The sequence below is a fragment of the Propithecus coquereli genome, unplaced genomic scaffold (genome assembly GCF_000956105.1).
Source record: "Propithecus coquereli isolate 6110/MARCELLA unplaced genomic scaffold, Pcoq_1.0 Scaffold126, whole genome shotgun sequence".
Taxonomy (NCBI): Eukaryota; Metazoa; Chordata; class Mammalia; order Primates; family Indriidae; genus Propithecus; species Propithecus coquereli.
Window position 1 is genome coordinate 3,970,437 of NW_012136747.1, and position 52,924 is coordinate 4,023,360.

A 52,924-nucleotide genomic window follows, 5' to 3' on the forward strand; every position below is an offset into this window, starting at 1 on the left:
CATCCACCCACCCATCCACCCATCCATCAATACATTCACCCATCCACCTGTCCGTCCATCCATCCACCATCCATCCATCCACCCACCCATCCATCCACTCACCCACCCATCCATCCACCCTTCCACCCATCCGTCCTTCTACCCATCCATCCAATCATCCACCAATCCACCTACTCATCCACCCATCCACCCACCCATCCATCCAACCACCCACCCGTCCATCTACCCATCCACCCGTCCATCCATCCACCCCCCACCCCCCCATCCACCCACCCATCCATCCACCCTTCCACCCATCCACCCTTCTACCCATCCATCCAATCATCCACCAATCCACCTACTCATCCACCCATCCACCTACCCATCCATCCAACCACCCACCCGTCCATCTACCCACCCACCCATCCATCCATCCATCCACCCGTCCATCCATCCATCCACCTGTCTATCCATCCACCCACCCACCCAACAACCCATCCATCCATCCATCCATCCACTATGATCCCTCTTGATGCCAAGCCCTGTGCCAGGCCCTGGGTAGAGATGAAGACTCGTTTTCTACTCATAACCCAGGGACTTCCAAGGTTATGGAGGTGACAGCCGGAATTTGGTCAGATGGAGGAGGGTGGAAAGGGTGTTCCAGGCCTAGGGATGTCTGATGCATTTGGCAACCCCCATGGCTTCTGGGAGGGCTGGGGGATGTAAAAGGAAGGAGGTTTTGAGGGTCTGGCGCTGCAGGCAGCCAGTGGTGGGTGAGGGGAGGGGGCAGCTGCTGGGTCCACTGCCACCTCTGGAGGTTCCAGGCCCACCCTGGGGCGCAGTCAAGGGAGGGGAGATGCAGTCTAGGAAAGGGTGTGGTCCCTGCCTTCCTGGGTCACAGCTGCAAGGGGAAGTGAGTGCTGGGGGCTGGGACTGAGCAGGACTGAGGTCACAAGGTCTGGGGGGGCAGGGCAGTACTCCAGCCAGTCCCTCAGGGGCAGGGAGGGGAGCAGGCAGGGGACCCAGCACGGTTCCTCTGGCCACATCTGTGCCTCCTCACTCCCTTCCCTGCTGGTCTCAGGCCGCTTCTCCAACGTGGCAAACTTCCCACCACAGGGCGTCTGTGCGTGCTGTTCCCTCTGCCTGATGGTTCTCTCGCCATTGGCTCCCCAGATGTCACCTCCCAGACACCCTGAGCACCACCCTCTCCCAGCCTAGCATTCTCCATCCCCTGTCACTGCCTGCCACTCCGGTGCCCCTCTGCTCACTTGTTCATTATCTGTTCCCCTCTCAGCGCATAAGCTTGGTCTGTCTCGTTCACCGCCGACTCCCCAGCTCCAAGCACAGTGCCTGGCACACTGTGGCCCCTCAACACCATGGCACTGAGCGGTCACTGTGTGCCAGGCACCACCCTAACTCTCGAAGCAACCCCCCGGGCACGGGGTTAAGGGTCTGCAGCTTAGTCAATCTCGGGATCGTCTAAGGAATGAGATGGGTGGGACACCTTGAGGGGCATGTGGGTGAGGGGTGCTATCCCTGCTTCTGGGGTGGTGGATTATCTCCATGTAAAATGTGAGGAAACTGAGGCACAGAGAGGTTAAGTAACTTGTCCTCTTGGCTTGCAAGTGGCAGACCTGGGATTTGAACCCAGGAGGTCTGTGTTCAAACACTCCAGAAGGTTTGATGCTATGAAGTTTTACTCAATATTTGTTGAGTACCTGAATGAGCCTTTGACAAGTGACTCACCTTTTCCAAGCCTCAGTTTCCTCATGTGAAGCATGGGACGCACCTTGCAAGGGCAGGACAGCAGCCCATTTTGAGAGGCTCAGTGTCCCTTCTCTTCCCGCTCACTCATCGGGTGCTACGGTCTGAATGTGGCCTCCAGCTCGTGTTGAGCTCAATCCCCAATGTGGCAGCGTCCAGAGGCAGGGCCTTTGGAGGTGAATGGGTTAATGTATTCGTGGATAGTGGGTTACTGGGTTATCTCTGGAGGGGAACTGGTGGCTTTATAAGAAGAGGAAGAGAGCCGTGAGCTAGCACGTTAGCCGCTCGCCATGTGATTCCTGTGCTGACTTGGGACTCTGCAGAGTGCCCCCCAGCAAGACGGCCCCCACCAGACGTGCCCACTTGACCTCGGACTTCCCTCCGGAACTGTAAGAAATAAATTGCTTTTCTTTATCAATTACCTGGTTTCAGGTATTCTGTTATAAGCAACCGAGAACAGGCTGAGACGTGGGGTTTCAGTGGGGTGGGAAGGTTCTTGTGTCATTCATTTGTTCATTCATTCGTGCAACACACATTTGAAGCTCTTCTGTGTGCCAGGCCCTGCTCTGGGCACTGAGGATAAAGCAATAAAGAGTCTCTGCTGGTGAAAAGCTCATGTAATAACGGAAAGCAGGCGGACAACCCGCAGCCAGCACCAGGAGGGGGTGGGACAGACGAGGGAAAAAATGACTCGGGGGAGGGGGTTGGGGGGGTCACTGGCAGGCGACATTTGAGCTGAGAGCAGAAGGCCAAGGAGCAGACACCTGGGGGAAAAGACATCCTCAGGGCAGTGCCCATGAATTTGGGGAACAGCCGAGAGGCCCCAGGGGCTGAAGCAGAGCTAGCAGAGCGAGGGGATAGTGGGGGGAGCTGAGGTCAGGAGGTCGTGGGGGCAGGTCGTGGGGAGGGCTCTGAGCAGGCCTGGCTCCGCCCTGCAATCTGGCTGCTGTGCGGGCTCAGACTGCAGGGCCGAGGGCAGAATCAGGGAGGCCGGGCAGGAAGCCCCTGCAGCCGTCCGGGCAGGAGACGATGGTGGCCTGGATTTGGGTGGGGGGTGAGATGTGAGAAGCAGTTGGCTTCTGGATTCATTTGAACATCTATCCAACAGGATTTGCGGTGAGACATGATTCTAATTAGCGACTGCTGTATAACAAAGCAACGCCAAATTTAGTAGCTTCAAACAACAAGAATCGTTTGATCATTTCTCGTAGTTTCTGTGGGTCAGGAATTTGGGAAGGGCTTAGCTGGGCGGGCTGGCTTGGGGACCCCATGCAGCTGCAGTTGTAGTTGGTGGCTGGAGTGGGGACAGTGGGCGCTGGCCGGGCCTCTCTGTCCTCCCCTTGTACTCTCAGGGGCCCTGCGCTGGGTCTCTGTGTGGGCTGGTTGAGCTTCCTCACAGCATGGCCACTCGGGCTCCAGATCGGCTCTCCCAAGAAAACCAAGCAGAAGCTACGTTGCTTTTATGACCCAACCCCAGCAGGCACCAGAGCATTGCTTCTTCACGTCTACCCAGATTCAGTGAGAGGGGACGCAGACCCCACCTCTCCACGGGAGGAACATCAGAGTCGCAACGTAAGAGCTTGTGGGATGCGAGACACTGCTGCGGCCCCTCACTCCTCGGCCCCTCCCCGGCAGGGCCCGTGAGGCAGCGGAGCGGTCTCTGCAGAAGCAGGCGAGAGCACGTCACTCTCCTGCTCACGGGGGACCCTAGCAAAGGCCAAGTTCCAGGGCTGGAGGGCAGGGCAGTGATCGCCAGGGGCCAGAGGGAAGGAAGGGAATTGACTAGAAGGGGGCAGGAGGGGACTCTGAGGGGTGATGAGATGTTCTACATTCTTACTGAGGGGGTAGCGACATTGGTGAGTTTTATTATGTGGAAATGACACCTCAGTATAGCTGAACAGGAACAAAATCGTCCTGGGCTCCTCATGCATTCAAATGCTCTAGGCACCAGGCACAGCGTGGACAGGACAGACAGGACCCCAGCCCTCACGGGGTGGGGGAGATGACCGAGGCAATGGTTACACAGGACATCACAGCGGGGATGCCAAGAATGCCAAGGAAAGTTAAGCAGCCGAGGAAAGGAGAGAGACCAAGCCCCGAGGCCTTTGGCAACCCCTCCCAGCAGTCTCCCTTTCGAAGCTGGGGCCCCCCATGGCCTGGGAGGGGGCCAGGCTCTGGGAGAGAGGGCGCCTTGGTGACTTGTGCCCCCCATCCCAGCAGGAGGAGACCCAAAGACACACCCCAAGCTCCCGCCTCGAGGGCAGGGTGAGGGGACAAACGTTTCAGGTCTCACGTGTATCCCCTGGACACTGTCGCAAGGCTAGCAGCATGCACATGCCCAGGCCTGGGCACACGTCCTCGCTCAGACCCTGGTGCACACGCACTTGGATTCTGGCCTGCGTGCAAATCCACACCCCTAATTTGGTGCATGTCCTCTTTCGTGCACATACAGTGGCTTCCATGCTCTCTGGGAGTATGTCTGGGAACAGACACACACAGGCTGGTGCATATGGTAAGAGCTAACGTTTATTGAGCACTTACTCTTTACATATTTTATCTCAATCTTCCCAACAGCCCTACGAAGCAGGTACTATCATTAGCCCATTTTACAGATGAGGAAACAGAGGCACTGGGTGGGGGGGTAATTACCTCTCCCGAAGTCTGGGACTGACCGTGGCAGAGGTGGCAGAGATGGGACAGGAAACTGGGCTTTCTGGCTCTGGGTGCTGGTGCTTGTGACTCTCCATAGAGACCACCAGGTGTTGGGGACCCCCCACTTCCAGGGTCTCCACCCACTCAGAGGCCTTGAGCCCCACGTGCACGCAGCACCTCACAGCTTACAGAGCCCCCTCCCACCCTGCGAGGGAGTCAAGTGGGTTCCGTAAGCCTCCTGTACTGAAGAGGGGGTCGATGGACAAAGAATGGCTGTGGGTCTTGCTCAAGGTCGCAAAGGGGTTGATGGCAGAACTCGGACTAGATTCTGCTGACTGCCGGTCCATCACTGTGGCTCTGCTCTCGGGGAGGGAGTGTGGCTCAGGTGACCACCAGGTGCACCATCCTCTTGCCGTACAGACTTAGGAATTTTCTGGAGAGCCATGAGCAAGGGCACTCTTGAGTGGGCAGTGGTCAGCATGGGCACTGGGCAGGGCAGGGAGCCTTCCCCGGAGGCAGAAGGTCTAGCCTGGCCTTGGAGGGGCTGAGAGGGTCTGAGAGGGTCTGAGCCACCCCTCCAAGGGGCCAGATGTCCTGCTTCCCACCAGCTGCTCTTGACACCAGCCCCTCTGCGGGCCTGAAACAGCAGGTGTGTCTGAGCTATGCCTGTCTGATAGGGGTGGCCTGTCCCAGCCAGGGGACAGGGACTACGGAGGATTCTAGAATCCAGACCCCCTGCGGGGGAGAAGGGCCGAAGCTGGGGGCGAGAGGAACCTGAGCGGGCTCCTGCCTCTGTCAGGGGGAGGGCAGAGCCCTTGGCACCTGTCCGGGGGCGAGGAATGCTGGCCCAGGAAGTGCTGCTCCCCTCCCATCCCGCTCTCCGTCCTCTGCTCCGAGGAGAGGCAGCGCCTGGCCAGGCATTGTTCGAAGGTTTAAAAATAAAGGCTCTTGGCCTTGGCCCCGTTGGCAGAGGGGCGGGGGCAGCTCTTGCCTAGGCCTGAAGGACATCTGGCTGGAAAGGGAGGTCCCACCCAGCAGCACAGCTGGGAGTGTGGGGGTCCCCGGAGCATCGCTGTACCCCAGCTTCTGCAGAGAGAGGTGCAGTCGGGTGCGTCTGAGTGCTGGGGGCCTTCCTCTAACTCAGCTGTCCAAGGCTGCCCCTCCCCACACCAGAAGCTTCCAACAGCCCTGGAGCCGGTGGGGGGACACAAGCTTCCCCCATGTCCTCTTTCACCCACCAGCCGATAACCTAAAAATAATGACTATGTCCCAGCTACCCCAGTGGGATAGGCACTGTTGCTATTACCATTAGACAAATGAGAAAACCAAGGCTCAGAGAGGTTTAGTAACTTGCCCAAGGCCACACAGCTGGTCAGTGGAGGGGCCATGGCTCAAACAGAGGTCTGACTCCTGAGCCAGGATCCTAACCACGCACCCCTCTGCCCCTCAGCACCCCAACGTTCCACCTTCCCTGGGCTTCATTCTGGGCCTTCCCTCTGGCCAGCAGAGGAAAGAAGCTTTCTACTTGCCCTAAGTGGCCAGGGGAGGGGACACAAGCAGGGGAGGGAGGGGAGCAACAGAGAAGGAGCGCTGGAGTGTGCCAGGGCCTGGGTGAGGGGTCGGTGTGACCTCTCAATTCTCACGACAAGCACTTGCAGCAGAGGTGTGGTCTTCATTCTGTAGGTGAGGAAACCGAGGTCCAAAAAGGCCTCACTGTCGAGATGGGGTTTGAACCCAAATCAGCTTCGGTCCAAAGCCTTCTCCTCGCACGGCATCTGAAGGGTTAATAGGAATCCTCGAGCAGAACGCTCCCCACCTCCCCCACCAGGGCTCAGTGTGAACCAGGAGGCACCAAAGGGCCGGTTGGGGGCACTGCGGCTAGGGTACCAGTCCCCCACCCCTGGAAGGATGGTGAGCAGAGAGGCCAGTAGTCCAGGGAGCCCAGGGCAGCTCCCACACGGGGACGTGCCCCACCCGACTCCGCAGGCAGGCCCCGTCCTCCCTGGTGGCACACGGCAGCCAGCCTCCCCATTCCAGACAAGATCCGGTGATCCCCTGTCCGCCCCCAGGCCTCTGCTGAGGCTGGCATGCTGGCGCTGGAACCGGAAAGCGACATTCCAGAGCCCCCCCAGCTCCCTGCCAACCCGGATTCTTGGCAGAGCAGGAGAGCAGGGGCTTCTGGGAGATGCTCAGGGCAGGGGTGTGGGGAGAGGATTGCGGCTGGGCAGGATTGTGGGTGGGGCCAGAGCAGGCACACCTGTGCGCAGGACGTGGGCGGGGCCAGGCAGGAGACAGGGCAAACCCCGCTCCCCCAACTGGGCATCTCTGGGCTGCCTCAGTCCCATCCCAACAGGAGCCTGGACGGGGTGACGGCACAGCCTTCGGACTCGGGGGAGCTGTGCCAGGACACCGTCTCAGACCTGGTGCTCTACAAAGGGCCTCTTACCACCTCCTGGCAAAGGTTTTCCAGGGAGAGCTCTGACTTGCTGTGTGACCTTGGGCAAGACACATGCCTTCTCTGGGCCTCAGGGACTTGTGAAAAGGCTGAAACAGGTAAATCCTGAAGGTGCCTCTAGCAAATGGTTTAGGACACTCAGTTTTTATTATCCCGAGATATTGTGACTCCAGCCTCCTCCCTGGCCTCCCCGGTCCCATCTCCACACAGCAGCAACACGTCCCTCCAAAACCGTGAGTCAGGTGCTGGCTTCTTCCTGGCTGGCCCCTGCCCCCCAACCCCGCGCCAATCCCGCCGCCTCCCCTTCCCTGCAGTGCAAGCGCCCCCCACCCCCCCACAAGCTGCTTCTCTCCTGGGGTGGCACTGGCCCCTGCTCTGGCCCCACCCAGATCTTCGAATAGTTCTTTCTGGTCATCCGAGACTCAGCTCAAATGTCGCCCTGCAGAGAGGCCTTCCCTGACCCCTTCCTTAAACCTGCGCCGCCACCCACCCACATTTTGCAAATGCATTTCTCCGAGATTTATGTCCTTTGTAACAGTTTCTCAGACTGGATTTGTCTCATTTGTTCATTGTTTACTCGCCAATTGTCCTTCCTCCCTCTGGACTGCCAACTCCCTGGTTCACTGCTCCTGCCCAGCGCCGGCAGGCTCTCTCAGCAAGTCCTTTTCAACAAATGACTATGACACTTCGTGTGCTTTGGACATGCCCAAGCACCTGGTTCTTCAGTTCTCGCCTCCCTCCGGGTCCTCCCCCGCCCCAGGCTGGAGGCAAAGTCCCTGGGTTCTCAGCTCTGGGCCAGGGTGGCCCAGCGGGCTCAGCCTCAGGCCAAGCAGCCCAGGGCCTGGCAGGGCAGGGCGGGAAGGAGGGACGACCCATGACCCCTGGTCCCCAAGGGGCCCTGTTCCCCAAGAGCAAGAGAGCAGCCCAGGACCTGGAAACCCCCTGGGTCTGGCCGCTGGGGCAGGCGGTTCCGGGGTGACCTCATCGCCTTGAAAGGAGGGCAGCAGGGGCAGGAAACGGAGGACGCATCAGAGGAACTAAATTTAGAGCGTTTGATTCAGCCGGAGCAGGACAATATTCCTGGAGTCCCCATTGTTTGTGAGGGGCCAAAGGGCAGGCTGCCCATTCAATGGCTGGGTCTGAGCCCTGCCAAGCTGTCTGGGCCTGCAGGGACGGGGGCAGTGGGTGGGGAGGACCCCCACCCTCCTGGAGGGAAAGCCTGGCCAAGGGGCAGGGCAGACAGGTAGGGTACAGGCTCTAGGGGTGCTGCCCTTTGGATAAGGCCAAAGGTGAGAAGGGGAGTGCCTCGCAGATGAGGAGGGGGCTCTGGTGGTACTAACAACAAACAACACCCATGCGACCTCATGACAGCCACAACAGCCAGGATGGCCATCTGCCCTGCCGTAGGCTAGGGCCTGAGTGGGGGGAACTGAGTTGCCCAGCAGGCCGCACGGACACCCTAGTGCCGGGACCCCCAGCCTGGGCTGGCAGCACCGGCTGTGCCCCCAGCCGCATGGGCCCCTATCCCACACATAGCCCTATGTCCCTTCCAGGCCTGGCAGCTGCAGGTGGACAGAAGAGGGTAGCTTGGCCTGCTCGAGCTCCAGAACCCATCGCCATGGCAACCCAGGGTCCAGGCCATGCTGCCCTGGAAATGAGCCTGAAGCCAAGGACGCGGGTGGGGAGGCAGGGCCTGGGGCTGGCCTCTGCGCTGCCTGCCAGGGCCCAGGACAGGCCCTGGGCCCGGCCTAGCTGCCTGTGCTGATCACACTGGCTCAGCCAGAGGCGCTTGATGGTGTCCTGTTTCTGTGCCCACGCCTCATGCCACGCCGCACTCGGGCAGCCAAAGGAAAGTGGGGGTTGTCCTCCATTCAGGGCCACCCTGGTGGGTGAAGGCTCAGCAGGGCAAGTGTCCAAGCCTGCTCCTCCCATCCTGCAAGTCCCACAGAAGCCCAGGGACCCCTTGGGCCACCTGCCGTGGAAATGGGGGGAGGGGACCAGCCGTTCCAACGGGCTTGCTCCATCCACCAACATGAGACGGGCGCAGGGAGATGACCCAGCCACGCTCAGGGCTCGGCCCTGACTCCTTCCCTCTTCCCAGCTCCAGAAGGGCGTGGGAAATGGTGCCGGCCCCCCTCACACTCCAGCTGAGTGGACCAAGGGTCTAAGCTGAGAAGAGGCTGGTCTGAGACCATGCACGAGGCAGCAGCCTTGCTTGTCGGCTGGGCCCTGCCTGCCGCAGGTCCCCGGGCACCTCACCGCCCCTCTCCGCAGCCCACTGCCCTGCCGGGGCGGCGGCCCAGGGCTGCTCGCTGCTCCTTCTGATTTCACACCGTGACTCATGTTATCATGTTCTCAGGGGCTGAGTAACCACCTGAGTTATTTATACCCTGGCTTAGCAGGCTTCCTTCCCTCCCCGCACTCGGGCAGGGAGGACGAAGGGGGTGGGGAGGAACTTGGGGGGATGTGGACTGGAAGGAGGCAGCTGAGCACCCCCACATCCCCTCCCCTGGGGTACCACCCCCGTAAAGCACCCAAAAATAACCGCGCCTATCCCAGCACAACAGGATGGGCCTGGATCTATGGCATCGATACACAGGTATTGTGATGGTTTGGGGAGGGGGGAATTCCTTTCCTGAGCGAGTCACCCGTCTGGAAAAATAAAGAAGGAAAAAGCTGAAAAATTTTCCTTCCATCAAAACAGGAAGGAGCTGGGGAGGGAGGATGGATGGGAGATGAGGCATGGAGGCTGAGATGAGTCCTCCCCCCGCCCGGTGGTCTTCAGGGAGGGGAAGCCCCGGCGCCAGCACAGGGGCCCGGCCTGCTTGGCTGGGGCTGGCGGCGTGTCTCCGCGAGGGCCATCGCGGGCTGCCTGGGGTGTCTCCGTCCTGCCCTCCTCCCAGGCCTGCGTTCGTTGGCGTACACGTGTGACGCCCGTGTGCACACGGACCCGCGCTTCCCCCAGTCCCCATGCACACCCCCCTCCCCGCACACCCCCACCAGACCCCACATGGGAAACCTCTCGCTCACACCGGTGGGTGGGACGGGGCCTGTCATTCTTCCCTCCCCTCAGGCACCGTCCTGGGAGCCCAGTGGCTCCACCTCTACCCAACAGGTGATCTTAGGGAAGTCACTTGCCCTGTCCGCTCCGAGTGGGGCAGGGTCCAGTGGGGCAGGGTCGCTCCCACGCTGCTCCCTCTGAGGCAGATGCGGGACTGAATGAGGTGTGCAACCCTGTCCCTCACCCAAGGGAGGGGAAGTGTAGCCACACCTCCCGTTTACCAAGTGCTCCCTATGCGCTAAGCACCTCCATTCATTTGCGGGACTAACCCGTGTCCCCAAATGTGGTAGGCTGCGCAGTCACCCAGGCCACACGGCCGGGACTCAGTGAGCACTGCTGTCATCCAAGGAAGAACGAAGGAGGTCCCGCAGAGCCCCACAGAAGAAGAGGGGTGGCGGAGGGAGGCGCATCTTACCTAGGCCTCTGGCTCCCACCTGGAACCAGCCGTGACAACTCCGTAGCTTCAGCAGGGACGTGCCCTGGAGGCTGGGGGCGCATCTGTACCAGGAGCATCACGCCTGAGACGATTAGTCACTCCCGCTGGGTTACCCTGTTTGCTTACGGACTTATGTAACCACCGCCCGAGGGTGTTTGTACAGTTGTCTCCATCCTTCTGTCTGTCTGCCCGCCTGCCTGCCCTGGCCTGTAAGCCCCCCAGGGCAGGGGGCTCCAGAGAGGTGAGCTGGCAGCATCATGCCCAATTCCTTATGAGGAAACCCCGGGGACACCGTGTGTGTCTGCACATACGCCCACTATCACTGTGTCTGGGCCACCATTCTACAGCTGAGAACACTGAGGCTGGGGCTTTGCTCCTGCAAGCCCAGGACTCGGTTTTCTTGTCTGTAAAATGGGGTAATGTATTTTCCTCTCCCTGAATCTCTGGGTGGTACGGGGGTTGATGTGTTAGTCTGAGCCATATTAAATCATGATGCTTGACTCTTTAAAAAGTACTTTATTGTTTTAGAGCAGTTTTGGGTTCATAGCAAAAGTGAGAGGAAGGTATGGCGTTATCCCGTAAGAATCTGCAGGTGAGGGCGGGGCCCAGGTGAACAGGGCAGTTGTGTTTTCATCTTTGTCTGTCTGGCAGATGGGCGTAGAGGTCCAGGGCAGTGACACTGGTACCAAGCTGCAAATCTGTCCTCACTCACCCATGACCTTGGCAAAGCTGGTCTGGACCTTGGTTTCCCCATCTGTAAAATGGGGTTGGCAACAGCTCCCCTCGGGCAGGGATGCTGTGCAGCTCAAATGAGTTATTACTCTTCAGGGGCTTGGAGCCAGCTGCCCGACACACTGTGAGTGCCACACGGCATTTGCTCTTATGAATATCGATTAACAAATTTGTGACTTTTACACTGTGGCTGGCTTTCCGTTCTTTTTACAGGCCCACCACGCTCCCTGCAGTTACAAGCAGTTTCCTCTGGCAAGCTGGTACCCCCACGAGGGGCTGCCTGCCGCCTGCCTGCCCCCCTGTTTGCCCGCCCCATCCCTCCCAGAATCCCCAGGCAAACGCTTAGAATGCGGCTGAAAGGATGCCCGGATCTGGAAAGGGCTGGCTAACCCACGTCTAGTCCACGGTTTTCCAACTCGGGGCAGCCAGTGGCCTCCGGCCCTGGGGTGGCAGGTGGGTCCTGGGTACCCCCAACTCCCTGGGCCCACTGCCTCCAGCCCTGCAGCCTCCTCCATCTCGCCCGTGTAATTCTCTGTACGCATCACGACGTGAAGAAGCCTGGGCAGCTCCGATCCCGGCCACACAGGGAGGCATCATGTGACAGGGAGGCGGCAAAAGCGTGGGCTTGGACATCACCGCCTTGGATCGAATCCTGGCACTGCCACTTCCTTGCTGGCTGAGGCTGGCATACCTCTGTGAGCCTCAGTCTCTACTTCCCGCAGGGATGAACACCAGAGCACCAGCCCTGCAGGAGGGGAGGGCTCTGCCCGTCTCCCTTTCCTTGCTGGGAAAATGGCAATCACGTCCGCCCTGTGGGGGCTGTCGGTTCCGGGGAGTGCTTGGCCCAGGGCCCTGTAAGGAGCTGGTCCTGAATATCAGCCACTGGAGGCCCAGCAGGTGAGCAGCAGTTAGGATGCACCTTCTCCTGGGAAAGGTGGGGGGTGGGGTCACTTTCCAGCCTGTCTGGCCCAGCTCCCCTCACCCCAGGAGGGCTTCGCTCTAATTCCAGCTGGCTTCCAGGGCAGGTAGGTCCGAGCTGCCCGTCCAAACATCCTCTTCCTTGTCTGGAGCCTGGAGAAGCTAAAAATGCCTCGGCTCAGGCCCAGAAAAACAAACACTGCGCTTCCCTCGCCTTTGTGTACAGGACAAGACCCAAGGCCGCAGGGTGGGCTCCTCCAGGCTGGCATGGGCCTGGAGGTCTGTCTGTCTTCCTGGGGTCTCCTCTCCTGCCTCCCTGGTACTCATAGCTGCAGTGGCCAGAGCCTTGTCAGGGTGGGGGTTCCATCGGAGGCCAACCCCTTCCCCCTCCAGGTGAATTCCCGCAGCCCTTCCCAGCCTTAGGCCCTTCTCCTGGCTCTGGAGCGCAGAGGCAGGTTCGTGTGTGAGTGTGCATGTGTGTGCGTGCACTGCGTGAGCAATAGTGACCATGGTGACCAACGTTTGTGGAGTGCTCACTCCATGCCTCAACAGTCCAGATACATTAACTCACTTAACCCAGTGAGGTGGCTACTATTGTTACCCACATCTTGCAGATGAGGAAACTGAGGCTCAGGGAGGTTAAGTAATTTGCTCAAGGTCACAGAGCTAGGAAATGGTAGAGCAGGGCTTTGAACCCAGGTGGTCTTTGATGGGAAGCCTAGTCCCTTGGCCTCTCTGAGCCTCATTTTCCTCATCTGCACAATGGGCACACGTGATGGTAACACATTCCTCCCTGGGAAGGTGCTGTGGGGGCAAAGCAGGGCAAAGGGTAAGGAGGTGCTTTAAGGACAGCCAGAGACCCTGGAGACGGGGGTGGGGGCTGGGACAGGCGGCTCTGGAGGAGCTGATCGAGGCCAGGGGGAATGGGGTAGGGTGTGGGCATTGCCACCGCACAGCCCAGGGCTAAAGTCTTTGACCACTTGTGGCATGGCCTAAGACTGTCCCCAGTGGGAGCCCCACTTCCTCCTCCAGCAAGCAGCGGGAAGCAAACCTGCCTGCCACAGGTGTTGCCAGCGTCCTCCTGGCAGAGTGGGGATCCCCAGTCCATGCGATTCCTACCCTTCTAGACTTCAGGCCATGAGTCTGCCCCTGGGATTGAACCCAACCCCTTCCTTGGTATTTCCTTGCCCGGCCAGGGTCCTGGGCCGCAAGGGGTGTAAGATGCTTATAATGGATGAGGGCTTAGATAGTCCCCCAACACTCAGTCTAAAAAGCTTTTGGCCTTGAGCAGCCCCCTGCCCCAGCACCTAGCTGAGGGCTATGACCTGTAAAGGGGGTGAGGGGTGGAGAGTTACAGGGGTGTGGCCTCCACACCACAAGCAGCAATCCATTTCTAGCCCTACTGGAGAAGTTGATTCTTCAGTGGCCCTACTGTGGAAGATGGGCTAGGCCCTCCAAGTTCTGATCCTCGGGACTCGTCCCTGGGACTCTGAAGGGGGTGCCCTCAGGGGCCCTGTGCTTCCAAGTTCAGAGGCTCATGCTACAAGCCCCAACCACTGCTTTCCACCCTTTAGGAAGGGCTTGGCAACAACGGGCCAGGACTCAGAGGAAAAAATAGGCAAGATTTTTAAACATTTATTCATTCCTTCAGCAGATGTTTACTGAGCAACTACTGTATGCTGGGAGCTGGCATAAGGCCCTGCTCACCCCGAACCCAGTCCCAGTCTAGTGCTAGGCTGATAAATGGGCAATGACACCACCATGGGGCAGATGCTATAGGCCCTCAAAGGCTGGTGGGCTTCCTGGAGGAGGTGCACACTAAGCCAAGCCTATCAGGAGGAGGAGGAGGAGGAGCTGTTCTTTAGAAACTGCTTACCTGCAATGAGAGAGTACAGGAAATGGGTTCTCCTTAGCATGGCATTCAGGCCCAGGTGCCATGCATTCCCTGCTGCCTCTGCTGGTCCCTGTCCTGCCATTTCTGGCCCATGTACAGAGACATCTGGATTGCAGTGATTTGTGTCTATCTCACTCAAGAGCCTGGAAGGTTCCTGAGCGCTAAGACTAGGTTTCCTTCCTCGTTTCATTTGTCAGTGCTCCACACAAGGTCTGCACACAGTAGGTGCTCAATGATGCTGTTCCCAGTAGCTCCCCCTGCCTCCTCACCCCCATCCATCCCCTAAGGCCAAGCTGTGCGCTTCCTCCTTTGTGGTCCTATAGCACTTTGTACCTGACTCAGAGCTCACACCGGTACAGCACTTTCTAGTTGGCAAAGCACTTTCACGTATATTAATGCATGTGATGCTCACAAAAGCCATGTAAAAAGTGTCATTGTCGACATCATCATCATCGTCACCTGCCAGAATGGTGGTGTAGGTATGTGGGCTCTGTAGCTGGACTGCTTGGGTGCGAGTCCTGGCCCTACCACTTACTGGCTGTGTGACCTTGAACAAGTTGCTCAGCCTCTCTGTGCTTCAATTTCCCCATTTGTAAGACAGGCATACTCTACCTCCCAGGAGCATTGAGAGGCTACAGGTAGAGTAAGAAGAATACTGCCCACCACATAGTTAGCTCAACAATAATGGTAGTGATTATCATTCAATTTATAGATAAGGACACAGAAGCTCAAGGTCAAGATCACCCAGCTATCCAGTTAAACAGGGTTTAATCTCTGAGTCTTTACTTCGAATCTAGTGTTTTGGGATTATCTCATCCTCCCCCCATCTCCCTTGTCCTCCTGTCTCCTAATTTATCTGTTTATACGTCGTCGGCCCTTCTCCACGGTGGCTCCTGCAAGGCAGGGGCCGGTTAGCATCATGACTGGTTCCTTCCTGTCCCCCCAGTGCCTGAACAGTGCCCGGCCTCTAGTGAACGCTGTGTCGGAGGAACCACATGCTCGCTTCCTGCTAAGGGCCTCCGGGTGGATGATCTCTGGTCCCCGAGACCACTCTGTGAGGCGGGCAGAAATTCTCTACCACTGTATTGAGGCACAATAAACTACACGTATCGCTTTTGATATACGTGTCCACCTGTAAACCACCGCCACAGTCAACGATGACCAACACTTCCATCACCCCTAAAATTTTCCCATGCCTCTCTGAAATCCCTCCCTCCCTCCAAGTATAGATTTATTTATCTCCAGTTTATAGAGGACGAAATTGAGGCACTGAGAAGTAAAATAACCTTCCCAGAGACACGTGCTCGGCAAATGGCCACTCCAGGATTTGAACCAAGGTGAAGTGTCCCCAGGCTGCCTCCTGGCCACTGTGCCAAGCTGCGGGCTGGTAGTCACCAGAGGGTGGGCGCCTGTCCTCCCTCCCCTGCTCCACCTTGTCCAGGTCCAAGCAGACAGTTTATAAGGAGACGGTGTTTATGGCGTGACTCTCTCGGCGCACACATGTGTAAGGGGCAGGCTGACACCCCGAATGGCTATATCTGGGTACCAAGGGCCGAGACAGAAACAGTATAAGCAGATTAGGTAAAGGTAGCCTAAAGCCAGAAGGCAGGGAGACGCAGGAGCCCAAGGTGGGTGCTGGGCTCAGTGTGAGTACGTGTGACTCTGTGACTGTGACAGTGTGGCTGCCGGAGGCAGGGACACAGCAGCTCCCTGACTGGGGGTGGAAGGCGTTAACTGTGTGAATGCTGGTGTGGGTGGGTGGGCCCCGGCCCGAACCTGGGGGCTGAGGGAGATAGTAAACATCAGGGTGACGGGAGGATTGTGTTGGTAGCCCTGCGAGGATGCGGCAGGGTTGTGGGGGTTTGTGTGACTTTGCAGTTCCACAAATTCAAGTTCAGCCAACGCTGGCAGTGCCTGTTGTGTGCCAGGCAACCAGCTAGGAGGAGGAGATGCGGACCCAGCTCGCAGCTGAATGGTACTGGCTGCTGGGTTTCCTGTGCTGCCTCATGGTGCTTTTTCGCCCTTTCTGGCATTTCCTCCTCACAGCAACCCTCCGCCCACTTTGAGGCTAGATGGAGGAGCACAGAAGGAAAGTGACTTGCCCAAGGTGACCCAAGCTACTCAGTGCCAGGGCAGAATCTGAATCCAAGCTATCAGGCTGCAGAGCCTGAGTCCTTTCCCACCATGCCTGCGCCAGGGTGCAAGTGTCTGGTCCTGGAGGGGGGCTTGGACTCCTGGCCTTGGCCCTGGAGACATCTCCCAATGGGCTCCTAATCTGCCCACGGTGACTGTGCTGAGGGATTAGGGGCGGGGCGGCTGGATCAGCCGCCTCTAGTTCTTTTCCTGGGGCCAGATTCATGGAAAGAGGGGGCTGCCTGGCTCTCAGAGACCCCTAAGCGCCCCACCCTCGCCCTAGGCCCTCCCCAGCTCCTGCCCCCCCTCCCGGCGCTGACTCCGGGCCAGAAGAGGAAAGGCTGTCTCCACCCACCTCTCGCACTCTCCCTTCTCCTTTATAAAGGCCGGAACAGCTGAAAGGGTGGCAACTTCTCCTCCTGCAGCCGGGAGCGGCCTGCCTCCCCGCGCCTGCCCGCAGCCTCCCCCGCTACCTCCCCCAGGGCTCCCCTTCGGCCGCCAGCGCCCATTTTTCATCCCCGAGATAGAGATATTTTGCGCGCACACACACATACACACGCGCAAAAAGGAAAAAAAAAAAGCCCACCCTCCAGCCTCGTTGCAAAGAGAAAGCCGGAGCAGCCGCAGCTCGCAGCCCGCAGAGGACGCCCGGAGCGGCGAGCCGGCCGGCAGACGGACCGACGGACTCGCGCCGCCTCCACCTGTCGGCCCGGCCCGGCCTAGCGCGCAGCGGGTACGCCGCGCGCGCCGAGCAGCCGTGCCCGCCGCCCGGGCCCCGCGCCAGGGCGCACACGCTCCCGCCCCCCCACCGGCCCGGGCGGGAGTTTGCACCTCTCCCTGCCCGGGTGCTCGGGCCGCTGCTGCAAAGTCAACTTTGGAAAAAGTTTTTTGGGGGAGACTTGAGCCTTGAGGTGTCCAGCCCTGCGCTTTGCGATTTTGGTGGCCTTTCCAGAAAATGTTGCAAAAAAGCTAAGCCGGAGGGCAGAGGAAAACGCCTTTAGCCGGCGAGTGAAGACGAAACATCGACTGCCGTGTTCCTTTTCCTCTTGGAGGTTGGAGTCCCCTGGGCGCCCCCACACGGCTAGACGCCTCGGCTGGTTCGCGACGCAGCCCCCCGGCCGTGGATGCTCACTCGGGCTCGGGATCCGCCCAGGTAGCGGCCTCGGACCCTGGTCCCCGCGCCCAGGTCCTCCCCAGCCCCCCAGCGACGGAGCCGGGGCCGGGGGCGGCGGCGCCCGGGGGCCATGCGGGTGAGCCGCGGCTGCAGCGGCCTGAGCGCCTGATCGCTGCGGACCGGAGCCGAGCCCACCCCCCTCCCCAGCCTCCCACCCTGGCCGCGGGGGCGGCGCACTCGGTCTACACGTCCGGGGCCCCGTGGGGCCGGGCCCGGAGTCGGCATGAATCGCTGCTGGGCGCTCTTCCTGTCTCTCTGCTGCTACCTGCGTCTGGTCAGCGCCGAGGTGAGTTGCCACGGTGGCTGGGGCTGGTTCTTCATTCATTACCTTCACCCCCACCTTCTGACCGCCCCCTCCTCTCCAGACAGTGAACTCTGCACCCTTGCAGCCCGTGAGCCTGGTGCCAGGCGCTGGGTGACCTAGGGCTGGGACGCGAGGTCCGGGAGGTGCTAGGGAAGAGGGCAACGGTGGCTCTCTTTCCAGTGGGCGAACCTAGATCCCTAAGCCGTTCAGCGTCTGCGGAGGGGGTGTGTGGCCCTGCCCCCCCACCCTCAGGAGCCCAAGAATAAGCCCCTTCCCGGCCGGGGGAGAGGGAGTGGGGTGGTGCCAAGGCTGCAAAAGACAGCGCGTACTCCCGAGCCCCCTAGCCTCAGGTTCTGTCCAGGCACCGGCTTGCCCAGGAGGTGCGAACTCCCGCACCCGTGGTATCCACGCCGACCTTTGGCGGGGTTCGGGTCCCACCCTCGCTCCCGCTCCAGGTCGGGGTGGGCTCCCGGGGGCCTGCGCAGGGCAAGCCCCTGCCCCGGAGCATGGTCCAGGAGCAGCTTGTGTCTGGGGCGCGAGGTGGGGAACGGTGGGGAGAGCAAGAGAGAGAGACAGGCAGACAGACATTGGTAGGTTTCGGGCATTCCAGCTGGGCAGAGGACTGGGGACTCTTAAGGAATCCAGCCCCCGGGGCGGTGTGTGCCTGAGGCCCCGCCATACCTGTGCCCTCGCCCTGCGAGAGGAAGCACCTCTCTCCCCCGCATGCAGGGTGCGGAACGCGCCGCCTGCAAAAGCCTAGCTGCAAGGGAGGTGGTGTATAGAAACGTCTGCGGGAGCGATCAGGTCGGATCAGTCCCCCCCACCCCTCCCAGCCTCACGTAGCAGTGAGTTGGCAAGTCTATCCGGAATCCAGGTGGGAAAGGGGGCGGGGCAGGGAGGAGGCGCGAGGTGGAGGGGACCAGAGGACCGCAGGGCGAGCGGCGTGCCTGAGTCCCGTCCCACCTCCGCTCGACTGCGGCCGGGAGCCCGCACCTAGCCGGCACCTCGCCGGCTCCCGAGGAGGGTCGGCCCGTTCGGCCTCCTGCGAGGCACAGGAAAGAGGCAGTGGCGGCGAAGGGGTTAAGGCGGAGGGCTCCGAGGCTGCGGCCGAGCCTTGGGCCGCCGCCAGCGCAGGTTGTTTTGACCACTGAGCCGCCGTCGCCGTCTCCTTTTGTTCTCGGGGCTCCTCGAGGGCCGCAGGCCGTCCGCTCTGGGGCCCCGCCCTTCCGCGGCCACCCCCCGCGGCCAGCACCCGGGAGGGAAGACGCGGGGCTCGGCCTGACGGCCTGCAGGCCCCTCCCGACGCCCCCTCCCCGCCTCTCCCGCAGACCCCGGGGCCGCAGCCAGCTGTTGGGGAGGGGGGCGCCGGCCGGCCCCAGCTGCCGCCTCGCCTCGCCGTGGGACCTGGGGGCTGGGCCCGGTGCCAGGGCGTCCTGGGAACGGCAGCGCCCCGCGGCTGCTCTCCGCAGCCCACCCCGCCCGGCCCCCCGACTCGCTCACTCACCCCACGCATGCACACTCCTGGCCGGAGGCGATGCTGCGCTCCGGCGGGCGGGCGGGCGCGCAGAGCGACGGGCACGCACTACCGCGGCCGGGTCGCGCGCCCGCCGCCGCCACGCCCGTGCACACGCGGGATACACGCGCGCGCACCGCACACGAACGCATGCACGGCCCCTGCACACGGGGCCTGGGCTCACGTGCGCGCACACCCACGCACGTACACAGGCACGCATGGCCCTCGGGCGCCTGGCGTCTGCTGCTCGCCCCCGCGCAACAGGTGGGCCCACCGTGGGCCCTGGCACCTCACCACCTCTGCAGCGACCCCATTTCCTTCCTGGGATCCTGTGAGGGCGGGAGAACCTCCCATCGGTCCTGGCTCCACAGCTCCACTCTTTTTTTCGCCCTGTCGGGTCAGCCCGACGGCCCTCAAACCTTTCTCCTCTGCGGTTGCTTTTTCTCGGCCATGCGGCCCCAAATGGTGTTGATGTGACTCTGGGCGGCGCTGGGATGTCCAGAGCAGTCCTCCCTTCAAATAAACCCTAATACCCCGAGACTGGAGGGATTTTAGAGGGCCCTTGCGTCCGCTGAGGGGGCGCCCACCCCCACTATTTTATTCTCTTTGCTGGTGTCAGCAGGCCCTGCAGAGGCGGCACCTCCCTTACCGTTCCAGCTCAGCCCAGCCCCTCCTCCTCCTTTCCCACAGCTCAGGGGCTTGTGCATCTGGGGTGGAGGCTGTGACACAGGACTGCCTTTCTCCTCGCTTTGGTCGCAGCATCCTTGAACACGCGGCCGCAGGAGCCCACGATTGCATGGGATGCTTTGCAGTTTAGAAAGCGTTTTCCTGATGGGCCTGAGTGAGCCTCAGGCTGGCCCTGGGAGAGGCGGCCTAAATGGGAACCAGGTCCACATGGGGTCGGTCCAGGAACGAGCTCCTAATTGCCAGTGTGGGGAGACTCAGGGAGGACTTGCTGGTGGAGGTGGCCTTGGAGCTAGCCATGTCCCCAGGCGTGCCTGGATTGTGTCTTAGGTGGAGGCCTCAGCAGCTGGGGGCCCGGGTGGGGGGCTCTGAGGGTCTGTGGAGAGGCCTCTGAGGTGCCATCTCCACCAGCTGAACTGGCGTCCAGGAGATGACTCCCGCTGTCATGTGATACCTCTGGCCTCAGCACCCTTCTGCCCGGAAGGAGTGAGGGGGCCCCATGGCCATTCCCCACCCAGCTTCCTCTTAATGGCCTTTGGTGGCTGGAGACCAACTGCTGGAATCCGCGAGCCTTGTTGGTGTGCAGGGTCTGGTCAAGCAGAATTTGGAGGTTCCAGTCCAAGAGCCGGAAGAGTGAGTGTGTGAGTGTGTGTGAGTGTGTGTGTGTGCGTGTGTGTGTGCGGGGTGGGGGGAACTGATCCCGCCGGAGTGGCGGGGTGTTTACCATGGCCTCATAAGTCAAGTCTCAAAGTCCTTGTCTTCCCTTCCCCCCATGGAGCTGCCCCTCTTGTCACAACTCTTTCCATCTTCTGGTTTATTTAGTTGTTTATTATCTGCTTTGCCCCCCGGAGAGTCAACTCGGCTAGAGAGCTCTTGTCCTGGTCACCACTGTTAGGACAGTGCCTGGAGCAGGGTAGACAATCGGTAAATATTTGTGCAGAGGGTAGTGAATGCTGGTGCGGGGAGGGAACGGCCCCAGGTGCTTTCTAAGCAGTGGCCTCATTGACTCCTCGCCTGAGGGCAGTCCCCCCTCAAGGCCACGCTGCCCTCCAGCAGGCCTCAGTCTTTCAAGACCCCCCAACTTGAGACAAGCATCATGTCTCTGTCTTCCCTGTCTTGGGAATTGGGCTGCCAGGGTTAGTCAGGACAGAGGGGAAGGAACAGAAGGAAAATTAGACTTTGAAGGATCTGTGTATCTGTAGCTGGGCCTCAGTTTCTACCATCTAAAAAAAATCAGAAGGTCGGATTGGCTTAGAGTTCTCAAAGAACAGCAGAATTCCCCGGCCTCTCGAGCTGGGATGGGGACGTGGCGGGGGCAGCGATCTCAGTGGCTGCCAGGATTGTAGATGGCTGGACCGGAGCCTCTCGTTCTGCTCTCACATTTTCTCTGTCCTAGCAAGCGTTGGGAGCGGCCGGTGTGCTGAGCTAACGTGAAGGAGGCGGAGGCTGATCTGAGGGTCCCAGGAGCAATTAGATAGGGAAATGCTAGGTGGGAAAAGCTGGTTCTAAATGGCTTCTGTGGTTTGCCCAGAGAGGGCTTCTTCAAAGGGATTGGCTTTGGCATCTGATCTAAATCAGGCCTGCTACGCTCAGGCAGGCCGGCGCGGGGAGGCCTTGTCAGCCTCTTCCTTTGCCAGCCACAGACAACGCCCTGCTTGAGAGCTGTGTCTCCCCAGCGGGAATGGCAGGCAGGCCGGGGAGTGTGTATCTGTGCGTGTGTGTGTGCTGGGGCCCCGGAGCAGGGTGGGGTTCAAGCCCCTTTGATCTGCCAGCCTGGTTGGGAGCAGATAATTCACCTGGCCTCACGCTGGCTCGTGCCCTTCCTAGCTCCCGCAGCTGGCACTGGGGGTGGGGTGGGGAGGAGGCTGTTTGCCTTGGCTCCCACGGCTGGCTTCGCCCCAGCTGCCTCCTCGCCACGCCCTCGCCCTACCAGGAACCCTAGGCCTGCAATCCAGGGCAGCTTCTTCAGGGTGCTGGGCTTCCTTTTCCCTCTCTGAGGGGAGCTGCCCACCTGGAGCCCTCTAGAACTTGTGCCCAGGACAACCAGGCTCACCCTCCCCCACCACGAGGAGCCTCTGACTGCAAGCAGGTGCCCTGCAAGTCTCCCCCAGGGCATCGCATCCTGGAGCTGACCCCAGGCTCAATGTCCCCACCTCTCACCCACCCCCGGTGCCGGAAGGGACCCGCCAGCCCACACGGCCCCAGGCGGTGCCAGTGTGGAGGTAGGGTACCATTTCCTGTGGCCCAGCACAGGGGATAATGTGAAGTCACACACTTTCCCGTGAGCGGGCAGCTCTCCACCCACTCCTTGTCATCCTCAAAAGTGTCTTGTGCCTCTGGCCCTGGGCATGTGTGCCACTTGCTGCTGCCCGCAAGACAGCCATACTGAAAGAATTAATGATGATGACAGTAGCAGCTCGTTAAGTACCCATGGTTTGCTGGGTGCTCTGCTACGTGCCATTATGCGATCCCAGTAAGCCCAGGTGACGTATCCTTAGCCCCATTTAAAAGATGCAGAAGCCAAGGTTTTAGATGGTTAAAATACTCACTCTAAGAATCCAGGTTTCCTTGGCATCTGAAGCCTTGTTCTCAGGCTCTGCACCGTTGAGTTTGGGGCAGCGATGCTTTCCTGTGGGGCTGTCCTGTGTATGGTTAGGTGCTGAGCAGCACCCCCAGCAACCGACTGCTAGATGCCAGCAGCACGCCCCAGTTGTGACCACCAAAAATGTCTTCAGACATCACCAGTGTTCCCTAGGGGCCCAAGATGGTTGAGAACCACTGACCACTGATGTATATGACCTGCCGCAGGGGTGATGAGCTAGCATGGACCTCAAATGATGCTGAGCCCCTGAGCCGAGGGGAAGGAGGCTGGGAAGCTCTGTGGTGGGCGTTCTGGAGCGTGGGCAGGACCCAGCTCTGCCACTTACTGGTCGTCTAGACCTGTAGCTGCTCATGTAATGTTTTTAAGGCTCAATTTTCTCCTGTGGAAGATGGGGCTAAGAACAGTGCTAGCCTCTTAGGTCGGGAGTTTGGGCCAGCCAGCATTTTGCTCAGTGCTTGGCTCACAGTCAGCACTTAAGAAATGTTACTTGTGGTATTATTATCAAGTCCAGGGGCTTATAGTGAGTTCTAGACATTTAGTGGCCAAATTCCCAGAAACCTGTGAAGGAATGGCCTCTCTGCTTGGAATAAAATGGGCTCTTCAGGAGGTGAAGAGCTTGGGGGTGGCAGAAGAATATTCCAGGTGGCCCTCCTGGTGGAGGAGGGGCAAGAATCACAGTGGAGGGCCGGGCGCGGTGGCTCACGCCTGTAATCCTAGCTCTCTGGGAGGCCGAGGCGGGTGGATTGTTTGAGCTCAGGAGTTCGAAACCAACCTGAGCAAGAGCAAGACCCCGTCTCTACTAAAAATAGAAACAAATTAATTGGACAACTAAAAATATATAGAAAAAATTAGCCGGGCATGGTGGCGCATGCCTGTAGTCCCAGCTACTCAGGAGGCTGAGGCAGGAGGATCGCTTGAGCCCAGGAGTTTGAGGTTGCTGTGAGCTAGGCTGATGCCACGGCACTCTAGCCCGGGCAACACAGTGAGACTCTGTCTCAAAAAAAAAGAATCACGCTGGAGAGAAGAACCCCAGGGAAAAGGGCAGCCACCTTCGCACATGTTACCAGTATTTATTGAGCACCTACTATGTGCCCCTCGCACTTCCCCAGTCTCTATCCTTGGCTCTTCCCCACTCAGCCTCAGAGGGTCTGAGTTTGCTTCCGTAAGACGTCATCTCCTTTGCGTCGTGGGCCTGGGTCCGGGGGTCCAATAGACCTGTTCGGGGGGTCTGCCTCCTCTGCCACAGCCGGCAGCTGCAACCAGCTCTCCAACGGGCAAACAGGTCTTGGCACAAGCACTAAGTGCCATTTGGTACTAGGCCTTTGCGCCCCTCCCCTGGGGGGCTAATTGAATCTTTACTCCGCGAACACTTTTGTGCCCCTTCTGTGAGTAAGCGAGGAGGGCCTGGCTGGGCGCCCCGGCTTTGGCTTTCCTCTGCTCCTTCTGACGCCCTCTGGCAGAGTTAGAATCACATCAGATGTGATCAGAGCAGGACCACAGAGGGGCAGTGACCAGCATGGGATCCAGCCCTCCGGACTGCCAGTTCTGGGTTTGACAGAACTCTCCAGGGAGGCGCCTTGCCTGGTGTTCGCTGGAGACCAGCCGCCAGCCTTGGTTCTGTGGGTTGGGTACTTTGTCAACATTTGCAGAACACCGAAGGCGCGGTCTCTCTTCTGGGGTGGGAGGAGGCAGAACCTGGAGGAGATGGGGGAGGAAAGCGAGGGGGACCGGGCCCCCCCATCTCGCACACGCGGCCGCTGGCTGCCCAGCTGTGCAGCCATAGGCACTGAAGGGAAGACTCCAGTTCTCAGCCAAGTCTCCCAACCGCTCCAAGACACCAGGCGGGGTTATAAGCTCCATGTTCAAACAAAGAAACCAAGGCAGGGCTTTCAAGGAATTATGTAGCGTTAAAAGTGGTCACACCCACCCCGACCCTGTGCCTTCTAGCTCCAGGTGGACGTGGGTGGCCAGAGCTGGACAGGACTGCGCCCCTGGAGGAGTCGTTCCCACACGCCATGATAAGTGCCCAGGAAACAGAGCTTGTGGGGAGAGCCCCTGTCGACGGCCATGGGCTGCGATGACCTCTCCTCCCTGCGTCAGCAGTGAGAGAGCGGCGTCCCTCCCCGAGGGTAGCCTCTGCTAAGCTTCTCAGAACCTCAGTGCCTGGAGGATTCCTCCCTTTTTAATCCAGGAAAACTGAGGCACGGACTGGTTTAACCCACAGTAGTGAGCTGAGCCTACTTACACCCTCTCCAGGGCTCTCTCCTGAGACCCCACAGCCCTGCGTGCCTGTGTCTGCACCCGTGTGCGTGTACACGTGTGTGCGTGTGCACATGTGTGAGGCGGGTCCGAGCCTTTGGACACGCAGCGACATTCTACGAGTCTTCTTTGGCCCCCTGGTGGCTGGTGGTCTGGATTGTGCTTCTCGGTCTCCCATCTGCACTCACCTCTTTCTCAGGATCCCTGGCATCAGCCCCTTGGGGCTCCCGGGACTGGGGGGGACGTGGCAGTGACTTTCCTGTCGGGCTGCTCTTGTGTCATTGTGGGACCTGCGGTTTCCCTGGAGGAAGCCTGGCTCCGAGGGAGGCCTGTTAAAGCACTTGTCAAGTTTCGAGCGTGTTTGGTAACAGGCCAGAGGGGCTCTAAAAATAGGGCTTGGTTGGGCACGGGGCAGGGGTAAGCTTTCAGGTTTCCCGGCTGTGTGTGAGGGTTTCCTTTTCTCCCCTTTCAAGTGGGAGACTGTGTAGACACTGCTGGAACGTGTGACCTCCTGAGACCTTACCCCTCTGCAAGCATTGATTAAGCACCTCTCGCCCCCAGGAGCCTGGGCGTACAGGCTCTGCGTCACGAAAGCTTGGGTTTCAACGCAGCTCCTGCTGATAATTGCCTTAGGACTTCGGGCAAAGGATGTCCCCTATTTGAGCCTCTGTTTTCTCATCTGTGAAGTGGGGATTAGATCACCTGTCTAATGCTGCTGTCGTTAGCTGCCAGGTCTGGAGGGAGAAGCAGAGAGGAATCAGATCTTTGGAGCCTTCCCGGTACCTGCAGTGTGCTCGGGAGACAGACGCAGACAAGCACGTCCGCCGAGAAGCAGGCTGGGATTCCCGCTGGGGGTGGGCCGTGGGGGCTCTGTTGGGTCTCAGAGACCGAGGCGGGTTCAGGCTCGAAGGCCTTTGTGGCCCTGGTTGTCGGGCCTGGGTCCTGCCTGTCCTCAGCCTGGCTGTCATTTGCCTGTGACCGCGGGGCCCTGTGCAAACTTTTGGCAGGAGAAGGTGTGTGGTGGGGCGATTGGTGGCCGGGAAGCCCCACTCCCAGCTTCTCATGCGGTGTCTGCCTGGCAGGGGGACCCCATTCCCGAGGAGCTCTATGAGATGCTGAGTGACCACTCTATCCGCTCCTTCGATGACCTCCAGCGCCTGCTGCACGGAGACTCCGTAGGTAAATTGAATCCTTGTCCAGTGCTCTGGCCCTCTGCTGAGCCCTAAGGGGAGTCAGGAGGAGCAGGGCAGGAGGCACCCCCTCTTCCCTGACACCCAGAGAACTAGAGGCCCTGGCAGCCCAGCGAGGCCCGGCCACACCCGCGCAGGGCAGGGCTGAGTAGGCAGACGGGTTGGTACCTGGGTCGCAGGGTGTGACGGGAGAAGTGCCCGTGTGTGGCTCCTGCCTAGGGTGGGGTGTGGGAGGAGGGCGGGCAGGGAGAAGGTGCCCGGGGCATCCATGTGTGTATGGATGTATCCAGGTGTGGACCCAGCCAGGGAGGGTGGGGCCGAAGGAGCCATCTCCCCGCCCCTCTGGCCAAGGGCCTAGTCTACGAGGTCTCCCCGGGACACCTGGTCCCGACCAGCGGGCAGCCATGCCCGTGCCCAAGAGCACGCTCAGCAAATGGGCACGTGCTCGGTGGCATACACGTGGCGGGGCTGGCGGGCTGGACTGGGAATGTATTTATAAATGCTGTCTTCAGAGCAAATTCCATTCTATTCTAACCTCTGGCCTGTTCCCTGGGGCCCTCGTCAGCAGCCCCCCTGCACCCCCAGGTCCCCTTCCCTCTGGGGTTCTGTCTCTTTGTCACTTTGTAATCCTTGCCCAGACGCTATCTACGGGGGAACAGCATTTCCTGCCTTTGTTTCCTCTCCCCGTTGGGCCCCTGGCGCCCTCTCAAAAGCATTCCCGGGCCCTTTCAATCCTGCCTATGCTGGGGGGTGGCGAGGCAGGCAGGAGGGGGCCCAGCTGCGCCCACCTATTGTTCACCAGGGCCCCCACCCGACGACGTCTCCCACTACCCCCACCCCATGCCCGACCGCTGGCCCTGGCCACACAATGGGGCAACTTCCAAATTTAGCCTTTCTGCCGTTTCTTTCCAGGGCGCTTCGCCCCCACCCTCAGCCGGCCCCTCCACACCCCTGGTGGGGGTCGGGATCTTGGAGATGAGGCTTTCAATAGCAGGCCTGTTCCGAGGCAACCATGTGGCTATTTTTTCCTAATCGACTTAACCTTTCCACAAAGCACATCTTTTCCCCATCTCCGCCCGACCAGGGACATTCCAGAGATGGCAGGGAGAAAGGAAGGGAGCGAGAGGGACAGACAGACACGCTGACGTGGGAGCTGTCAGGCTGGACGGAAACGGACCAGTCACCAGGCTCCTCGCAGGACCCTGGACGGATGGGCCGTGGCCAGCAGGAGCCTTTGTCTTGGAATGGCCCGTGGGTTAGGGCGAGAGTATGAGCCGTGAGGTGCGGGGAGGAGGTGGCGGGAGCTTGTCCCCAACACCCCTCGGTGCACTTGCTGGTGCCTCACCCATGACAGAGAGAAGGTCTGTCCATGATTCGGCATCTGACTCAAAGTCCACCCCCCAGCCCTCGCTTCCCAGCGACCAGCCTCTGCCACCGGCTCTAGAGAGGGCCGATGTCTCCGAGGGGTGCTGGTGGCACTGAGACGAGAGCTGTCCAGGCTCGAGAAGGGAGCTGTGATCTGTGGCCTGGGGAGTAAACGGACAGCTTGGGGCAGACGTGGGGTAATGGCTTAGCGGGGAGGGAGATCGAAACGATTAGAGGGAGGGGAGGAGGCCCAGGCCCTGGAGGGGCACGTGCGGAGGGCGCCCCACCCCATCCCCCTCGTCCCTGCCCAGCCCCGCTCCGCCCAGCAGGCCATTGTCGGGCTCCAGCCGGCTGTCCAGGGCATGCCGGTCCCCCTGGGGATTCTGGGAATTTCTCCATTCAGCACTTCCTATGGGAACGCTGGGTGGAGGGGCGCTGGAAACTGGCCTTTAGTGCTCTGGGTCCTTGCCCCGCCCTGGAGGCCGAGGAGGGTTCGCTTACAGTAGCAAAGGGGAAGGGTTATTTTTAACTCCACTGACATGGGTTCTGGCCAAAAATGTGGCTTAAGAGCCAGGGGAGCGGGGTGCAGCCAGGGTCTCCCACCCCAGCCCTGTCACTGCCCTGGGGTATGCCTGAAGGACCCCTCCTCAGAGCCGGGATCCAGGATCTTGGGGTCCCAGGGCTGGCAGGGGGCACTGTTCTCTGGCGTGGGGGGAGGCGAGCCTCCTGCCTGCACGGAGCCCCCGCCGGTGGGGCTGGCCGGCAGTGTCCACGGGGTGTCTGACTGTGTCTTCTCCCGCAGATGAAGATGGGGCCGAGTTGGACCTGAACATGACCCGGTCCCATTCCGGAGGCGAGCCAGAGAGCTTGGCCCGTGGGAGAAGGAGCCTGGGTAAGACTGGGGGTTGCACCGGTGGCCCCTCAAAGGGTGGGAGCCAGGGAGGGAGAACTGGGACAGGCAGCCAGCCCAAGGGCTCCGAGGGTCATCTTAAAACTCCCTTCCCCCCGCACGTAGGACTGAGTTGACCTAAGAGAGTATAACCATCCTGAAATACCCGATGTTGAGGACTTGAGTCATCACACCCCCTCGCCCCTACACTGTTTTCTAAATGTAGTGCTTTGAAACAGTTCCTTACTTCAACCCTGGAGAAAGATACTATTAACCCCATTTCACAGAATGGGAAACTGGGGCCCAGAGAGGGTAAAGAAGTAGGGGAGGTCACACAGCTAGGAAATGGCATGGCCAGGATCCCAGCCAGCCCCTGCCACTTGAGCCCAGTGCCGTCCCTGGTGGACTGCGTGTCTCCGCTGTGGCTGAGGGGCAGGAGAGTAGACATGGCGGAGTCGGGACTGCCTCCTGCTCCCTTGCACACACCGGGAGACTCCGGACCACTAGGGCCCAGAGGAGACTTCCCAGGTGAGACCAGTGCCCACCCAAGCCCTTCTCTTCTCTTGCCCACGTGCAGTCCCCAAAACACTGTAGACAGCGCCAGGGGGAACCTACAAGAAGAGTCAGGTGACCTAGGTTCCACTCCTCCATGTGTGCATTTGGGTGGGTTAATTTAGCTCTGGGAGCCTCAGTGTCTCTGGGTTTGAAGAACGACAACAGCCCCAGCACTTGTAGGCCCGGCTTTACTCATGTGACCCCTCAGAGCCACAGGTGAGGCACCGGCACCGTTATTATTCCATTTCACAGATGAGGAAACTGAGGCTGTCAAAGCAGCAACAGTGCAAGAATAGATTACCACATAAGACAGCCATGCAAGAGTGGTTGCGAGCAAACACAGTACATGCGTAAGGGCCGCGTGTCAGGCAAACCCGTAACTGTGTGAAACTGTAAAGAATGACAGAGTGGCTGTGTGCCCGCAGGAGGAAGAGGACACTTATTGAGCATTTACCACATGCCACACTCCGAATGATCTCCCTTGATCCTGACAGTGGTTCTGGGGTGTAGATCTTATCATCCCCATTTTGAAGATGGGGAAACTGAGGTTTAGAGCAGCTCAGCCACCTGCCCGAGTCCCATGGCTGATGGCAGCCAGGACTGGAAGCCTGAAGCCTGGGGTAAAGGAAGGGAGAAAGAGCACCCGCTGAGCTCTCTGCCAGGTGGGGGCTCTGGGCCGGCCACGCTCCTGACGGAGGCTCCCTCCCACTCCAGGTTCCCTGACCGTCGCTGAGCCAGCCATGATCGCCGAGTGCAAGACCCGCACTGAGGTGTTCGAGATCTCCCGGCGCCTCGTAGACCGCACCAACGCCAACTTCCTGGTGTGGCCGCCCTGCGTGGAGGTGCAGCGCTGCTCCGGCTGCTGCAACAACCGCAACGTGCAGTGCCGCGCCACCCAGGTGCAGCTGCGGCCTGTCCAGGTGCGCGGGCCCCGGCCACCCCGGGCGGGTCCTGACGGTGGGCGCCGGCCACCCTTCTGGGACTTGGGCCTGACCGGGCTTCCTTGGGGGGTCAAAAGGCATTCCTGGCATGTTGCGGGGCTCTGTCCAGAGAGGGTCACTCTCGGGAAGCTCTCTATCGTCAGGCACGCTGAGGCTGACCACGAGTCCTCTGAGGTGGCCCAGGCCACTGCAGCCAAAGCCACAGACAGGGCTAGGTGTGGAACATTAAGTAATAGACATCGCCTCCTTTATGGGGATGAAAGTCCCGAAATGTCGCTTGAAGAGACATGTCTACAGACATGTATTTGACACTCAGAATGTCCTGGGCAGCGGCTCAGGCTCCCCCAAAGGCCTCCCCTGTTCAGAGACCTCTCGAGAAAGGCTCAGGTAGGCACCGCTGCATCTCCGACACCTGTTCGTCCCCCTTTGACAAGCGTGTCTTTAACAAGGAGCATGTGGAGGGGCCGCCAGGAGACAGGCGGCCCCCGCGCCAACAGTGGAATGCTCACTTTCCCTCCTTTCTGGAGGGACTGGGGCTAGGACACTCAGGTCACGGAGAATCGCAGAGTAGAGGCTGTCCCACGGAGCTGCCAGTCACGCTCTGGGCAGGGCAGGGCAGAGAAGCCTCTGCTGTCTTCTGATCCGTGCGGAAAGGTTCCTGCACGCCTTGGGCCAGCGTGGCCGAGGGCCCGTGTGCTGGGCAGTGGGCTGAGCACCCCCTTGCTGAGCGCTCCGCCTGCGCGGCCGCACGCCCCTCGCCTGCTGTCCCACCGTGGCCGCTCCTCCTGCCCGCCTCCCATCCCTGGCCCGGGCTCCCCACCCCACTGCCCACTGTCATGGTATCTCCTGTCCCCATCGCTTCCAGCTCTGTGGATGGACACCTGACAGCTGACCTCCCCCTTCCCACCTCCCTCCTAGATAAAGCCTCCCCCCACTTCCTTCCAGACAGCCCTCTCCCGCCTCTGCTGCAGCCCCTGACCTTGGCTGGCGCTCCGGGAATGAAGATACCACAGGCCCCAGCTCAACCCGGAAATGCCTTTCTGCCTTTCTCTCTCTCTGGGGGCACGGAGGGGGGCTGCAGGTCGGGAGGGCTTGTTTTGATGGAAAAGCTACGAGAAGGGCAGAGGGCAAGGTCCTGCTATTGTTTGGGCCAAAGCGTTTGCCCGCAGGCCGCTCTCTGGGCTTTCGAGGAAAGATCCAGGCAGGGACATCGGATGGGAAGAGCCAGTGTTTGTGGTCCCCGCCTCCTGCCTGTATGGGCTCTACAGAGGTGTTTCAGCGGTTCTGTCCTCCAGGTGAGAAAGATCGAGATTGTGCGGAAGAAGCCAATCTTTAAGAAGGCCACGGTGACACTGGAGGACCACCTGGCATGCAAGTGCGAGACAGTGATGGCTGCACGGCCTGTGACTCGGAGCCCGGGGGCTTCCCAGGAGCAGCAAGGTAACCGCCTTCCTCAGGTGTGCCCCACCGCCCACCACTCAGCCCACAGCCCCTCCCCTGTAGCAGCTGGGGTCAGGGGTGGGTCTTAAAAATGGAGATCGTGGCCGGAGTGGTGGCTCATGCCTATGATCCCAGCACTCTGGGAGGCTGAAGCAGGAGGATTATTTGAGGCCAGGAGTTCTAGACCAGCCTGAGTAAGAGGGAAACCTAGTCTTTACAAAAAATAGAAAAATTAGCTGGGCGTGATGGCATGCGCCTGTAGTCCTGGATACTTGGGAGGCTGAGGCGGGAGGATGGCTTGAGCCCAGGAATTTGAGGTTGCAGTGAGCTATGATGATGCCACTGCACTGTAGCCTGGGTGGCAGAGTGAGACCCTGTCTCGAAAAAAAAAAAAAAGTGTAGATTGGATCAGGCATACCGCTGGTTAAATTTCCATCTCACTGAGAACAATCCAGATTCCCCTCTGGCCTGGGAGGCCCTACATGAGGAGGCAGCCCTTGGGCTGGCCCTTTGGTCTTGCTGCCAGCCACTCCCCTTCACGCATTCCACCCCAGCTGGACTGGCCTCTTTCAGTGGCCAAATAAGTTTCTGCCTCAGGGCCTTTGCACATTCTACTCTTTGTCTGAAAGGTGCTTTTCCCAGCTCTTCACAAGCCTAGCTCCTCTTCATTTGAGTCTCAGCTCAGAAATCGTCTCCTCCTAGAAGTCTGCCCTGGCCACCCCACCCGGAGGAGGCCAACTTCAGTATTGATACCAGACCCCCCTACTTTGTTGAACGAGTGCTTGGAATGGTGGGAGGTATCAGGTCTGAACAAGCAAAGACACCGTGTACATTGTCTTCAGATGTCTGATAATTTATCCTGGAGATGAGAAATCAAACTAATTTCTTGTGTCCTTGAGGGGTAAACTAGGACCAATGGGGAAAAGCCGCTAAGAGATTTTAGCTCCACATACAGAAAAGCTAGTGATCAGTCAGGGGTCCAAGATGTAGTTGGCCGTCTTGTGAGGTAGTGAACTCCATGTTACTGGAGGTGTGCAAGTAAAGGCTGGGCAACTATGTAGTTGGGATGTGACAGGTGCGATTCAAGCATCAACCAGATAATGAGTGGCATGAGGGTTCCATTGCTGTCCTTAGATTTCATAAATTCACAGTCTTGGGCATAGTTAGACTTGAGTTGAAAGAGACCCAAAGAATGGTCTGGTCCACACGTCTCTCCCTCATTTTACAGCATAGGTGCCTGAGGCCCAGAGGCGCTGAGGTCTTGCCCCAAGTCACAGAGTCAGTCCCAGGCAGAGGTGTGGCTGGAATCCAGGTGTCCTCGGGGTTTGTTTTGTTCTTGGCTCTTCCCTCACCCCGACAGCTCTCTCATCTGCCTTGTCATTTTTTTAAAGGATTTTTAAATAGCATTAGAATGGACCAGAAAGATGACCTTGCAAGTTGGTCTTTCAGTGTTATAAATTAGGCTACTGGAGCACAGAGAGGTTAAGGAGTTAACAAAAGTTGCACAGCAGCAAAGCCTATCCCAGAGCCCAGGTCTTGTAACATCTAGTTCTGGGTTCTCTTGGCTGTGTCTCACAGCCTTTTCTCCCTTGAACGTTTGCAGTTAAGGATCAAATCATCAAGTGAATACGATTAGGTGAGCGTCAAAAACAAATCTCATAAGCGACAGTTGTGGTTTTTAGTAACTTTCTATTGTTAGGGACAGGACAATCTTTTCGTCCTCATTTCTTGCTTCTTGGCCTCTTTGTTGTCTTGTTCCCAGAGCTAAGCTGAGTCGCTGGATGCCCTGGGAAGGCTGATCATTTGACAGCTTCAAGCTGACATGTTGTAAATTATTTACAGAGTTAACATGGAGAACGATTTGTCTATTAAGGAGGAATTATATTCTTCTTTATGTCTAAAGCGCGGTTAGTTCACGTATTTGTTTCATGTGATTTTCCAAACCAGTTTCTTGGAAGGCGCATTAAACCAGCGATGTGCGGATGACATGAGGTTCTGCCATGTTGGTTGCAGTGTCTCAGCCGCGTGTTCCAGTACTTCCGGCAGCTGTCCGGGGGCCGAGCTGAGGCTTGGCGGTGTGGCACCTGTGATGTGGTGGCTGGTGTCAGACCTCCCGGGCCGAATCTCTGCTCTGTCACTCGCAAGCTGGGTCGTGGCTGTGCACTTGCTTAGACTTGGCCCAGCCCAGCATCCTGTTGATGGCTTGGGCTCTGGGGGTGGAAACTCCCTGGGCCCTTTCGTGGCCCTCTGGTGTCTTGTCTGTGGGGGATCTGAGGCCCACCCAAGTCCCCGAAGTGCTGGAAAATCTGCCGTTGGCAGAGGTGGGATAACTCATGGGAGCTTGCGTCGCTGCGGCGGGGGGTCAGGCGTCAGCCCTCAGGAGCCTCGCGGGCTGGGGAGAGCTCAACACGCTCCCGAGAACAGGCCGGCCTCGCACTAAGCACACACGGCGGTCGCTGCCACGTGTCCACCTGGAGCCCAGGAGGGAGAGGCGCGCAAGGGCTCACCCTGACCGAGGCTCACAGGCACCTGTCATTCACACCAAGTGGTTGGCAGTGTGGACTCTAGAGGCCGGCCCCTGAGTTCAGATCCCAGCCTCTCCGTCTTAGTTTCCTCATCTGCAAAATGTGGGTAATGGTACCTGCTGTGAGGGCAAACGAGCTTAGAACAGCACAGGTGCATGGTAAGGGCCAGCTGAGGGTTTCCGGCTATTTCCTTGTATTATCGCCTGTCCCTAGGAGTCCAGGGCTGCTGTCATCTGTTTTAAAGGTGCAAAAACGGAGGCATGGGGCATTTAAGTGACTTACCCCAAAGAACACAAAGTTTGGAGAGCCCAGATTTAAAGCCAGGTGGTCTGAGCTGTGCCCTGCCACCCCCCATACCAGTTTTCGGAGTGGTGAGGGACAGGTAGGTGACAGGCACAAGTGACCAAAAGGCTCAGCTCCATGGCAGGGAGTGTGGTTCTGGGCCAAAGCCCAGTGGCCTCCCCACCACATGACTGGAAGGGCCGAGAGGTTGGGAGGAAGCATCAGTAGGAGGCCCAGCCAAGGAAATCATAGCAGCTGCTGTTTGCTGATTACTTCTTACTCTGAGCTCAGTGGCTTAAAGCAACAACCATGTTATCTCTCCCGGTCTTTGGGTTGACTGGGCTCAGCCGGGTGGTTCTGTTGGTCTCTGCAGTTGCAGTCAGACGGTGGCTGGGGCTGCAGTCATCTGGAGGCTCGACTGGGACACCTGCCTGTAGCCCAGGGAGCACCAGTCCCCCCTGGGCTCTCCATGTGGCTTCTCTAGTAGGGCGGCCAGACTTCCTATGTGGCAGCCAGGGCTCCCCAAAGCGCGAAGGTGAGAGCTATCGGGCCTTCTTGAGACTATGCCCGGAACAGCATCACTTCTGCCTCCTCCTGTTGGTTAACCAGATCCGAGTCCAGGTCAGATTCAAGGGCCAGGGAAATGAACTCTACTTGTCCACAGGTGATGACAAAGAATTTGAAGCTGTATTTAATCTACCCACCAACTGTGTCAGGTACTGTGCAAAGATATTTGCCAGCATATTGTCATTTATTCCTCCCACCAGGCCTGTGAGGTGGGCAGTCTCAATACCCCCATTTCACAGATGGAGAAACTGAGGCACGGGGAGTTTCAGTCATTGTCCCCGGGGCACATACAGGTGGTGAGCAGTGGAGTTGGGACTGAAGCCCAGGAGGTGCGGCCCCAGAAGATCTGGAGAGGTCTGTGGCAGGCCTTGGTCTAGAGAGACAGACCCCCCCCCAGTGGCCATCCACGTGCTGATGAGACCTTTCTTTTTCTTCTTGAGCAGCCAAGACACCCCAAACGCGGGTGACCATTCGAACAGTGCGAGTCCGCCGACCCCCCAAGGGAAAGCACCGGAAATTCAAGCACACGCATGACAAGATGGCACTGAAGGAGACCCTTGGAGCCTAGGGGCATCGGCAGAAGAGTGTGGGCAGGTGAGGGCCCGGTGGGGAAACTGAGGCCCAGAACCCTGTGTTTCCTTCTCCCTGGCCTGTAGAAGGGACTGGGGGAGAGACATGTTCCCACACAACATCCAGCCTCTGCTGGATTCTCAGCTGAGTTCTTGCACCAGATAGGTGGGGTGGCGGGCTTTGGAGCCCCCAGCCCCGCTGCGTCCCAGCATGCCCTAAGAGAACGGGAGGTTGAAATCTCACTTCCTGCCCACCCGCCTCAACTGCCCAGCCCTGAGCACTGCTGGACATCAGGGCCGGCTGGTCGACCCCCAGCTCCCTGCCCTCGGCGTGGGGGGCATATGTGCGTGGGATGGACCCCCTAGGCTGTCTCTGACCCCATGTCCCTCTGCTTGGCCTGCAGGGTTATTTAATATGGTATTTGCTGTATTGCCCCCATGGGGTCCTTGGAGTGATAATATTGTCCCCTCGTCCGTCTGTCTCGATGCTGATTCGGACGGCCAATGGTGCTTCCCCTACCCCGCCACGTGTCTGTCACCCCTCCACCTGCGGGTCTCCCCCCAGCGGCCCCCGGCGTCTTGCCCAGCAGCTCGAGAAGGAAAAGGACCGAACTCCATTGCCGTCTTCCTCCCTTGACGCCAAGAGTCTGGGATACGAGTGCAAGAGAGACTGATGGGGTCACTGTTTGGGGAAAGGGGTCCCTTCCCCTAGGCCTGGCCTGGGCCACACCTGAGCGCTCTGGACCGGCCCGAGGAGCCCTGCACGTGGCCCTGAGGACTTCTTGGCATGGCCTGCCTGGTCCCTGGAGCCCGGGCCAGCTCCGAGGGGGAGCACCTCCAGGCAGGCCAGGGTACCTCGGACGCCGTGGCTAAGACCACAGACTGGAGCACAGACTGGAGAAAACCCCTCCCACAGTGCCCAGACCCCCGTCACTTTCTCCCTGGTCACCTCTGCTCACAGCAGCTTCTTTCCATTTTGTGTGTATGAAATCTTTGACAATGTGGACTCCTCTGGGCGGGTGTGGCCAGAGTGCCAGGTGGCCGAGTGCCCTCTCAGATGGGTTAGAGATGAAGTTTGCTCTTGGGGTGGGCATAGATGGCGCCCTGGGCATCCCCTGCCTCCTGCCTCCTGCCACCTCCCTGCTCCCTCTGCTCTACCTTGATTCATTTCCTCCTCTGTTTCCTCTCATCTCTCTACCTCTACCTTGTGTCTTCTTGTCCTGGCCCTTCAATCTGCTCTACCAAGGAGCTCTTAGACCTCTTACTGAGGCCCCAAATGACCCCAGTCACTTCTTAGGACAGAAGATCAGGGGCCAGGGCAGCGGGGGACCTGCCCATCGTATTCCAACCCAGCCAAGACTGCCATGTAAGGTTGTACAGGGTGTGCACTGCACAAGGGCACTGTATGCAGGGAGCACTGTTCACACCATAGATGTGGCTGATTTGTATATTTATTATGACAGTTTCTGGCAGATGTAGGTGAAATGTCTGCGGAAAGGGATCCTTTTCCTAATTCACAGACAGGCTCCCCGTGAACAGTCTGTGCCCCTGCCCCAGCCTGTGGGTGGGAGTGGTCAGAGAGGAGTGAGTCTGTGGTGGGCAGGGAGGCAACGCTCTTGTCCATGGGGCCTTCATTTCCCAGAGTCCCCTGCTCCAGCAGTGCCCCTCCCAGGCAGGTGTGGGAAACCCAGGAGAATGTCTCCAAGGGAGGGGCAGCCCCACTCGCCCCGCCCCCTCCCCGCTTGCACACTTTCCTGTCCTAGATCCTTTCCACCTCTGGAGGCTCCTCCCAGGAAACCAGCTCATGGCTGGGAGTGGGGGAGAGAAGGGAAAGGGTCCCCAGGGCCCCCAGGTGTGGGGTCTGAGCTCTCTCTTCCCTTCCCACCTCCCACTGCACCTACCCCCTCCCCTCCTCCAAACTCTGCTTCCTTCAGTTTGTAAAGTCGGTGATTATATTTTTGGGGGCTTTCCTTTTATTTTTTAAATGTAAAATTTATTTATATTCCGTATTTAAAGTTGTAAAAAAAGATAACCACAAAACAAAACCAGATGAATCCGCCGGAGGTCTGTGTGTTGGCATTGCGCGTGACGATGAACCGTTCTGCCTTGGCAGGATGCTCCGACAGCTTGCTCTGTGTTCCTCTCACTCCGGGAGGCTCAGGCGCGATCACACACACGCGTGCGCGCACACACGCTCACACACGCGTGCACATGCCCGCAGGCCCGAAGCTCTGAGGGAGGCCTCTGTCTGGCGGGAGGAAGAGGCACACAGCCCACTCCGTGGGTCTTGGTCCTGCAGCAGCCCTCGAAACATGGTCCCCAGACCCCAGACCTGAGCTGCCCCGGCAGTGACAAGACTTGGGTTTCTGCAGGCTGAGGGTCTCCACATGGGAAGTGGATCCTCAGGATTGGGGGTGCTGGCTGTGGGGAGGGGGTGCCCCGTGTGGGGAAGGCTGGAGGAGAGGCTGTGGGATTTAGAGGGAAACAGCTGAAAGTTGGGTCTGGGGTCTGGTCTTGGCTCAGCCCTTGCCCAGGTGCGTGGCCTTGGGCAAGTCACGCCCCACTCTGGCCAGAACCTCATCTGAAACATGGAAGATGAGACTTGCAGCTGCCAGGCTCTGGGGTTCTCTGCTTTCTCTTGCTCATGAAGAGCTGAGGACCAGCCCATAGACGCTGAGTGTGTTCTGGGTCCCACCTACAAATGCAGCATGGACTGGGGCTGACAGGGAGTCTGATTCAGGAGGATACTCACTAAAGCTATTTTGCACTAAAGCCATTTTGCCCGTGGAAGTAGTGAGCTCCCTGTCACTGGAAGTGTGTAAAGGGAAGCTGGGTGACAACGTGGCTGAGGTTAGACTGGATAACATATGGGCTCCCCATCATTGACTGATTCATTCATTCACTCACTCGCTTTCTTGAACTCCTGCCATGTGCCTGTCACTACCAGGAGCTTTTGGAGCAATTTGATTTCAATTCAGCCTGGGATTCCCAGCCCTGCCCTTGCAGAAGTGGAGTCCGCCCGTGGTGGTGGTGGGCGGTGCAGACAGGAGGGTCTCAGCTGGAAACTCCTACCCTGCCTGCCCAATCCTGACTGTAGAACCCTTCCTTCTCCCCCCAATCCCCTGTGGCCTCAGTTCCCCAGGGCTCTGGCTGGGAGGAGGCGGAGACCACCCCCCCAGGACGTGGAAACGAGGGGGCAGCTGGAGGGCCCGGCTGGGCTGTCCCGTGGATGGCCGCAGTCACTCTCCGGGCAGAGCTGCCAGCATCTCTCCTCTGCCCTGTGTGCCACCCCCGGCAGCAGCACGGCGGAGTCCGTGGGCCTTCCAGGGGCCTGGTGGGCTTTCTCTGGGTCTTAGAAATGCCAGGCTGAAATGGCATTCTTCCAGAAACCCCGCCGCCGGGGAGAAGGCATTCCCTCCTCACCCCTTTCTCTCGCTGTCGGCCGTAATACGGACGTGGTGTCCGGTGTTCAGCAGCCGTGTCGAGCCATGAGCTGAAAGCTAAGTGCTGAGGCTGCTGGAGCAGGAGGGAAGGGGCAGGGTCCCCAACACCCGGCTGTGTCACACAGCAGCTTGCACAGAAGAAAGAGACGTCTTTCTGTTGGAGGTACTCTTGTCTGGGGCTTTCTGTCCCTGGCAGCTGAGCCTGATCCTAACAGACAGCCCCATTTGCCTTGGCAAAGAGACGGCGTGGCCACCAGGCTGCTCCCTTTCTCTCCTGCCTTCCTTGGGCCTCACCTGGCGAACTCAGGAATCCTGTGCTCGCTCAGATCCTGTTTCCCCGAACTGCCTTTCTTGTCCCTGCCGGGGCCCTCAGCTGGAACATGTAACCACAGCCTTCTTTGGACGGCATTTGCTGCTTCCACAAAATAACAAAATAATGCACAGTACTGCTTATGAAGTGAAGTATCGGCGAGCCCGGCATGTGCAGGATTGCTGTACGGGAAGGCGGAGCTCACGGACGGGAAATGACGCCAGACAGGCCTAGGAGGTTGTGCGGCGGCCGGATCCCGGCTCCAGCCTCCTCTGCTGACGCTGTACCTGCTGCGTTTCCACCGTTTTACGGCATCAGCCCAGGAACCACAGAACCTGTCCCTAAACACCCGTCCAGCAACCTGACCCGGCCACATAGTCACTGTGGGGGCCTAGGAAAGGCCCTGCTCCTTCCGGATGTCGGAGGAGCTGGGACTGGCCCTTGCCCTTCCTACAGCCCCCAACACGGGGAAAAACAACCCGGAAGCCGCCCCGGCCAAACCTCCCAACAAAACAACCCCCGCCCCAAAACCCCCCTTCCCCCCCCGGCCCCCCCAGCGCCCGTCTCTCCTGCGTGCGCTCTCCACCCCCACAGAAACTCCACGTGGAGCTGTCTTGCTCACGACTCTGTCCCCGGCACCTAGAAGAGTGCCTGGAACATAGTGAGCACTCAGCAAAGCCTGTCGAATGAACGAACAAAATGATCTGTTATTGGAGGGATCGCGGGTGCCTGCCCCGGGTCGCAGCTTCGTCACACATGCTGTGTGTGGCCGGAAAATGGCAGGCTCTGCGGGCGTCACTAACCACGGGTCAGATCCTTCAACTTCTCGCGAGCTCCGTGCTTGCTTCGTGCGGCCTCTTCCTTGACTGGAAGCTCCTCGAAGGTTGGGATCACGTCGAATCCACCTTCTAGGTCTGCGTAGCCCTCGTCTCTCTCCACATCTGTGCTTCTCCCTCTACCCCATCTGCCCGTCGCTCCACCCGTCCGTCTGTCCTCTGTCCATCCAGCCTTCCATCCATCCATCTACTTGTCCATCCACCCATCTTTTCCAGCCTTCCCCCCGCCTCCCTCCGTTTATCACCCTGACCACGTCCCAGGCTCTGCACTGGCCGCCTCCTTCTCTGCAGAGCTTGGTGCCACAGTGGACAGAACACGGGCTTAGCAGCAGGACACGCCAGGCCCCACTGCAGAGTTGCTCCCTCCCACTGCGTGGCCTTGCAGAGCTGGCGCTCGGGGTGGAGGCACAAGGGCCGAGCGCTGCTCCCGGCACGTATTTGCCCTTTCGTCAACGGAAGGAGTTGTTATTTGTTTCCTCTCGGCACCGAGCAAGTGGCTGATCACGGCACGGTGGAGGGACGGTGGGAGCAAATGAAAGCGTGAACCCAAACCACAGAGGAATAAAAGCTCCGGCGCTATCCGGTTATTCTCCTCGGTTAGCTGACAATCCTCGCAGGCAGGTGCTCCTGTCCTCCTGTCGCGGGGGAGGAAGCGGGGACTCAGCGCGGTGACCCCCACTCTCCGGTACACAGTCAGTTCTCCTGTAAATGCGTGAATGGCCACAGTCCACGGTCCCCTCGGGAGGACAGTCACGAGACAGACTCCAGATGTAACGTCAGTTCCTTCCTTCACCGGGGGAGCTCTCGGTCTGTGGACTGACTGCCGTCTGGGGCCGAGGGAGGGTCCACACGTCTCTGCGTAGGGGAGGGCTGACGAGGGAGGCTCAAGTCAGACCTGCTACCGAAGCCAGACCTTTCTGGTTATAAAAGCCACATGTCCTTGTGGCTGCCCATCCATTTTTGCCCCGGGGACCTTGTGATCTGTCAGCCCCACCAGTCCCAGCTGATCAGTCTGTTGGTACAACCCTCTGGTTCTGCTGTCTGTTATGGTGACGCACCCACCCTGCCCCGGCAGTCATTGTCACCTCTGGGCTTCTGCCATCCCAGGGTCTTGGCTTCCGCACCAAAAAGCGAGAGGTGGGCCACTGGCAGGCCTCCTTACCTGGACACCAAGACATTTTTAAGGCTGTTAGGCCCCTCAGCAAGGAGGCTCTCCCACTGTCCTGGCGAAGGGACAAGGGTGGTAGTTAAGGGCAGGTCATCTGTGGTTAACCCGCTCCTCTGTGTCCCTATTATACCTGGGCATTTCTGTCATGTCCAGGTAGGGTGGGCCACCTCTGCGTGAGTCTTCAGCTCACCTGCCAACCCATAAACCAGCTACAGAAACAATGAGGGCCACCTGCGGCTGGTGGCGCTGGCCCCCTGAATCCCAGCACCGCCAGTCGTGCGGCCGTGTTAATGTTCAGCCCGATCAAACCTGATGCCGCCCTTCCGCGGTGCGCACCCCCAGCGCCCATGCACACATTTCCTCCACATTCCCAATGACGCAAAATGAAGTTTGCAGATTTTGGTTTGGGATGGGTATTTAACCCTGCCCTCAGGGCACCCTGGGCCCTGACTTCGGTCTGAAGGCGCTGAGGGGTGTGGATGTGGTGGCGTTACTACAGGGTCACGTTACGGCAGGACCAGCCTCGTCAGACATCGAGGAGAGGCTGCTCAGCTGGCAAGGGGCTCAGCAGGACTGGGGGTTCGGGATGTTGCGAATCACCCAGAATCTTTCCGGGAGCCCGTGAGGCCGTGACATTGGCTAATGATGTGATTTGCCATTCTGTAGGCTCAAGATTTGAGTTTCATTTTTGGCTATCTCAGCCTTGTGGCTGCAAGAATTAAGAGACATTTTTAGTGTACTTGTAGAAGTCCTTGGTTTTTGATCTAGGTCTTGAGCCAAGAATTTAGGAATTTCAGAGACTGTCTTCTAGTTCTTTAACTGTCCAGTACTGTAAGAGCCCATACCGACGGTCTAATGCCTCGTTCTTTTATTTTTTTCTTCTTTTCTTCTTTTTTTCTTCCTTCCTTCCTTTTTTTTCCTTTTCAGATAGGGTCTCACTCTGTCGCCCTGGCTAGAGTTCAGTGGCATCATCATCACTCACTGCAAGCTCCACCTCCTGGGCTCAAGCGATCCTTCTGCCTCAGCCTCCTGAGTAGCTGGGACTACAGGTGCATGCCACTACACCCAGCTAATTTTTCTATTTTTTGTAGAGACGGATCTCACTCTTGCTCAGGCTGGTCTCAAACTCCCAGCCTTAAACGATCCTCCCACCTCACCCTCCCAGAGTGCTAAGATTACAGGCGTGAGCCAGAACTCCTGGCTAATTTTTTCTATTTTCAGTAGAGAAAAGGTCTGGCCCTTGCTCAGGCTGGTCTCGAACTCCTGGCCTCAAGTGATCATCCCACCTCAGCCTCCCAAAGTGCTGGGATTACAGGCGTGAGCCAATGCGCCAGGCCTGATTCCTCATTCTTTTCATTCTCTTCTGAGGCCATGCTTTCTCACTGAAGCTTTGCCTTCAATGGGCTCTTCACTGAAGGTGATTCCAGGTGGCAGATGTGACATCCTGTTTCCCCCTGCATGCCCGAGGCTTCCACATCTAATCCCTTACCGTGAGCTGAATTTTACTGACATGAGCCCCAAGCAGCCCAGAGAACCAATCCCAGCTTCTCTGAGTTTCCTCCCACACCCCCTGCCTGCAGCCGCTCCTGGTACCAATTTCTATATAAGGCAACGTTCTTCGTTGCAGGCGACAGAAACCAGCTCTTGTTAACTTAAGAAGAAAAGGATGTTCAAAGAATGGATATTCAAAGAATGCTGGGTGACTCATGAATTGCTGCGCAGGCTGGAGACCTGAGTTTGTGGCACGCACACAGGATCAATACTTCCAGATGTAGCCGGAGGGCAGCACTCCAAACACCTGCTGGATGCCGAGGCTCCTGTGACCAGCACCTCCCAGCCGAACACCCAGGACTGGGCACCTTTGTCCCAGGGGCTGAGCCAGGGAGATGCTCTGCTTCTTTGCAACACGAATTTTTTTGTCAAAGCTTGAGCTGGCGCATCTGATTGGTGAACCTCACAGGCCCCAGCTGCGTGGGAGTCCGCGAAAGAGAATAGTGGATATTTTCAGTTTCCATAGAGGGGGGTGGTCCGTGGGTCCAAGGCCCATGAGGTGGGTTTCAGAGACGATGGGACAAAAGTGAAATGTCTATTTCATTCTGCACCACGTCTGGCATCTCCAGACCAGCGCGGGATGAGTCTGCCTGCCCAGGTGTCTGACGCTTCGGATTATTGCCTCTCTTTGGCAGGGAACTTGAGGATGGAGAAGCGTGTAACCCTTTTACCTGCTAATGGATCCCCAGATCCTAGCACACTTGCGGGCACATCGTGGGCACTCAGCACACACTGGGTGATGGGATGTGTCCTGTGGGGCCACTCACCTTGGGTGCAAAGGTTAAGGGGGCACCAAAAAACTCAGCGATCAAGGTAAGTCATGGCTTCTTGCAATATTTTGAGAAATCAATATTAACACAAATCAATCCGCGATGAATCAAATATCAGCATTTCAGTTAAAGACGGGATCCCACTGTGCGCTTGAGCGATACCTCACTTGCCTCGCCCTAATCTTGGCCCTGTCGCGTCCTGTCCTGAGTTAGAGTTTTGTGCCCAGGTGAGTGCCTCACCGTCGCCCCAGCCTGCTGACCCGGCTCCATTGTCACCGTGCTTTCTTCTTCCTTCTGTAGCCTGGGCTTCAGGTCTTCATTGTCTCTTGCCCCAACCATCGACAAACTCCTCCCGCGTCCCCTCCTCACCCGACTACCCTGCCGTGGCCCACCTCTCCCAGCTGCCCCTTAGACTTCCTGGGGGCAGCGTGGTCAACTCACTCCCTTGCTCGGGGAGTAACTCCCCGTCACTCCTGCTCCCAAACAAGGCTCACGCTCCCCAGTAGGCAATGCCGGGCCCTCTGTGATCTGCCGGGGAGGCCTCTTCCTCCAGCCGCACCAACCTGCCCTTGCCGACATTCGTGCTGTGCCTTCCCCTCCACCCCACGTGGAGTTTCTTTCCCACATCTAAACCCCGCGGACCATCTTTAAGGTCAACCTCCAATTCACTGTAAAACTGCCCCTGGGGGAACGTGAAGTGTACAGCATGTGGGTTCCTCGAGCAGTTCCACGCAGCATTATGATACGATCCAGCAACCCCACTTCTGGGTATAAAGTCAAAAGAACTGAAAGCAGAGTCTTGAAGAGATGCTTCACTGCTCACGCTAGACAGCAGGCGGAAGCCGCCCGGGCCCGTGGCGGACGAATGGCAAACACCGTACACACACACACACACACACACACACACACATTTCACTGCGGAGTATCCGTCGGCCTTCAAGAAGAAGGAAATGCTGACACATGCTACAATATGGATGAACCTCAAGGACATCGTGCAACGCGAAATCAGCCAGTCCTAAAAGCACAAATACTGTCTGCTTCCACTCATACAAGGCACCCAGAGCAGTCGAAGTCACAGAGAGAGAAAGTAGAACGGCGGTTGCCAGGGGCTGGGGGAGGCAGAATGGGGAGTTAGTGTTTAATGGGAACAGAGAGCTTCAGTTTTGCAAAATGAAAAGAGTTCTGGAGATGGAGGGTGGTGACGGTTGCACATTCTGGATGTGCTTAATGCCACTGAGCTGTACACTGAGAAACGGTTAAGATGATAAACCATGCAAATGTTATGTGTATTGTAGCGCAATAAAAAAAAAATTGGGTCAGGAAAAAACCCTGCTCTTGCAGCTCCCCCGGCCAGAGTGAGCCTTTCCTGCTCTGAATGCATTCAAATGTTCTGCCTAAGATTTCCCTGAATTGGGAGGAGCTGGGTGGCAAAGTCTCTCTTGGATGCCCATATCTGTGCCGGAGCCACCGATCTGTGCCACCCCAGCCCCCAGGCCTGGCTTGGTGCCTGGTCCTGCAGACGGGGGATGAGGAGGGACAGGCTGCAGGGGCTCGGCCGTGGCTCTGGCCAAAGCCCCCAAGTGCACCAAAGTTGCAGACACACAGACCTGCCCCTTCCCAGACACCGGTGCAGTCACCTGTCAGTATGCCTGGGCACTCAGGGGCCGTGGCCCTGCGTGCTGAAAGCCAGGGGAGGGCAGGTGCTGGGTGAGGTGGGTGGCGAGCAGGGCACTGGCCAGTCTCTGGCTCTCCCTGCATTCGAGGCCCTCCAGCGACCTGGCGGCTGGTGGAGTGGTGAAGAGCACAGGCTTGGGTTTAGGTGCCAGCTCTGCTGTCCACTGGCTTTGTTTTCTCATCTGCTAAATTGCCGTGAAACAGCCCCAGGTTTATCACGTTGTATGAGGATTGAGTGAGGTGATGCATGGAAACTGCTCAATGTAGCGCCTGGGGGAGCAGACCCTGCCCAGCAGCCAGCCCTCCCTTTTCTTGCTAAACAGCGCATGACCTGCTTATGCAACTAGTGCCAGCAGATGAACTGTGACTTGGTCTAACCCAATCGTGGACTTCTGATTTCCCTGGACCACTGGTTGGTCTCAGTGTGGTCATGTAACCCCATTCTGGCTAATGAGAAATGAGAGGAAGTCTTTTGGGTGAGCAGGGAGGGTGACAGTGGGGGCCTGTCGTCAGTAAAAAGGCAGAGACTTATAGAGAGATAGCCCTTTCCTCGTCTCCCTTATTCCTACTTTGAATACAGATGCAACACTTGGAGAGTCAGCAGCCATTTTGTAGTAATGCGGTAATAAGGATGATGAGGAAGTCAAGGGAAGAACTTCAGCTCTGACATGGTCAAGCCAATTGTTACTACATTCTGATTTCTTGTTATAGAAGAAAAACAAATCCCTATTTTCTTCCCTAAACCACTATAGGATGGATTTTTCTTTTACTTGCAAGTGAATGCATTCCTATGGAATACATTGGCATAAAGCCCATTAAATGCTAGCTGTTACCTGACCTCATATTCCTTTCCATCCTTGGTCAAGATACACAGCTCTCTGAGCTTCCCATCATCTATGAGACACCTGTCTCCCCAGACTGTTGTGAGGATTAAATGAGTCACGAGCTGTGAAATTAGTCTGTGGACCGTGAAGGCTTCAGCTGGGAAGGACAGTTGTTGTGGGCCTCTCTCTTGGACACCAGCCCCCGCCGGGTGAGGAACGAGTAAACCGTAACAAGGCAGAAGAAAGCAAGAAGCACGCCTTGGGCGGGGTCTCGGGCCCAGATGGTGGTGGCCTCAGTGCCGGCTCACCCCTGCTTCTGGGGAAGGAGGTCTGATTGAGGGCAGCATGGCGGTTGGCTAAGGGCGCACCCTGGAGCCCAGCTGTTTCTGCTCCTCCTCAGGCACATGGGACCTCTTTGTGCCCTGGTTTCTTCATTTGAAAAATAGGGTTAGTGGCCGGGCGTGGTGGCTCACGCCTATAATCCTAGCACTCTGGGAGGCAGAGGCGGGCGGATTGTTTGAGCTCAGGAGTTCGAAACCAGCCTGAGCAAGAGCGAGACCCCGTCTCTACTAAAAATAGAAAGAAATTAATCGGACAACTAAAAATATATAGAAAAAATTAGCTGGGCATGGTGGCGCATGCCTGTAGTCCCAGCTACTCGGGAGGCTGAGGCAGGAGGATTGCTTGAGCCCGGGAGTTTGAGGTTGCTGTGAGCTAGGCTGACGCCACGGCACTCACTCTAGCCTGGGCGAAAGAGTGAGACTCTGTCTCAAAAAAAAAAAAAAAAAAAAAAAAGAAAAATAGGGTTAGTGATAACAGTGAGTCTAAGGAGGTTGGTGAATCAAATGAGAACACGCATGTAACAGCTCAGCAAAGCTCGGCTGTGCCCACCAGCGATCGCCACACTGGCGCCACGTAACAAAGCGCCTCCACAGTTGACGGCACAGAGCAAGGAGTGTGTGTCTCTACCTACGGGTCTGCGGGTTGACGGGACTTGGTTCTGGGCTGGGGGTTGGGTTTGGCTTTGCTCCACCTGTCTCTCAACTTTCGACCAGGGGCTACCTGGTCTCCTCTTGGCGAAAGGCAAGAATGGGAGAGGACACCTGTCAAGCGCATTTCAGACACCTGCTCCTGCCCTCGGTGCTGACATCCCACCGGCCAGAGCAAGCCCCACGGCCCAGCCCGCGGTCCAGGTGCCGACCTGCAGCCCTGCCCCGGCAGCAAGGATTGAGGCCGGCACTCCCGTCTGGCGTGGCCGCTGTGCTACACAGAGCAGGGCACACGGTGGCACAGCAGTGAGAGCTCCTGGTTACCGCGAAGGCACTGCGGGGGATACGAGGTAGGGAGCAGACCCCATCTCCCTGCCACCCCTGAGGACCCAATGTCTGACATTAATTTAACTCCACCACGAGCCAGACCCTGGCTGGGCCCATCCTGTACTGGAGACACAGAGATCAACAAGATGGGGTCCCCGCTCCCAAGACGCTCACGGGCCGCTGGGTTAGACGGGCAGGTAAACAGTCTCGAGAGCAGGTGACGGGCGGTCACATGGGAGGTGGGGAGGTTGTGGGAGCATCAGGGAGGATGCTCTCCAAGTTTTCCAAAGGAGGAGGGGCAGGAGGAACTGGGAGAGAAAACATACCTGGGGGTGAGGGGGACACTCAGCAAGTGGCAGAGAGGAGGGGAGGGGACAGCATGTGCAAAGGCACTGGCAGTGAGAGGAGAAGGAGCAAGCTCAGGGGCTGAGGGGACACGGAGGGCAGGATGCGGGTGAAGGCCAGTGGAGGACAGGTGGGGGAGCGCGCGCGCCAGGCAGATTCTGCTGGGCACCCCCTCCTTGGGGCCCCTGCAGCATTTGTCCCCATCCTGTGTTGTCATTTCCTATTTGCCCTGGGCTCCCCGAGACAGGGACTGAGGGTGTCCTCTTCACCAGCGCATCCGGCACAGGTGGACCTGACCTTGAGTTTGGCCAGGATAAGGCCTGCAGGGGAAGCAAGTCTGGCCAGGGCAGGAGGCAGGATGGGCAGGACCTTGTCCTGGGAGTGGGGTGGGGCAGGCAGGGGTGATGAGGTGCAGGGGGGAGGCAGGAGGGGCTGGGTGCCCTGGCTTCCAGGAGGGTGGCAAGGCCACATCTCCTCTCCTGGGAAATCAGGCGGCTACCTGGGAGCTGGCGTGGGGGATGGGGCACCGATGGAAGGACTGAGTGGGCAGGGCTGGGGACAAACAGGTGTTTACTGAGCTCCTACTATGCACCAAGCCCTGCGCTGGGTGCTGGGAAGCAGCTGTGCAGAGGACAAAGATCCGTCCACGGGGAGCCGGTGTCCTATCCCGGGAAGAGGGCAATGCAAGCGGCTGGGAGAAATGCGGCATCACAGGAGGGTCCGGGGTGGTGAGTGCCGAAGGGCGCTCACTGGGCCCCACTGTGCCCAGATGCTAGAAAGCCGGGGTCAGGGGGACCACTGTGTGTGTGCATTTGCACCCCTTCTCCGTGGGTCTGCGTGTGCGCCCGTGTGCACAGCTGTCTGGGGGTGTGGTGGGGCGCCTCTGTGCCTGTGAGCGTCTCCGTGTTTTGCTGGCAGCTCCGTGTGTTCCTGTGTGCGAGTGTGTGGAGGGAGACAGGCGGTGACAGCCGTGACTCAGACCTTCCCTGCTGCAGCAGAAGCTGAGGCCTGGGGGGGCTTCTCCCACACGTCGGCCCTTCGGCGCAGGGCTGGGTGTGGGTGCTCTGAGCACCCGCCCCAGATGGCAGGGCACCGCGGGAATGTGTTTGGTTTCCTGGGTGAAGGCGGGAGCGGGCCGTCTTTCCGTGACAGATGCAGGAATGTTTCTGCTATTCAAGGCGGAAGCGGGGGCCCGAGGCCTCCCCCAGCCCTGCTCCACGGCCACCTGTCTGCGGCCTGGGAAGCAGCTGGGCAACGCTAGGGAGAAGCTTCCAGACCCAGGGCTGGCCCCACTCCCCACCCCTGCCTCCCAAGAGTCTCAGGTCAGGCCAAGCCACCTGCCCCCATCCCCAGGGTAGCTGAGCAGAGTGGGGTCCAGGGTTCAGCCACAGGATGGTGCCTGAGGGGAGGGGACTTTAAGGGGGAGGGGGTCACTGGACATCTTTCCCTGGCAGGGGGGCAGGGCAGGAAGGGACGTGTCCACCTGTCCAAGGTCCTTCCCATCAGCGAGCCCGGCGTGGACAGCCACAGGCACCCCCTTTTTCTTCTCTGAGTCCTGGTTTAACAGAGCCCCAGAACAGTCAGTGATGGCAGAAGATCACCCCAGTGGGGAAACCGAGGCAGGGGTGGGTGCTGCCTTGCCCAGGTCTCAAGATAAGGCAGCTGCATGGTCACCCCACCCCCGGCAGCCCTGACACCGGCCCTGAGCTCTCCCAGCCCGCCTGCCACCCTCGCCTGCCCGGTCACTGCATGGAGTTAAGGTCCTAGGTGGGGTCAGGGGGTGCAGATAACACAGTCACCCCCGGCTGTGGCCCGGCCTGGACCTTCTGGAAGCCAGCTCTCCCGAACCCCCAGCCGCTCCCCGGGTGTGCAGTTGTGACCTGCCCTCTGGGCTCCTGCGTGTGGAGCCAGCGGCCATCCCGGTGGTTGTATGTCAGCCACGTGAGGGCCCAGGAGCGCGAAGACTTGTGCCTGAGGTAGGGGGTGTTGGGGGCCAGCTGGCTACTGGCGGTGGTCGCTGCAGTCTGAATGGTCCCCACCCTGAGAATTCCTCGGGAGGCTGGGCGTCGTGGGTGGTGGGTGTCCCAGGGATGTGGCGTGGGGGGCTGTGTTTGTGTGGGCGGGGCGTCACCCTTCCCGCTCCAGTCCTGGCAGGAGGGAGCGTGTGAGGGAAGGAGGGCCTCGCTCCCTGGGTGCGACTCGCCCTGTCTTGCAGGCCGGCGGGGGCCGGACACCCTGCGTCCCCGGCTCGGCCCACGGTCACTCTCTCAGCTTTGTCTGTGGGACCCTCTTCTCCTTCCCCTTTCAGCAGCTCTGCTCGAAGATCAGGGAAAGAGGGACTTGCCTGTGAGTCACCTCTGACTTGTGCAAGGGCATAGCCAGGACCCGGGGCGGGGAGGTGTTCACTTGGCATGCGCGTGGCCAGTGTGTGTGTGTGTGTGTGTGCGCGTGTGTGTGTGTGCACGCGCGCGCCCACCTGTGCATGTCAGAGGGAGGAGGCTGAGCTGGGTGGGGGGGACGAGCCTTGCTTTCTCACCTTTAAAGTGGATGTGCTCACCGAAGCGGGACCCCACTGAGGGCCCACTGAGTCACAGCCGGGGCAGGGTGCTTGTCTTGAGCGGGGGCCTTAGGCCTGGGTCCTGGGTCTGTTCTGAGCAGCCCTCCAGGCTGCGCACGAGGGAGTCCGGTGGCTGCTTGGACGTTGCCTTTGGAGCGGCGGAGTCTCCCCAGTGGGCAGCCCAGAGGTGAAAGGCGCCAGCATTCGCTTAGCAAATATTTCACTGATGGATTAATTGGTTGATCGAACAAAATGACTGGGCTGGGTAAGGGGATTCCAGGGTTGGATACTATAAAGCAGCACTTCTCAGACATTCAAATGCAAACAAACCACCTGGGGATCTTAGCAGAGAGCAGGCTGTGCATCCACAGGTCCAGGGCAGGCCCTGATGCTCACCTGCTCCTGGGCGTGGCCAAGGCCGTTGGGCTGGGAAGGGCACTTGGAGAGGCGCTTGGAGAGGCAAGGGCGAAAGCGTGTTTGGAGGGGATGCCCTGGGTCTGCTCCGCCCCTGGGCCAGAGCTGGAGGCTGGAGTTGCCCAGCTCACACCTGCGGCTCAGGGGTCCTGGCCCAGGAGCCGTGAAGGTGGCCAGAGTTGCCAGAGAAAACCAGCTTGTTCTACTGCTGGGCCTTGTGGCCAGGAGGGTCTGTGACTTGGAAGCCTTGTGTCCCCCACATGTTTCCTGACGGCCTACTAAGTTGGGGGGAGTCACAGGCCTTGTCCTTGGGGAGCTGAAGTCCTGTAAGGGAGATCATGGAGGTAGTGTTAGAAGGGGCCCTGAGGCCACCACCCTGCTCCCATTTTACAGATGGGGAAACTGAGACCTCAAAGGGGAGGGGACTAACTCTAAGTGTCATGAGTAATTGGCTGGGCCAGGACTTGAACCCTAGCCCCCTTGCTCTTGGAACAGGATTCTGTCCTTCTCCACCCAGCACAGAGCACGTGGGAGGAACAGGGGCCTGGCAGGGAGGTGGGGGCCAGGCTAGGAGGGGCCTCACTGGGGTCAGACAGGCCTGAAAACTTCCATTTTTCCAGGCTTTTGGTTAATTAAAAACACAAAGAAATATGCAAATAGGGTTAGCAAAGTCATGCTGTGTTTTAAATATTTTATATTTGAATATAAAATCTAACTAACACTTCTGACACAACTACCACGCGACGACTGTATATAGCTCCATATTTGGAAATAACTTTGACAGTCAGATTGTGTCTTCCCTGAACACCAGGCCCAGTGGCCTCCTGGCCTCTGGCCCACGACTGGACCCTCTGCATGCGACCAGAAGCCACAGAGGCTGCGGTGACAGATGGAGGCGGGAGGGCAGGATGGGAGGATGTGCAGGCGGGAAGGTGAGCCCGCGGCAAGGCTACCTGTGTCTGTTGTGTTCGCTGCTCTTCCCTCACCGTCTAGAGCAGTGCCTGGCGCCCAGGCGGCTCTCAGTGTGTGTTGTTGGGTGAATGACATCGACTGCGTGAGCCAGATGCCTGGGACTTGGATGGAAGGAGGGTGCCGGGCAGGGGACTGTGGTCACTGTCTCCTCTAGGTGCTGCAGGAAGCTGCCCTTTCCTCCAGCTCTGACCAAGTGGAGCTGGTGCAGAGCCTGATGCCTGGGTTCTAATCCTGGCCTGCTGTGCCGCAGGGCGGGCCACCTCCTTCCCTAAGAGTCAGCGCCCTGTCTGTAAAGGGGGCATGCGCCACGTTCCACCCATGGGGTCTCAGGGCAGCATCAGTCCCTTCTGTGAGGTCCTTTCTAACTCCAGGATCCAGAGGAAAGGTTTGGGGAGGGGAACTCTGAAAGCAGCAGGGTACTCGAGACAAAGGGAACAGGGGACAGTCTGTGCCACCAAGAGGAAGCATCCCACACCCGCAGGGTTTTACAGGAAGGGCCCATGGAGAGCATTTGTGTGGTCCCACATCGGTCAATACACGTCGTGAGTTTCAAACCATCCCCACAACTGGGTCTCAGTTACTCAATCAGTGACGGCTCCCCACCCCCAGGCTGGGCCACTTGGTCAGCCTCAGTTCTTTGCCTTAGCACGAGGGTGTCTGAGAATGACGTTCAAATGCTGTAGCAGAATTCACGCACAGAGTCTCTCGTTTTCCTCGGATTCCCCGGCCAGCTGGCCCTGCACAAACCCAAACGTTTGGCCTGCCACCACGGCTGCTTCTTAGAGAGCCCATGTGGGCTCCCGATGATGTAGGTATTCCCCTAGTCCTCTCAGACCATCTGCGTCCTCATCCACCCTAGAAGTCGGCCAGGGCTTGATGTCAATTTATGTTTTCTGGTATCAACAGTTCCCCTTTTTTTAACAGTTGAAGCAACATTTTCCTGCCTTTAGCATCTGGCTTCGGTCCCATTCTCTGAGTTTCCTCCAAGATGATGGCACTGCTTCCTGGCTCCCTGGCCACAGTGGCACTCTCTCGGTGGCAGCTCAGTCCCCAGACTGGACACCAACTGCAGCTTTCATAAAGCGGGGGCTGAGGGCAGGGGAAGAGGGAGGTGATTCTGGCTAAACTGGTTTTTAAATTAAACCTTTTATTTTGGAATAATTGAGGATCCACGTGCAGTTTTAAGAAACAACACAGAGTGGTCCTGTGTACCCTGTCCTGGTCTCCTCCAGTGGTAACATTCTGCAAAACTCGAGTAAGATGTCACAGCCAGGATACTGACACTGACTCAGGCAAGACACAGAACATTCCCTCCCCGCAGGGATCCCTGGGCAGCCTTTAGGGCCACACTCACCTCTAACCCCCGGCACCCGTTCTCCACGTCTGACATGTTGTCATTTCAAGAATGTGGCACAAATGGAGCCACGCTCTATGTCATCTTTTGGGGTCGGCTTTTGTCACTCAGCCTAATTCCCTGGAGTCGTCCAGACTGTTGTGAGTACCCACAGTTCATCCCTTTTTATTGCCGAATAGCTTCCCATAGCGTGATGTCCCGCCGTCTATTCATTCGTCGAAGGACGCCTGGGCTGTTTCCAGTTCGGGCAATTATGAATAAAGCTGCTATAAACATTCCTGTACAGGTTTCTGTGTGAACATAAGTTTTCATTTCTCTGGGATAAATGCCCAGGAGTGCAATTGCTGTGTTGTATGGTTCTTGCATGTTTAATCTTTAAAGACGCTGCCAAACTGTTTTCCAGAATGGCTGCACCATTTCACATTCCCACCAGCGATCATTAAGTGATGCAGTTTGCCAACATGTGGTGTTGTCACTGTTCTTTATTCCAGCCATTCTGATAGGTGC

At 58.6% G+C, this 52,924-nt stretch overlaps 1 protein-coding gene across 1 annotated transcript; it reads left to right on the forward strand.

Moving 5' to 3' along the window:
• The first annotated feature begins 16,356 nt into the window (after positions 1-16,356).
• On the forward strand, positions 16,357-36,937 carry PDGFB (platelet-derived growth factor beta polypeptide). Its single transcript, XM_012638015.1, has 7 exons — positions 16,357-17,484; positions 25,643-25,739; positions 27,918-28,007; positions 29,274-29,479; positions 30,796-30,940; positions 34,758-34,908; positions 35,288-36,937. The coding sequence occupies exons 1-6, from the start codon at positions 17,422-17,424 to the stop codon at positions 34,880-34,882; spliced, it is 726 nt and encodes a 241-aa protein (XP_012493469.1). The 5' UTR covers positions 16,357-17,421; the 3' UTR covers positions 34,883-34,908; positions 35,288-36,937.
• Positions 36,938-52,924: the final 15,987 nt, after the last annotated feature.

Bases quoted from the DNA above. Each gene is read 5' to 3' on its own strand.
- PDGFB (XM_012638015.1), top strand. From the start codon at position 17,422: ATGAATCGCTGCTGGGCGCTCTTCCTGTCTCTCTGCTGCTACCTGCGT. The intron at 25,740-27,917 runs GTAAATTGAATC...CTTCTCCCGCAG, and splicing joins GCTGCACGGAGACTCCGTAG to ATGAAGATGGGGCCGAGTTG. The intron at 29,480-30,795 runs GTGCGCGGGCCC...TCTGTCCTCCAG, and splicing joins TGCAGCTGCGGCCTGTCCAG to GTGAGAAAGATCGAGATTGT.